At 39.8% G+C, this 72,089-nt stretch overlaps 2 protein-coding genes and 1 long non-coding RNA gene across 3 annotated transcripts in view; 1 reads left to right on the forward strand and 2 right to left on the reverse strand.

Moving 5' to 3' along the window:
* The window catches only part of LOC109189778 (putative UPF0481 protein At3g02645), a 1,820-nt gene extending 667 nt beyond the window's left edge, over nucleotides 1-1,153 (reverse strand). The window contains exon 1 of the mRNA XM_019340435.1: nucleotides 1-1,153. This exon is cut by the window's left edge and continues 667 nt beyond it. Within this exon, the coding sequence (XP_019195980.1) occupies nucleotides 1-1,075 (1,075 nt within the window). The 5' untranslated portion in view covers nucleotides 1,076-1,153.
* Nucleotides 1,154-7,433: 6,280 nt separating this feature from the next.
* Nucleotides 7,434-7,985, forward strand: LOC109193110. The gene has a single exon (XM_019343968.1). The coding sequence runs from the start codon at nucleotides 7,434-7,436 to the stop codon at nucleotides 7,983-7,985; it is 552 nt and encodes a 183-aa protein (XP_019199513.1).
* A 3,655-nt stretch (nucleotides 7,986-11,640) lies between these two features.
* On the reverse strand, nucleotides 11,641-23,232 carry LOC109189858. The gene is made up of 3 exons (XR_002055653.1): nucleotides 23,148-23,232; nucleotides 22,285-22,286; nucleotides 11,641-11,656 (listed from the first exon to the last, which is right to left on the reverse strand). It is a non-coding gene; the product is annotated as an uncharacterized LOC109189858 (long non-coding RNA).
* Nucleotides 23,233-72,089: the final 48,857 nt, after the last annotated feature.

The raw sequence follows: 72,089 nt of genomic DNA on the forward strand, positions 1-72,089 counted from the left end.
TTATCTCTTCCACTAATGGAGGTCTTTTGGAACTGTTGTCATCATCTGACTTTTTGCTTCCTTGGGTGGCCGGAGACAGGCGGCGTTTCAAGCTTTTAACTCCGGGGAGAGCACCAATAACGTCCCATGGTAAATTCACAATTACCCTAAAAACACGTACCGGTGCACTCTTAACCTTGGAAAGAATTTTCCAAATTTCTTGAACAAACCTCTTGAGATTGGTGGAGCCGCCGAGGGATTTAGCTTCTTCGCCGTCGTCTCCATAAACAATATTTCCACTGCTTTGCTCTTCTGAATCTTGTGCTTCTTGGCATGGCGCGTCCATATTCGGGACCATTGCTTTGTACAGAAAGTCAAGCAAATGCGCACAGCCGTCAAGTGGGACTTTGGCCATCTCTTCTTCCGACACATTCACCAACGGCGAAAGATCTTTGCACAGCCCCGACAACATGGTAAGCAACATGTCGGCGGCAGATGACGAGGATTCCCATTCCAACAGTTTCCTTAAAATAAACAATGGGATTTGATTCTCCAGCATCACAATATCCCTTAACATCACATTGTGGGCCGATTTCCTCCCAGAAACATCGACCATATGCGACATCCTGGTGGGGAGTCTGGCGAAACACTTGCCTTGTTTCACCGCGTAAACGCGGAGAAATTCGAGCAAGAAACAGGCGTCCATGACCACCATCCACGCCAAAGTATCATCGTTAATACTCAAGTACTTGTCGTATGAGGCTCTAATCCTAGGTACGCTGAGTGTCCTGAGCTCATCGACGAGGTCTTGAAATTTGCGGCCGTCGGCGAGGGTTTTGGAGAAGCGCTTGGCTGCGTCGAGCTTGTATTTCTCCATCTCGTACAGCTCCGGGCGCCAGTAGTGGTAAGGGCCGATGGCTATCTGGTGGGGGGTGTAGGAAAGCGGATCGGAGAGCAATAGGATTTTGGGGACGTTGAAAATGGTGGCCGGGGTTTCGTCGTCTTCTTCGAGTTCTTGGATGAATGATTCTTTGATTTGGATAATCCATCGAGTTTCGTCTGGATTGGAGGCCATGGATGCTGGAAAAATTGACATGTTCGCTGCACTGGCGTTCTGGGAATATCCTCGATCTGGCAATTCAAAGAAGATAATATAATATGAATGGCTGCTGCTTATCCGGTGCCAATGTTAACTTTAATAATAATATATATACCTCTTTGGTAAATAGTTAGTCTATCAGTCCATTTTGACTTATTTTACCACTATTAGTTGTTTGACAAGTGTTTAATTAATTAGTTTTTTGTAACAACTTATACTCCAAAAAGTTAAAATTCAAAAATCTGCTCAAAGTAGTTTTATCCATAAGCTTATTGATAAAGTCATTTTGTATGTAATCAGCTAACATCTAACAACTGATTTACCAAACATTTTTCTACAATCAACTAATGCTATCAACTAGTCAACTAACCAATAAGCTAACAGTCATATATCAAACACCTCCATAGTTGGACTTATAGTTATCTATTAATCTTCTTAGTTATTGGATCAATTATATCCATTACCTCTGTTAACTTTAATAATAATCTTTCTTTTATCTATTTTGTAAGACTTTTATATATGTACTTTGAAAAGTTTGGAGATTTAATACAAATTTTTAGAGAATATTTAAAAATAACAGTATTCAATTAAGAGTTTTAAAAGTTTTTAGAAGTCCATGGTATTGATTCTATTGAATTAGGATTGTTAAAGACCAAGACACTGAGTGGATGGTATTAAAAAATTATGAACTTTTACACCTCTTTTTAAGCTATATATGTCATCTAAGCTAATTTATTATCATTTACAGATTAAAATCACAAATTCAATTACTTAATAAATCATTAAATAGTGATTATTGATTTCTCTTACCACCCAAACAAAATATCGTTAAACATATAAAATGCAGTCGCCTAATCACCACTTAATTTACCAGATGGTAGCTTTTGAACAGTTCAACAGCCAAAAGTTGACCTTCCGTCCCAAGTCTATGAGGCCTTAATTGTTAATTTGTTATTCTCGCGTGGTCCTAACTAGTATTTGTCATTTGGCAAAGACATTATAGTTCTCCAATAGAAAAACGTAATAATAAATAAGGAAAACGATACTTTTAGTTAGAAGAAAAAGAAAAAGTAGAAATTAATTTATCGTTTTTTCTAATGTTATTTGTAGGTTATTATGTATGAATGATATTTACGTAGTATACTTTTAAGTAGTGGTTATGAATTTTTCTTTCACTTAACAAAAATAAAAATACAATTATATGTAGATTTCTTTAATTTGAAAAACACAATATCGAGAAAGAAAAAAATGAAGATTTGAAATAAACATATTACTATTTCAAAAAACACTGCTGAAAGTTATGAAATTTGCGAACACCTGAAAGTGATCTTAAATCAAGTCGAAAGCAAAAAGTAGTCGGAAATAGCAACAAAGATTTTTCCAGATACCAAATGTGGTCGGAACAAGGCATTCAATTTAATTTAAGATCACTTTCAGGTGGTCGGAAATTTCATAATTTCCAATTCCCAGCAGTGAAAAAAAAAAAGGTAAACAGATTAGTTTTTTTATTATTATTATTATGACAACAATGTCAATTTAATCCTTTAATTTGTTATTTTTTATTTTGTTAACTAGGTTTCATAAAAAAAAATCATATGGATTTAATTTGCAACACTTACATCACTTAACTAATAACATAGGGACTAAAGAATTAATATCTACCTATCGCACAATAGAATCGTGAGGAAGTGCTCCGCAATAGTCGCCACCTCCGATCGTGATCGGCAATCATCTTCCTCCACAGTGGCCCTCTCTCTCGTACGTGTGCTGAGAGAGTGATCTCCCTAGGCTTCTAGGGCTCTATTTATTTGTGCTTCCGATGGCGTTTATGATATTGTTATGCGCTTGGTGTTTCTTATTTCCGATTACGCATCAATCCTACCCCCGCATCATGGATACCACTCAGATCGAAAAATAGTGTGGCGAGCTATCTCTCATCGACGAAGAAACCGGAGGGCTAGAGGCACCGGAGGTGCCATCGCTTCCGGATGCAACGATCCAGCATAACTTGGTTGGACGTCTCCTCACGGATTGGCAGATCAGATTTGAACATATGCAACAGGTTTTCGCGGCTGCATGGAGACCGGTCATGGGCATGCATGCGATTGCGCTGGCGGATGATCTCTTTTTATTCCAGTTTCCACACCCGCGTGATCTCCAGAGAGTCATTGATGACGGCCCGTGGTCCTTCGAAAACAGCCTGTTGATCTGCGATCATGTACCATCGGGTTCGCGACTGGAAGACGTCAAGCTGGATGGCGTCTCGTTCTGGATTCAGATCCACGGCCTACCGGCCATGTACGCATCTCCCGAGTTCATTGCTAAGATCGGTGACTATATTGGGCCCTTCATAATGGCAGATCCGTTCAACTTCGGTGGATCCTGGAAGAGCTATTACCGTATTCGGGTGCGGTTGAATGTGGCGACGCCCCTCAAATGTCGCATGAAATTGTTTTGCAGGGACGGATCTATGCAGTGGCTGAGGTTCAAGTATGAAAGGCTGAGTACCTTTTGTTACTGCTGTGGAATTCTTGGGCACTCGGACAAATTCTGTCGCACTGTGTATGATGAAGGCATTCTACCTGAGGCCTTCCCGTTCGGGGCTTGGATGAGAGCAGGTCCGAAGCGACAGGTCAAGCCAATCGGAGCCAGATGGCTATTGACTCCTTCAACTGCGCAGGTGGGGCAGTCTGCTCTCCCTCCATCGGGGCCTTCGCCGACCGTATTGGCGGAGATGGAAGCTTTAGGTGAGATCCAGGGTGATCTCAAACGCAGAAGGGAGGATGTGGACATTATCCTTCCGGGATCAGATATAACAATGACTGAGACATAAAAAAACAATGGGATGGCGGGTCTGGAGGATCAGACTCGCCAGGACAGATGAGTTTCATCAGTTGGAACTGTCGGGGTTTGGGCGGTACCCGATCAGTTCGTGAGCTTTTGGATATGATATCCAAATACCGACCCATGTTTGTCTTCTTAATGGAGACAAAGGCGACTGGTACCAAGATTGAAGAATTGCGAGTGCAGATGGGATTTGATGGTAAAGTATGCGTCGAACGCACAGGTTATGGTGGAGGCCTGGCATTTCTCTGGCGTGAAACCAGAGGAACCGGAAAGAACGAGACGTCACATTACTTGGGATCTTTTACGTCAACTTAAAACCCGTTCATCCCTTCCTTGGGTGGTGGCGGGTGACTTCAACGACAATGCATGTTTTTCGGAGAAGAGAGGTACACATCCCCACCCGGCAGCTCTCATTGAGGGCTTCAATGATGCTTTAGGGGACTGTCAACTCACGGACCTCGGTATGACGGGAGGACGTTTTACGTGGACGAAGGGGCGGGAAACGGACGCATGGGTGGAGGAACGCCTCGACCGAGCTATGGCTTCTATCGAATGGATGGACATCCACGAGGAGACCGCTATTTATAACCATTTTGCTAGGTCCTCTGACCATTGTGCTATTGTGGTTACCTTGGACGCTAGACATGCCCGGGCGACTATGCGCTCCTTCAAGTTTGAATCAGCTTGGTTGCTGGAAGAGGGGTGTGCCAAGATTGTGACTGAAGCATGGAGACTATCCTCAGGCATGGATTTCCAGGCTCGGTTGGCGAACTGTGGTGAAAATCTAAAGTGATGGGGCGGGGAACACCACCGAAAATTTGGCTCTCGCATCCAACAGTTGCGTCGCACGCTGGACAGATTACGAGAGGATCGCACCCCCCATGCTGTGACCGAATTTATGAAAGCAGATGATGAGCTGGAGAGGACACTGCTTGCGGAGGAAGTTTTCTGGAAACAAAGATCGAAGCAGTTATGGCTCAAACACGGTGATGCCAATACGAAGTATTTTCACAAGTCCGCCACGGCACGACGCAAACGAAATTTATTGACGAGGCTTAAAGATCCGGATGACGTCTGGAGAGAGGGCGATGCAATGAATGCTGAAGTCCTGAGGTATTTTAACTCTATTTTCCACTCCAGTACATGTAGTGCGGATCTTTTTCACCGGGTTCGGGAACGGGTGACAAATGAGATGAATATGTCTCTTAAACAACCGTTTACGATCGCCGAAGTGAAAACTGCCCTTTTTGACATGGCGCCTGAAAAGGCCCCCGGCCCGGACGGCATGTCACCGGCCTTTTTTCAACATTTCTGGCCGGTAGTTGGGCATGATCTGGCCGTTTTCATAATTAAGTGTGTGGAAACGAAGAACTTCCCGGCGGGACTAAATGAGGCTAATATCGTGCTAATCCCCAAGAATTCCAATCCGACCAAAGTAGTGGACCTACGTCCGATTGCTCTATGTAACGTAGTTTACAAAGTTTTAGCCAAGATGCTGGCTAACAGGCTGAAAGGGATTTTGGAACACATTATTTCTCAATCCCAAAGTGCTTTTGTTCCAAATCGGCTTTTAATAGACAACATCTTAGTAGCCGGGGAAATTGGACATTACTTGCGGAGGAAAACGGGGGGTATAGTAGGCTGGGCTGCGCTAAAGCTTGATATGGCTAAAGCGTATGATAGGATGGAATGGTCCTTCCTGGAGGGGATGTTGAGGGCGTTAGGCTTTGAGAGGGATTGGGTGAATTTATTGATGTTCTGTGTTACTTCTGTCAATTACTCTATTCTAGTGAATGGAGTGAGTGCGGGGCAGGTGTGTCCTACACGGGGGATCAGACAAGGGGACCCATTGTCACCTTACCTTTTCATCATCTTTGCTGAGGGTCTCTCTATCCTACTGCAACAAGCAGAGGGTCGGGGGGATATACATGGGGTGAAGGTGGCTCGTGGAGCTCCGGCCATCACCCACCTGCTTTTCGCTGACGATAGTCTATTGTTTTTCAGGGCCACCCAACAGGAAGCACGACAATCAAGTCTTGCCTAGATCTCTATTGCATGGCGTCAGGGCAATTAATAAACTACGACAAATCCAATGCAATTTTTAGTTCCAATACAACTGCTCAGGTGCGGGAACGGGTCTCTATGTTGTTTGGGGTCCACGAAGCCACGGACCTAGGCCGTTATCTAGGCCTTCCTTCTGTTTTTGGGCGAAACAAGATAGCAGTTTTCAAATATATTGAGGACAATATTCGGGCACGTATTGGGGCGTGGCAACACAGATTCTTATCTCGGGCGGGGAAAGAAATCCTTTTAAAGAGTATTGCACAAGCACTCCCGATTTTCACTATGTCTGTCTACCTCCTTCCGTTACGTGTCTGTGACACGTTAGAAAAGATGTTCAATCGCTTCTGGTGGAATGGCGGAGGTAATGGAAGCCGGGGAATTCATTGGCTAAGCTGGGATAGAATGTGTAAGCCTAAATCACAAGGGGGACTGGGTTTCAAGAAACTGCACAGTTTCAATGTTGCGCTTTTAGCGAAACAAGGATGGCGTCTTTTGACTCAGCCCGAATCATTGGTGAGCAGGCTTATGAAGGCAAAGTACTACCCGCTTACGAACTTCTTGGAGGCTCAAATTGGCGGAAACCCCAGCTACCTGTGGCGTAGTATAATGGCTGGACAGGAAGTGTTACGGAAGGGCATAGCGCGGCGTATTGGCAACGGGATGGATACTAAGATCTGGGGCTGGCATTGGCTCGCAGACTCTTCTTCCAACCCCTTAATCACACCACACATTGACGAGTTAAGAGAAGCAACGGTTCACGACCTTCTCGATGAACACGGTCGATGGGACGAAGCGTTGATCCGTGATATATTTCAAGAGGAAGATATTCCCAAAATTATGGCAACCCTGGCAAACATCCTCTTCACTGACAGCTGGCGTTGGATTGGCGACATCAGAGGTTGTTATACCGTTCAACACGGCTACAGGCTGCTGACGAGTATGATTGCCAACGATACTTTGGCCAGCGATTTTCGCTCATGGAAGGCGCTGCGGGCACTACCAGTTCTGCCTAAGGTGAAGAACTTTCTATGGAGATGTGTCCGTGATGTGCTGCCGGTACGAGACGATGAGATCAACAAAAACTGCATTGACTGAACAGTAGCAAAGATAATACAATAATAGAGTAATCTACGTTAACTAACCCTATACAATAGGCGAGCCATAAGACTCTAACTTATTGACTTATTCAGATAGTACAGGGAAATATAACATTAATAATATGGATCGGAGGAGGGTGTCCTATGTGCGGTCATATAACGGAGACGATGTGTCACCTGTTTTGTGAGTGTGTTTTTGCGAAAGGTATATGGGAACAAGATGACGTGCTGTGTGGACGTGACCTGTTGGAATTCATAGACCAAACTGTAAGCAGCCCAACGAGAGATGCTGCAGCAAAGATGGCAGCGATGTTTTGGGTTATTTGGCAAGCTCGGAATGACGTAGTATGGAACGACAAAGCCCCAAATTAAACATTGTGCTGACACGGAAGCATGCTACAGATCTTCGGACTACTTGGCATACGGTCTACTCTATCCGCGGTCTGCTGATGCCAAACTCATTAATGCCGACACAATGGGTTCCGCCCCCGGAGAACAAGCTCAAATGTAATGTGGATGCGGCCTTATTTGTGGATGGTGCGGGCTTTGCTGCCGTGATTCGTGACCACAATGGCTCCTTTGTTGCGGCTAAGAAAGGTCGCCTGGGTAGCGAACGGGACCCGTACGTGGCGGAGGCACTTGCGGTTTCGGCAACATTGACTTGGCTCAAGGAACAAAATTTTAATAACATTTTGCTTGAGTCTGATTGTTTAAATTTATGCAATGCTTTCATTTCTGGTAGTGTAGACTTTTCTTATGTTGGTTTGATTGTTAAGCAATGTCAGTCGATTGCTAAGGACATTGAGAGTATTTCTGTTTCCCATGTCAAGAGATCAGCGAATTGTGTAGCCCATGAGTTAGCTCGGGCGACCGGTTCTATGTCTGGCTCGGAGGTGTGATTTATCAACCCGCCCGATTGTATTTCCACTTTGTTGAGTTGTTAATGAAAGTTACCTTCTTTGTTTCAAAAAAGAATTAATATCTAAAACGATCTATCAACTATATTATAATATATCTTCAACTTGATTATCGAGTCTTAATGAATATGGTAATAAACCACAAATGTTTTGACGTATCCCTCAAGTCTGGAAGTATTATTCCATTCAACTCACATTTACATATTTTATAGGAGTCAATTCAATTTTTGGTCCTAGATTTATAGGCGACAATCCACTTTAAGTTTTTTTTTTAATTTTTTTAATTAGAATATTTATTTTTGGTCCTAATATTATTGTGGCATGACTAATTTTTGTCCTTTATCAACAAAACAGTTTAAATATCGTTAAATACAATGACATTTCGATGTTCAATTATGAATTTTTTCATAAAAATAAACATAAAAAATATAGCGGTTCAACCTACTTTGTATAAAAAAGATTGAAATGTCTTTGTATTTAACGGCATTTCAACGGTTTTTTGAAAGAAAACTAAAAATAGTCATGTCACAATAATACTAGGACTAAATGAGGATGTTCTAATAAAAAAAGGACTAAAAGTGGACTATCACCTATAAATATAGGACAAAAAATGGAATTAACTCTTTTATTTATTAGTAACAATTTGTGGTTGTCTTTTCTAATAGCACTAATATTTTTACCCTGCGTTGCACGAAATGGATTTGTTATAATATTTTAAGAATATTTAGATCGATATATAATTATATAAATTATAACAACGAATATTATATAGTTCAATTGATGAAATGGATTGGATCGATTATGTTTTCTGATGTTATCCTTTCTTGAATTCGAGCAAATAATTGCCCAATTAACTTTTTTTATTATATATTTATTTAATAAAATTAAAGATGAAATTATAAACAATTCTAATATTTGAAAGTATACGTTTATTTGATTATAAAATTAGGGCAAAAGCAGCAGTCAATAAATTGAATAATATATGACTCGTTTGTCTACAATTATCTTGTTAGGAACATATGTATTAGGATTTTGATGATACCAATGTAACTTAGATCGTAAACCCCTAACTTTTTATCATTTCTTTTGATACCTTCGTCTTAGACGAAAGGTGCCATAACTCACCATGTAATTCGTGTTAAGATAGTCAAACACACGAAACTGAGTTATGATCTTCTAGTTAGGTCTACGTGAACGAAAGAAGATCGATGGATTGAAGCAAAAGCTACATCAGCAAGAAAATCCACCTCTCGGATCTTCAACAAATGGAGAGATGCTCCTTTACAGGACGAAAGCAAACTTTCGTGAAAAGACGTTAAGTCCATAATCAGACTGCCAAGACAAACCATCATCTCATAATTCAAGGAGAATGTTGTTTTTGTCTCAGCTGATGAATCATCCTAGGAACAAGATATCCTAAGGACAAGGAGCACACAAATCAAGGTGCATTAAATGCCATTGTACCTCTTTTCAGAAGCTAGAAGACAAAACTTGTTGAAGTTCTTGCCTCCAACAACTACAAGGTACAACCGCATTTAATGGAGCATTAAATGCGCCAAGCTCCCCGAATATTAACCATTGGTCCATAGGTTTGAAATACCATCTCCCTCCAACGGATGGATATTTCTTCTCCTATAAATACCCATCTTCTCCATTGTAGAAGTTGCTGGTTTTTATATCAACTGATTATACATATTCAAAAGCTCCTTATACAAGTTCACTTTCTCAAGCTTTTGAAAACCAGTGTGTCAAGGTTTGAAGTTTACAAGAAGAATTATCAGAGTTCACTTTCACAACCTTGAAGAAGTCTTGCATCTTATATACGTTGATCATCCATCATTCAACCAGTCAGCCAAGACTTCAACCTGTTGGAGAAACACGCAAATCTTTTCTAACAACCCTCAACTCTGAAGAAGACGTTGATAGAGGCGGAGTAAACTCTAGGAGTTGAAAAACCTTCAAGTAGCTGTCCGGCTTAGTGATCAAGGAAGCTAGCTTGGTGTAGTTTGTACTAGGAGTGATAGTGCAAACCTTTCACAAGTTGTGGAAGAAGAGTGGAGTAGGCACAGTTGGCCGAACCACTATAAAAATCTCTCGACTCTCTCTCTTTACTTATTTTGTTCTTTACTTTCGTGCATCGCATATCATTTCCTCTCAAAACCGAAAGTTTTCTAAAGTAACAAACAGTGCAAATCAATATAAAAATAGGTTAACGAATCCGCTGCGTAATAACCTCAAAAGGAGTTATTTCGGTAAAAATCGAGTTGAGTCTATTCACCCCCGGCCCTCTAGACTCTCCTTTCGACCGTACCAGGACCAACAAGTGGTATCAGAGCAGTTACCTTGATCGGTAAATGCTTTGCCTTTACTGCGTGGTAGATTCCTTCTTAAAATTCTCTGAAATTTCATCTTTTCGTCTTTGCACTATTTTTACAAAGAGAAAATGTAAAAAGATCATTCTAACTGATCTAGGCTTCTTGCCTTCAATTTGTCTAAATTTGATGACTGGAAAGTGAGAATGCAGGCACATCTTTCGGCTATCCACGACAAAATGTGGGACGTGATAACCACATGACCTATCATTGTTATGATGGTGAACACTCAAGCTGTTGCACAAGGAGTAGATGCAGAACCCATGATACCTAAGCCGAAATCTCAGCTCAACTCAGATGAGAAAACTCGAGCAAATTTGGACAACGTGGCACATGATATTCTCTACAAATCTCTGGATGACTCCTTATTCCCGAGAGTACGGAAGTGCAAAACTACTATGGAAATCTGGAACGTTCTCATGAATCTGGGAGAAGGAGATGAGCTGGAGAAAGACAATAAACTCACCGTGGCCATGAAGAAATTTGAAGACTTCAAAATAATGCCCAACGAAGCTATCACTGACATGGAGCTCAGATTCACAAAGCTTATGGGTGATCTCTCGGACCTTGGAAAGGAGCTGACCGAAAAAGAAAAAAACTTAAAGATTCTTCGAGGACTCCCAAAATCTTGGGATATGAAGGTTACAGCCATGAGAGATCATAGAGATATTAAAACTACAAGCACCAATAAGATCTTCAGTGATCTTAAGGCATATGAATTCGAGCATGAGCCAAAAGAATCAGAGGAGCTCAAAACAAGGAACATAGCACTAGTGGCCAACCAACAAGCATCAACGTCTAACAGGTCAAACTCTAACTCTTGTGATTTCTTATCTGACGAACAGTATGCTTTGTTTGTGAGGAAAATGAAAAGTTTTATGAGAAAGAACAACTTCCAAGACTTCTAACGTTCATCAAACCGAAGACCACTAGTACAAAATTGAACATAGAAGATTGACCATAGGCCACCATTATTAAAAGAATGGTTGCCTAATCTTAGTCCAAAAATTCGCGGTGGCAATTTTGTAAATAAGTGATCAATAATGCGCCACCATTATTAGCTGCAATGGTTGTCCATTGCATTTTTTTATGCATTATAAAAAAAATTAAAAATATTACTTTATAATAGACAACCATTTCTAAAAGAAATGGTTGCCTTAAAAAACAAATTGCTTTATATTAGCCAACCATTTTTAAGAGAAATGGTTGCTTAATTTTAACCCAGATCTAATAATCTCCCAAGACGACGCTTCACTGCTTCAGCTTCTTCAGATCTGTCATCTGCTTCAGCTTCACGTACGTCGAACACCCGCACCGTCGTTCACACCGCCGTTCACACCACCGACGTCGCACACCGGCCACCACCGTCGCACACCACCACCGTAGACGTCGCGACACACAGTACACCACCGTCGCACAACACCCACCACCGCTACGCCGATGCCACAGCACCCTCCACAACAAAATGGAGTGACCGAAAGAAGAAACAGAACCCTAAAAGAAGCAGCATGTACTATGATCGAACACTCTGGTCTGCCTAAACGATTTTGGGCTGAAGCCATAACAACAGCATGCTACACGCAGAATCGATCATTGATCAACAAAACTCACAACCTGACTCCATACGAGCTATGGAAAGGTAAGAAACCTATTATCAGTTATTTTCACATTTTTGGTTGCAGGTGTTTTATTCACAACAATGGAAAAAATCGTCTAAGAGCCTTTGACGAAAGAGCCGATGAAGCATTATTTATGGGTTATTCCTCAGTAAGATGAAAAGATCCCAGTTGAGACTAAAACTTCCAATACACCAAGTTCAAGCTCTCAAGAAAATATAACAAATGAAGAAGAAGATTCAGACCTTGAAGATCATCTTCCATCCTACACGAGATATCAATCAAAATCAAGAGAACCCGAAACCAGAGTTCAAACTGATGTAGGCACACAAAGCATAGTTCCTGATGTTCAAACTGCCTCCGAACCAATGATATACATGATCTACCTTACATTCCCGAAATGGATGCTCAAAATCAACAAACATCCTTTGTACCTGATTTGAGATGGCTAAGAGATCATCCACCCGATTAAGTTATTGGAAATGTTCAAGAAGGAGTAAGAACTCGAGCTTCTATACACGAAAACATGATGGCTTGCTTTCTGTCGCAAATGGAACCAAAATCTATTAAAGAAGCTTTAAATGATCCAGATTGGGTCACAGCTATGCAAGAAGAACTTCATCAATTTGAACGAACTAATGTCTGGGAACTTGTTACTAGACCTACCCATCAAAACGTCATTGGAAACAAGTGGGTGTTTAGAAATAAAATGAGTGAAGATGGCCTAATTGTTAGGAACAAAGCTCGACTTGTTGCTAAAGGCTACTGCCAAGAAGAAGGCATTGATTTTGATGAAACATTCGCTCCCGTTGCTAGACTTGAAGCAATAAGAATGTTCTTAGCTTATGCAGCTTACAAAGACTTCAAAGTTTACCAAATGGACGTAAAAAGTGCGTTCCTAAATGGTATTTTAGAAGAAGAAGTCTATGTAGAACAACCACCTGTTTTCGCCATAGATTGTGAGCATGAAAAAGTATACCATCTCAAGAAAGCTCTATATGGACTCAAACAAGCTCCACGAGCATTGTATGACACTCTATCATACTTTCTTATAAATTGTGGATTCACGAAAGGAGCTGTGGACAAAACACTCTTTCGAATCAAAAATGATGATCATGTGTTACTTGTACAAATCTATGTTGACGATATCATTTTCGGATGCACGAATCCTGATCTATGTGAAAAATTCTCAAATCTCATGCAAGAGAAATTTGAAATGAGCATGATGGGAGAATTAAATTACTTCCTCGGATTACAAGTTAAACAATGTCCAGATGGGATATTCATCAATCAAGCTAAATATACAAAAGACTTGATCCGAAAGTTTAGAATTGATGGAAAATCATCGGTCAAAATCCCTATGAGCACATCGCTAAGAATGGAAATTGACAACGAAGGGAAGGATGTGGATCAAAAGAATTTTTGTGGAATTATTGGATCCCTTCTCTACCGAACAGCAAGCAGACCTGACATTTCGTTTGCTGTTGGGGTATGTACAAGGTTTCAGTCAAAACCGAAAGAAAGTCATTTGAGCGCTACCAAAAAGATTCTAAGATACCTTAAAGGAACTCAAAGTGTAGGACTTTGGTACCCGAAAGGAGATTTTTTTTTATCTTGTTGGATACTCAGATGCTGATTTTGCTGGTTGCAGGATTGATCGAAAAAACACCTCGGGAACCTGCCAGTTCCTAGGGGGAAGACTTGTATCATGGTTTAGCAAGAAACAAAATTCTATCGCAACTAGCACAGCTGAAGCCGAATACATTACGGCTGGCTGCTATTGTGCTCAAATTTTATGGATGACACACCAATTGAGAGATTATGGTGTAATAGCACGAGAAGTGTGCATCAAATGTGAAAATACAAGTGCTATAGCCATTACACAAAATCCTGTTCTACACTCTCGAACAAAACACATCGACATCAAGTATCACTTTATTCGTGATCACGTTGAAAGAAAGTGTAACACCCCGAAATTTTGAAACTTTTAAAACTTATATAATAAAGGTAATTCCTCATTAAATCCCAAAATCAAGCATAAGAGTATGGGATGCTATGCCACACCTGAGCTAGAGAACTCAGGTGCACATGCTAACTAACTAAAATCCTCAAATAACGTCAATACATAATCATGGCACGCAGGCCGAAAGGGAACTAGCTACTCTACGCCTCGGATCTCTAGCGCGTTCTGGGATATACTCATCTGTGCCTGAAAGCCAAATATATCTGTTCAGCGAGAGATGCTGGTAACCCACTCCAACGCGTTGAAATACAATATAGATAGATATACGAAAATCATTTTGAAGCAGGAAGATATATACTTAAGAGACACTAGTTTTAAAACCGGGAATAGACTCAGCAAGTAGGGACAAGCACATCAAACAATGATAAACAGTTAAGTAGAGATAGCATTATAAGGAATACGCATCTAAGGTCACAAAACACTTTTTGATTCAAACACATCATCATTCAATCATCATTCATATCACATAATCGTTGATGGCGCCACGGGACCAATCGCATGCCCCGAACATGAGGGTTAATGCTTATAGCATTAACACGGCCACGCAGCACCCTACCTCAGTACCGTGGTATGAGGGGAGTTGATCGCAACCAACCCTTTGAGAACCGCTGACGAACTCAACGTCGGACCACGATCTGACACACCGCTGACGAGCACAGTCGGTGGACCGCGATCCCCTTTACAAGGGGGAACTTATGACCCTACACACCGTTAATGCGTACAGTCGGTGGACCGTAGCAGATCAAGCCCGACACACCGCTGAGCTAGACTCAGTCGGTGGGCGAAGATCCTCGGAGGCTACGGCCCTACACACCGCTGTCCCATCACTCGGTGGATCGCAGCCAACCGTAGCCCTACACCGCCTGATTACTCAGGTCGGTGGACTACAGCCTTCCTCAGCTTATTGGCCCTACACACCGCCTGGCGCGTCCAGGTCGGTGGGTCATAGCACCTAGGCCCATGTGGACCGCAGCCCAAGAAGTGAATCAATTCGGCCTTTAGCCAAATTCTGAGCCTTAGCTCAGGAACAATCCATTTGGCTTTCAGCCACTTCCGAACCTTTAGTGCGGGAACAATCCATTCAGCCTTCAGCCGACTTCCGTACCTCAATCCGGGAATCACCCAATTGGTCTGTAACCAAAATGGGGGATCATGCAACACATAACACATAGGAGCACGTAATAGCATATTGGGAGGGGAAAGACATATAAATAAATTTACGTGTGGTCATTCACATACTAAGAATAGTCCTAAGAGTTCATACAACTTCCACCTAGGTCAACGGGTTACCAATTCCACTAGCATGCAATTCCTAAGACTCATTTAACCTACGAATGGTACCCGAAATGTCAAACTAGAGTCAAGCATGACAAACGGGGTCCGTTGGGACACCATGGGGGAGCGGGGAACATCAAACGGGGAAGCCAAAGACCCGGGGTGGGGTACGGACCAGCAGGTAGCCGGCAGGTGGGGGTCACCCGCCAGCTGCCCGTCGGAGGGCACTGTTCTGGGCAGCGGGTTGCCGGCGGGCAGGCGGCTGCCCGGTGGCTGCCCGCTGCCGGGCGGTGTCCTTCGGGCAGTGGGTAGGTGGCGGGTTCCCCTACCCCCACCTACCCCCCACTGACTCTTTTCTCATATATTCGTCCCGGGAACCTTTGTGGAACCCGAAACCATGCTTAGACACTTTTAAACGCGAATAACGACACCACGTAAGCAATTAACAGATTAAAAGCAAGAATCACGTAGGACTTATCCTATTACGACTTCTAAATATAAACAACACCCGAACATGTGAATTCCCACCCAAATATATATCAAGAACATCCCAACACAAAATTCCCAATCCAATCTAGGACTCTAATCCCACCCAAATCATCAAGATTATATTTTATCTTTAACATCCAGGAATATCAAGATTCGTCAAGAATTGTCACATCAATATCAAGAACTTCTTCTCAATATCAAGATCATCAAGATTATCAAGAATGCACATAAATCATCTTATCAATCATCAAGAACATATCAGAATTAACATAGAAGAATTTATCAAGACACAAGAATATAGAGGGAGGCCAAAGAAGGAGATTATAGCGAAGAATATAGGTTTTGTTGAGACATGGGTTACCTCTTAGCTTTAATTAATTTCCTTGGCTATGAAGGGTCTTTCTTTAAGATTCCTTCTTTCTTGATTTCTCCTAAGGGAATTCTTGGAACTTCTTGTGTGGTGAGAGATTATTGTGGTGTAAGATCTAGGTGCCTCCTATGTCCCTATTTATAAATTTAAGAGTCCTAATTAGGGTCTAAGTGGTATGGGTTTGCTAATTCTATTTCCTATAGGACTAGGGGATTGGTTTTAGGGATAAGGGCCCATGGACCATGGTGGACCCCTCTTTAGCTAATTAATGGATTTTAATTCCCTTTTTAGGGTGGGTGATAATTTAATTAATTTTAATTTAGGGGCCGTAACACGGGGTGTTACAGGAAGGACATCTCTCTTGAATATGTCAATACAGATGACCAACTAGCAAATATTCTCACTAAACCACTCTGTGAGAATAGGTCACTTCGACACAAAATTGGAATGATTGAAATGACATAACTAGCTTGCGTGTCAAGAAGTTCTTTCTCAAAAGATTCCTGGAAAGATTCCAAAAGGGAAAAGCAAATCTTGGGAAAGTAAAAAGAAACTTGTTGGATAATTTTGCACGCAAGATGATATCTTTTCGTGCTATAAAAAGACAATCCCTGCGTATCAAAGAACTCACGCTAATCCTTTATCCAAGTGTACTCTTCTTTGGAATTTATTGTTTGCAGCTATGAGCACAGGAAAAGGAAAAGAAAAGATGGACAAAGATTATGAGAAGTGTGATGCTATAAGTCCAAAGACAACCAACACGAAGGGTATCAAAACCTCAAAAAATTACTTCGATGGGACAGAAACTTTCTTCGATCCTCTTGAAATTGAAGAAAACAAGAATGCCTTGGACAGAATTCTAGCAAATTCACAACACTTGAAGAATATCCTCCAGGAAACAGCATGCGTGTTCCATTGGACGTCTCATCAGACTCATACCTCACACACTATGATGGATTCATCACATATGAACCTGAAGAAGAACCTCCAAAGGCTGATCCTAAAGAGGAACTTCCTCTTATTGTCAGAAAGGGATTCTTATCTGAAAAAACTTGGAATGATCCACACCTGGACAAAGATCTTCGCACCTTCTTCAGAACATATGACTGCAAATCCGAACTTGTCGGATATCCAGAGGAAGACTCTTTTGACGAAACAGAATCCTCTGTTGGCTCATCTCGTCCTGACCCTTCAGCACCAAAGAAGAAAACCAGAAAGGATAAGGGGGAACCCAGTAAGGCGAGGAAAGGAAAAGAGAAGAAGTAGGGTCTTCTCAAAATGTTTTAAGATGTAACGCTTTATTCTTTGCCTTGGAATAAAATGTGGTGTATTATGTTCTAATCTTATGCTCACAGAGAGATAAATCTTTATTTGATTTATTTTATCTTGTTTGAGAACCGAAATATAACTGATGCACAGACCTTTATGAAATCCTGTAACTGTTACATGATCTCCGTGGTCATCATTGAATTACGTGTTATCAGTCAAAGCCGAAATAAATGGTTCGCTGACAAACGTAATGGCATTGAATGGTCATTCAATGCCCATTAAATTCATTGAGGAACATCATTCTCTTTCAGCTATAAAAGGACATGAGTTGTGAACACAAAATTCACTCATTTCTCATTCTTCTTCTCAATACCATCACAAGAGAAACAAATTGCTCATGGCATCCAGCAGGCTAGTAACATGCTTGCAAACTCAAAAGCAGAAAGAATCTGACCGTAATATAAGAGAAGAACAAGGGGACTTTTATCCTGGAAATAGCGTACACGCTCCCCTAGATCTTTCATCAGATGACGAACATCTTGATAATGATGATGAATCTCTCACCTCTGACCATGAAGAGAACCCCATTGCTGATCTCCACGAAGCTCCACCACCGATTGAAGGAGGACGAAACTTTCCCTCCGCTAAAGACTGGAAGAACCCTCTGGCTGACCGTGACTATCTCATGTACCTAAGCACTCATGCTAGTGAATCTGACACTAGCAGTGAAGCAAGGACAACACCTACTCCTTCTGGGTCGAAGACAACCAAGACTGCCAAATGGTTTCGACAGGAGTTAGGCAAAATTATGTCAATGAGAAGTGTGGAGAGCATCAACGTGAAGGGAAAAGCGAAGAAATAAATTTCTTTCGTTTGATAATTTCTTATGTACTCAAATTCTATATCTCTCTCTGATCATCATCAATAAACTTCCTTTTGTTGCATGTTGCCGAAACTTTATTTGTTTCATATTTTCACTAACATGAACTGATATCAAACGAAATGACAATAAAAGAGAAGTAAATCTTTATTTGATTCACTTTATCTTTTGAGAATGCTCTGTCACATCTATATCATTTTTTCAGGAATCTCTTTCCGAAACCTTGGAACTCATGAATATCTTTTTAGAAAATGATTCCTCCTCATGTTTAGTCTTTCACATATGGAATATGTGTCATACCTCGATATGGACGGCCATTCTTGCCTATAAATAGACAAACCTTGTAATGGTATGACCATCCCATCTTTTGAAAATGGATAAGGGAAAGAAAAAGATTTCTTCCTCAGTAGCCTTGCCGAAGAAAGACAAGAAGGAAATCCAAGAAATGTTCAAATTACTCAGTCTCTCTTACGAGCACGGAGACAACTCCCCTGGTTCAGCTGCCAAGAAGCTTCCCTCAACTATCCTCCAAAACAACCATCCTCCAATTGGTCCATCTCCTCTTACGCTGCATGCTTTCAAGGATGATCCGAATTATGCCATATGGGAGGACTTCTGTGACAAGAAGACTCGTGAGACTGAAGAGGAACAGCTCAAAAAGAAGTTGAAAAGAACTTAAGGATGAAGGTGTTCTATGTAATGAAGTAGGACGAGAGATGATTGTAATATTACCTATGTTCGTCTTTGTAATAAATCATCTCCATATTTCGTGTGTTCTCTCTCCTATCAAGCGAATCTTTCAAAACGAAACTTTCTCACCCAAAACTTTCACTCGTTGATATCAACAAGAGAATCTTTATTTGATTCTCGTATACGATCACTCTTCTCTTAGAAGAATAAATATGCTGACGGTTATTTAGAAATGAAGGGTTTCATCCGCAACTGTTCAATGAAGTTGGTTGAAGAGATCGTGTAGCCTAAAACTCCGGCCCACTACCCCAGGATCCCATGTTAGTCGATGCGACAGGCATTTAATTCGGGTGTATGCACTCAAGTGCTTTTCTCTCTCATCTTTAATTGGGAATGATCAAAATTGATCTTATACTAGCCTTATCAGAACCCCTTACCATATCAGATTACCTTATTGGTAGAAGTGGAAGCGTCTTTTTCATTCAAATTCAAATACAAATCTGGTTTACCCGGATGAACAACTTGACCCGTGAGACGACCCATTGAAAAACCTCCCCCTTTTAACCTAAACCACCATCCTCACTTCACTTTTTCCCTCCGTCTTCCAAAACTTCTCTAAAACACTCTCAACCTAAAACCCTTCCTTTGATCATCAAACTTCCCTTCCAAGCCCAAAAAAACCCAAACCTCCATATCAGAAGCCATGGCAAAGAAATCCAAAGCAACAGCGTCTGATGCAGAACAAGAAACGCCGGCAACAATGGTGATACCTAGTTTTCCAACCTCCGAGATCAAATTCATAGAGTCAATAGCTCCCTTCATCATAGGCGGATGCATGTGGGATGCTCATGGTTTCCTTGAGTATGTCCTCGAAAAAACCTTTGGAGAGAAAGTCATTAATCTTTTGAAGGACAGTGGGTTGTACAGCTTTGTAACCCACCTCTATACATTCTGGTTTCTGGTGGACGTCGCTCAGTTCGATCTGAATGTTACAGTGTCCGCCGATGGCTCAGAAATCTCATCAGAAGTCAATCGCACTGCCGTATCGCTAACCGCTGAAGATGTGAAGAAAGCATTCAACTTCCCGGATCGTGATGAGACGTACCATTCGGACTTTTTCGGTTACTACTACGAACAGAATGCATTCTACGAACGCATCAAGAATAAACAAGGACCAACCGAGATTACTTGGCCCTTGAAGAAGAAATGGCTTCGACTTGACTAAGAATTCACCGTTGACATCTTCAACAAAATCGTAGAGCACAAGACTTCGGGGACAGATGATGTCACGAAAGATAAGTTGAAAATGCTACACGCCTTCCTTGGCGATTACAAAATGGACTGGTCGAAAGTTGTATTTAATCAACTTTGACACATCATCACTTTTGGACAATCATCACCTGGAGACATTTCAAAGAAAATTGGATTTGGCTTTCTCGTAAGCCATCTTCTCGCCACAAAGAAAGTTCCTCTTCGTGCGGGTGTTCTCCATGGCCCGAAGGTATGCCACATGAAATCCAATCCTTCGGGATATGACAAGCAGAAGGCACTGGAGTTAGGACTACCATTGGACTCGGTAAAGTCCAAACGTAAGTCCAAAAAGGCCAAAGAATCTGATGATGATCAGCCCAAGCCCAAGAGACGAAAGAAGGAAAAGGTCTCTCCCACATCAGCAACGAAAGATCAATCTAAAGCTCAGCCTGTTCCCGAAACAACATACCTGAAATCCTTGGCTGATACCAAGAAAGATGACATCGAAAAAACACCGTCGATCTCGAACCCTACAACAGAGCCTGTTGTTATTGAAGACTCCTTAGAAGAAGAAGTTGCTACTCAACCAAGCCCTATACAAGCATCAAAAGGTCACTTTTGACCTACAATTGCCCAAGCAAATGAGATCATGGCGAGATTAGTTGCTCCTCCTCCATCCAGCCTGTCTGAAAAGTTGAAAAAGAAATCTGCATCTTCTCAGGGGGAAGAAAGTTTAAAGAAAAATGACACATCTCGGAAAGCATCGAAGAAGCGGAAGTCCAGATCTGCACGAATAGAAAGCTCAAAGCAGAATACCTTACCACAGGAACCCGTCTTAGCAGAGCAACTCAACCCGAGTTTGACACAAGAACCTGCTGAGATGGAGAAGGATATCTGTGATCTTCCAAATCCCTCTGATCACTTAAATCTCCCACAAGAACCTGGCTTGCCAGAAGAGACGAGAGGAGTGATCAATGATCCAAATGTTCTGTCAACACCCGTCACCGAAACATCCCTCCCACAAGAACCTACCCATGCAGAGCAGATAATGCCTATTATGACACAAGAACCTGCTACGGTAGAAGAGGACGAAAGTTTTCCACAACCTTCGAATCACTTAAGTCTCCCACAAGAACCTAGTTTTCCAGCCGAGACAAAAGAAGTGATTCTGGAGCCTGAAACCAATCCGAAAGAAGTGGTGCCTGAACCCGAAGCTGCTCCAATTTTAGATCTCGCACAAGAATCTGCTTTACCAGCAGAAACGATAACAGTGTCTGCAGTACCAGAAGTTGATCCAAACCCTCCCCCATCACGAGATCAAGTGCTTCGACTCTCAATTGAAACTAACTACCAGAGAGTCATGCAATGGCAAAAGTGGCGAACCTCACCTCTGCAAGTATTTCTCGAAACCTTCGATGAAATGAAAGATGAAGAAGACTTTGCTCTCGAGTGGCTCGGCACACGAAAATTCTATTCATACAAGGTGACCAACCGAACGTTAGGAAAAGAAAAGGCTCCCATTTGCATTGAACTGAAGTAACCACCTCTTGATCCCGTCTTTGAAGAAGAAATGAAGGAATTCTGACTTGCCCTTCTACTATCCAAGGTCAAAACTGAGTTGGAGAGAACTCATCAAAACGATCCCGCTTGCAATGTCAGCGGATCAAAGGACAAGGATGGTAAAGAAATTGAGGACATTGGTGAAGTCAAGGAAGTCGATGCAGAAGACGAAAGGATAAGTGAAGGAGAAAATAGCAATAAGAATGGATATGATGAACATGAATCTCCAAATGATGAAAACAACGATGAAGATGATGAGAATAATGACAAGGGAAATGATGATGATGAAGATGATGAGAATGATGATGAAGACGATGATGAGAAAAAGGTCGACGATCACTATGATGAACATGATAATGATGACTCGGGTGATGATGATGACGATGATAACAACTCGGACTATGATAGTGAATCTCCTGTCATAGGCAACTCCGAACTCATACCTGACAGATCCCCCACACCGAATCCATCTCCACCCAAGGACACTCCTCCTCGTGATCCTTCATCTGTGCCTCACTACTACAGAAATCATCTTTAACGTCTCCAATACAATGTCGGTTTTTTAATAAATCGACGTTAAATATTTAAAATAATTAAAAAAAGACATTCAACGTCGATTTCTTCAGACAACCGACGTCTTATCTCTTAAAAATAAATAAAATAAGAAATTACAAAAGATACAACGTCGGGTAGACCTATAACTGACGTCGTACCTTATTAATTTTTTTTTAAAAAAAAGAAGAAATAAATATACTATACGACGTCGGCTAGAAGGTAGCCGACGTCGTATAGTTTACGATTTTTTTTTTAATTTTTATATTGAAGATACAACGTAGGTTATTTATAATAACCGACGTTGTATCCTTTATTTAAAAAAAAAAATATTAACTATACGACGTTGGTCAATATTTAACCGAGGTCGTATTGTTATTTCAGCCCTAATAGTTCATCCGCCGCCTGCTACTTCATTCAAACAACACACATCTTCTCCGTCTGCTACTTCATTCAAACAACACACATCTTCTTCTTCCATCCGCTCGCCACATCGTCGGCTCCACCGTTTCCATCTTCTAGTCGCCACGGCCGTCGCCCCCTCCCCTTCGTCGTCGCCTCGCCTCACCACAATAGCGTCGCCGGTCTTTCCTTGCCTCGCCGGACGTCCCTTGCCCCGCCGGACGTCGCCTTGCCCCGCCGGACGTCGCTTGCCCCGCCGGACGTCGCTTGCCTTGCCGAACGTCGCGTTGGAGGAGGTATGAATGAATATAAGTAGACTTGAATGCTGGATCTCGTTGCCTGTTTATATTTATCTATACTAAATAAATTAATCTGTTATATACTCCGTATTAAACAGTGGGCGAAGCTTACATAACATTGGACATGGTCTTAATCCCTACGAGCAAGCAATCTCCATTATTGGGAAAACTTTGGTTGCCTTTAACCTCATCTCGATCGGGTTGTATGTATTTGTAGGCATAGATGGACAGTTTGTAGGCGTAGATGGACAGGATGGTATGAAGCTCATCTGTGGGATAATAGTTGCAGGAAGGAAGGGCAATCACTAAAGGGTCGTCAAGGTTTAATTTCCACTTTTTCTAAGTTTTAATTATTATAATAATTATTATTATTGTTATTATTGTTGTTGTTGATGATTCCTAACCATTTTTCTTTTATTGGTATTGACTTGGTTAGATCTGATAATCACTAATAGTGTATCTGGGGGAGTTTTTCCTTCTAAGTTCTACATTCTCTCCATATTTTAAAAAATAAAGTATATTTATTCATAATCATAATCTTTTTATTATTAGGGTTAATATTTGTTTGTTTTTTAATAATATGATCGAATATAGGTGGATACAACTATACAAGGAGGATAAAGCAGCTAGGGTTTATGATCTTGCTGCATTAAAATACTGGGGAACTTCTACAACTATTAATTTCCCAGTAAACATTTGTTCTTTCATTGCATGGGTAGTATTAATTTGGACCGTTTAATTTAATTTTTGGGGGAAAAAAAGAGGAAGAAAATTTAATGTTGTTGGGTATTTCTTGAATGCAGATTAGTAACTATGAGAAAGAAGTGGAGGAGATGAAACACATGACTAGACAAGAATTTGTAGCTGCAATCAGAAGGTAATTAAGTTGATTTTATTATTAATTATGGATTAATTTAATTTAATTAATAAAAAATAATTACTAGAGAATGAATGGATATTACGAATTCTTTATATGTGAACACATGGTATAAAACAAGAATGTGGTTATTATGTTATGAAATTCATGTTGAAAATTATTTTCAACAACCACTTCAAGGGAATGAACAATGCAAGTAATTTAATAAAATATCTTTCTCTTTCAAATTTTTTAAAATAGTAGTTTATTTATTATGTAATTTTTTCCCCAATTTTGTAGCATTTAGAGAGACAAGGATGTTTGCCCTACAGTCATTGATGAAGTTAGAGATGTATGGTGTAAGTATTTTATTGATGAATGGCTTAAAGCAATCCTTGAAGTTTAGTTGATGTTGGTAATTTAAGTTTGAAATTATTATTATCAATATTATCAATTGAAGAATTACCATAAATTTAACTTGTTTAGTTGATGGTATGAGTTGCTTTTGAATTAATTGTACGATTTATTAGTTTTGATTAATTGTGAGATTTTGAATATCAAATTGCTGGACAAGTTAAGAAAATTGTTGTGATTTGTAAAAGCTGTACAAGTTTAATTGCGTGGAAAATCGTTAAAAAATAAAATAAAATAATAAACGACGTCGGTTATTTATAAATAATCGACGTCGTTTATCTTTTTTTATTTTTAAAGTTAACATAAGACGTCGGTTTTTTCATAAAAACCGACGTCTTATGTGAATTTATTTTTGTTTTTTTAAATATACGACGTCGGTTTTATTAAAAAACCAACGTCGTTTCTTAATTAAAAATAATTTTAAAAACTTTACGACGTCGGTTATTTCTTAATAACCGACGTCGTATGTTAATATTAAAAATTTAAAAATTATACGACGTCGGTTTTTTGACCGACGTCGTATCTCATTATTTACGACGTCTGCTGCCTAGACGTCGGTCGAAAATCGACGTTAAATGGGGTAAAAAAACCGACGTTAAAGCCCTTTTTTTGTAATAGTGCCTCCACCAACACACAGTGAAACTGTTGCAAATCCTGCAAGTGATGACAAAATGGAAGCATCACCTCGCGATGATAAACTGGAAGCTCACCTCAAAGACAGCCGTTCGTTTTTGAACACAGAAGTGCACTTCGAAAACCTATGCGTCTTTATCCTGAACAAGGGCCCGATATTGAGTATCTTGATCCCGAACACATCATGCATCAGATGCTGAACACACTCCATCAAGCCGAACTCATACATCAACAATACTTATTTCATCGAGAGAAAGACAGCCGAACCTTAGAAGACTTGTCCATTAAGATGGACCAAATGATGAAAGCCATGTCTCAGCAGCAACCAAGCTCTTCTACTGTCGATCCGCAAGAAAAGATAACAAAGGAGCTCCATCGTCAAAGTCATCTTCTTGACAAAATTGCAAAAGAGCAGCTGTAACACCCCGTGTTACGGCCTCTAAACCAAACTAATTATTTAATTACTTACCCTTAAAAGGGGATTAAATTCCGTTAACTAATTAAGAAGGGTCCACCATAAGCCATGGACCCTTACCCCTAAAACCAAACCCTTAGTCCTATAAGGAATAGAATTAGTGAATCCATATCATTCAGACCCTAATTAGGACTCTTAGATATATATAAGGACATAGGAGGCACCTAGAACTCACACCACAATAGCTCTCACCACACAAGAATTCCCAAGAATTCCCATAGGAGAAATCAAGAAGAGGAGATCTTAGAGAAAGACCCTTTATAGACAAGGATTCTAATTAAGGCTAAGAGGTAACCCATGTCTCAACAAAACCTATTTTCCTTGCTATAATCTTCTTCTTTGCCTCCTTATTCTATGCTTGTGTCTTGATAAATCTTTTATGATGATTACGATATGATCTTAATGTTGATGAGATGATCTTATGTGTTGATCTTGATAATCTTGATGATTATAAGAGGATCTTGATAATTATGTGTTATTCTTGATAAATCTTGATGTTCTTAAATTTAGAGATAAGGTATGATTTTGTGATTTAAATATGATTAAAGCCCTAGGTTGAATCGTGAATTTCGTATTGTGATATTCTTGGTATATTTGGGTGGGAATTCGCATGTTCGGGTATTGACTATGTTTAGAAGTCATGTTAGGATATGTTCAATGTGATTCTTGATTTTGATCCGTTATTTGACTACGTGGTGTTGTCGTTTGCGTTTAAAATTGTCTAAACCTGGTTTCGAGTTTCACAAAATATCCCGGGACCCAAGTATTGAAAAAGAGCCAGTGGGGGTAGGGGAACCCGCCACCTACCCGCTGCCCCTATTGGGCGTCGCCGGCAGCGGGCAGGTGACTTCCCGCCGGGCACCCGCTGCCCAGCGTCTCGCCGCCGACGGGTGGTCCTCCACCCGTCGGCCACCCGCTGGTTTCTCCCAATGTGGGAAGGTGGTTTCCCAGTTTGATGTTTCCCCAACCCTCGTGGTGTCCCAACGGACTCCGTTTATCGTGCCTGAGTCTAGTTTGATGTTTCGGGTACCGTTCGTATGATAAAAGAGTCATGCGTATTGCATGCTAGTTGAATTGGTATCCCGTTGGCCTAGGTGAAAGATGTATGAACCCCTTAGAACTATTCTTAGTATGTGGATGACCACGCATAGGTTTCATTATACGTTTTCTCCCCTTTCCCAATGTGTTAATGTGGCTTGCTTGTGCTTGCTATGTGTTATGTGTGCATGATACCCCAATTTGGTTGCAATCAAATTGGCAATACGGGCAGTTGGATGGGTTGAGAACCATACCAACTGTTAACCAGGCCGGTTGCAATCGGTCAGGTATATAAATATTATATAGGGCTGTGGTCCACCGTTTGGTTGCGATCAAACGTTTTACTTGAGCTGCGGTTCATAATCTGGTTGCGATTAGAAATACACTTTTGGGCTGCGGTCCACTGTTTGGTTGCGATCAAACATTATGATGAGCTGCGGTTCATCGGTCGGTTGCGATCGACCCCTTCGTGTTGCTAAACGAGGCAGGGTGCTGCGGGGCCGTGTTAGCGCTATATGCACTAACCCTCATGTATGGGCGTGCGATTGGTCCTGTGGCACCACCAAAGTGTGCTTATGTGTTGAGATAATGATTGAATGATGATATGAACGATGTGAAATAATCTTGTGACCTTAGAATATATGCTAGTATCTCTATATGCATGATTATAACTGTTGAATGTGCTTGTCCGTACTTGTTGAGTCTATTCTCGGTTTTAAAGCTAGAGTCTCCTAAGTATATATCTTCCGCCTTCAAAATGATTTTCCTATATATATATATATATATATATATATATATATATATATATATATATATATATATATATATATATATATATATATATATATATATATATATATATATATATATATATATATATTGTATTTTAACGCATTGGAGTGGGTACCAGCATTATTCGCTGAACAGATATATTTGGCTTTCAGGAACAGATGAGTAGCTCCGGAGCGCGCTAGAGGACCAAGGCTTAGATAGTTAGTTTTTCTTTCGGCATGTGTGCCATGATGATGTATTGACATTGCTTTTAGGATATTTAGTTAGTATAGTCTGTGCATCTGAGTTCCCCAAAATCTTATGTTTAGTAATGCTATATTTCGGTATCAATAATAGTATTACCTTTATTATATAAGTTTTAAATGTTTCAAAAAAATCTGGGGTGTTAAAGTTGGTATCAGAGCCTAAGTTTGACCCTAGGATAAGACTCTTAAGACAAGACTTTAGGTCATTAAGCTTGAACTCTAGGTATTTAGTAACATAGGACTCAGGAATCATAGGACACGTGGTGAGGTTGTGAGCCTACCTATCATTATATAACTTCCCCCTCACTCTATTCTACATTTAATTTAAAGAACTCTCCCCTACGCTTATTGCATCAAGGTAAGGGTGCAACACACTAACTCCTCATTACAATAAACTTTGGCCCCGTAGACCATCAGCATGGCACCAAAGAGAAGATAATCAAGGACCCTCGAACCCACCACTCACGATCCTCTGGCTCAAACTCTACAGCAACTGACTCAGGTCGTCCAGACACAGAGCGACGTAGCTCTCCGTAACAACAACCGACCACCACCACCACCACCACCAAATGGGAACTCGGATATCACTCGACAAATCTCGAATCATCGGCCACCCATCTTCTCTGGGAAAGAGGACCCCGCAATCCTCGAAGAATGGATTCGAACCTTCGAAAAAATCCTTGGGTTAGTGAAATGCCCAGAAGAGCGCCGCGTAGAAATAGCCTCATTCTACTTCGGACACGAGGCCGACCTTTGGTGGATCCACGAGGGGCCCACTTACAGACAAGAACCAGGATTCAACTGGGAAAGCCTAAAGACATGACTACGAGAACGATTCTACCCTGCACACGTAAGAGCAGCCATGTATGAAGAATTCCTCCACATGAAACAAGGGATGGCCACCGTCATGGAATACCACAAACGGTTCCTCGAACTGGCCCGTTTCGCACCCGAATTCGTCCCTACATAGACGGCCAAGATAGAAAACTTTGTGTCGGGCCTCAACTTCGAAGCCCAAAAAAGCCCTAATCGTGAGCGGACCCCGAACCCTCAATGAAGCTTACTCCAGTGCCGCCAACCTCTATCGAATCCAACTATTGCAACGTGGAGTCTAGGAACAGATTCATAAAAGGAACACGGGAGGTGGGGCACCACCCGTGAAAAGAACGAGAAACGACACTAACTCAAGGCCAAGAAACCCGACTAGCCAAGGCCGCCCATGAGAAACAACGAAACTAATGCGAGACCCTTCCTTTGCCGGAGGTGCAACAAGGACCATAGAGGCAAGGACTGCATGGGAAACCCCTGGCGATGCTTCAACTGCGGAGGAGAAGGACACAAGTCCTTCCAATGCACTCGACCCCCGAACTCGCGCCCTACAGTCATGGGCCAACACGGGGGCGCGAACAATCAAGGGAATTACAATACCTCCGGAAAAGTATTCGTCATGAGCCGCACTCAGGCCGATCTTGAAGACGAGGGCAACTTCGACGAAGAAAATGTGGCCCCAGGAGACGAGGACCCCGCAAATCAATCGGAAGGGAACTAGGGAAAGAATTCTGCTTAGGGTGATCAGTAAAACCCCCTGTAAACCACCCTCGTAGTAAAAACACTTGTTTAGTTTAGACGAAGTCAAATAAATTAGCATAAAAAGAAGGACTAAACATCCCCCAAGAACCCATGAGTCACCAAAATCAACACCCAATGAAGACAAAAGTTCAACAAGGGAAACCGATCAAACCCCTTGCCCCTTTGGGTCAAAAGAAGGATGTGAAAAGATCAAAAGGATGCGCAACAAAGAAGACTAATGCTACCAATGGGGATTGAACCCTAGACCTCCCACTTATAAAACCAAGTTCCTAACTACTAAGCTATGAGTGTTTCTTAAAACCTCAAGGGAACACACCCTTTTTAAACCATTTCAAATCCTTAAAACCCATAAAACCCCCAAATCAAAAACCCTTCTTCTTCGTCCAAACACACATTTTCTCTCTCTCTCTCTCTCCTCCCCTCCAACAAAAGCGCCGTCACCACCCTCATCTCCGCAACCGGCCGCCGCACCATCATCGACCACCCAACGCTCGCCACTCCGCGCCCCGCCAACAGGCTACCACCACGACCGGCCGACGACCCCATTCGCACGCCGCCGTTGCAGCCCCGGTAGCCACCCGTCACTCGCCCACTGCCGCGCGACACCTGAACGCCACCCGGCTCTCTCCCGCTGTCCACGCGACCTTCTGCTTCGCCCCAAACCAGCCGCGCCCTTGCCATCCAAAAATCGAGCCACATCGCCGCATCATCGCCGGAAATCCCCGTCGGAACATCGCCAGAACTTCGCCGGAGCTTCATCGGAAGTTCGCCGTAGCCTCGCCAGAAAAACATTACCGGGAAAAACACCACCTTGAGGAATCTTGCAATGCCGAAGAAGCCCGTTGGTATCCGACCCCCGAAGTGGAACAACGCCGACTACACGGTGATCGGAGGTAAAGCCCTCGAACCCGACCAATTCTCTCCGGAATTGGTTGACATGCTTAATTTCCAAGTGCTTTTGGATATCTATCTCACAATCAAAGGAGATACGTACCCCAAGTTGGTGAAAGAATTCTATCGCCACTTGGTAGCCGTCAAACGGGGTGACAAGTTGGAAATCACCGCCAAAGTCCGAGGCAAAGAGATAGTACTCTCTAAAGGCCGCTTGGCCAAACTCCTATGACTGACTCCCACGGGTGTGTCAGACTATGACTGGAAGGGATGGATCGATACCCAATACACGGGGTATAAGGATTACCTCGGGTGCCTACTAGGAAAGGAAGAAGGCTTCACCCCGGCCACCCGGCCAAACAGGAAATGGCTAACCGCTGAACAGAAATTGCTAGTCATGATTGTAACTGACAGCTTGTTACCCACAAACAACAAGAGCAAGGACGTGGGGAGCCTAGAGTGCACCTTTGCCTATTTTATTAGAAACAAAGTCCAGTTTAACCTACCCGCCCTTATGCTAAAACACATGGAGTTTTGCAAGTTTAGCAACCGGCTTAGTCTACCCTACGGGATGATCCTAAGTTGGATCATGGAAAAGAAAGGAGTGGACCTAAGCCACACGGAAATCAAACCCGTAAGCGGGATGATTTTCAATGCCCAAAACCTCCGCCGCAACGACATCTACCATATCGGAGGGGGTCAATACATCACCCTCGAGGAGGTTTGTCTAAAGTTCACGGAAGAACGACGAGAGTTGGTTGATCAGTTGGAAATCTCCAACAAGAAATTAAACTAAAATGGGTCATGCAAGAATGTGGGGAACAAGAAGAACAAGAGGAACAGGAGGAAGATAGCGAGCCTAACTCACATGCACCCGCACCAAGGAAAGAGAATTCGGAAGGCCAAAATGAAGGATCCGTCAATGAGCGCATCCTCGCGCAACTCACCCGACAAAACCAAATCATGGATGAAGGGTTCTCATCCCTAATCCATGCAACGCACGCATTAGATCGGAGAGTGGCGGCAATCGAGGCCATGTTGGGCACACGCGGGGCATCTAGCTCAGGTGCAGGAAACCAAGGTAGACCCAAACTTTCCCAAACACCACCTCACCAAAGCTACACTCTACCCCAGCAAAAACGACACGTGGAGCCACATTTCCTAACCCGGAGGCCAAAATACGTGACGTCCAGGGGTGAAAGAATGGATCCACACACCGGCTTCGGGGACGAAGCCTCTTGTAAGGGGGGGGGGGGGGGAGAGTGTAACACCCCGTGTTACGGCCTCTAAACCAAACTAATTATTTAATTACTTACCCTTAAAAGCTGTAACACCCCCTAATTTCCATGCTAAATTAAGCCTTAGACATGCAGATAAGTAGTCATAACATCATACACTACGGAAGATTAAACAGGGAATATGAATAGGAAATAAAGGGTGCTATGCCACGCCCACTCAAAGGTGAACGCACAGGCGAAACATCTGCATAAATCCACAATCTAAAATTCATTCAGAGACAGGAGTACTAATGTCTTACATTGTCACACATGCCACAACGTTCTCAAAACAAAGGGATCTAAGCTAACAGGTTCTAGACCGCGCTCTCGTCTACTCATCACCTGAAAGAAACACATAAAATAAGGGACGACGCCCGGTCAGCGAATGATGCTGGTAACCCACCAATACAAGTGAAATATCATATGTAGATAGATTATATGTATACAAAATCATTTGCTAAACGGGATATAGTATATATCAATTTCAAAAGCCAAGATAGAGACCAACACAAGACTCTATGCACTCACAATAGATAAGGGAACACATCCCAATACGACAAGAAGCAATAACAACTCACACGAACGGCTCAAGGTATAATCTACCATCACACAGTAGATTAACACCCGACATGCATAACACAAGAGAATAAGGACACAACCATCGGCAACACATGCATTTGTGACATCACACGTCACAAGTAGAGAAATACACAACAACGGCTACACAAGCCTTCGTGACATCACCCATCACGAATTGATATGCCTCCCTTATGCCCGGTTCCAACCTTATGGATACCCCCAACCTTATGTTTAGTTCTAACCATTACCTCCAGGACCCCTGTACTTCTGAGTCCAACCTTTTCCCTCTTGGGACCGTTGTCCCCCACCAACAACCACCAACAAGACCATCGATTCATAGTACACAAGGTACCGATCACACACACGGAAACACATGCCACCCAAGAAATACGTGAACCATTAACTCAGGTCACAAACTCCATAATCGCGTCATGGCCACCACAAGGACCACTGCCGTACCTTGGTGACTAATGTCCCATACCATTAATCGTGCAATCCAGGTACAGCCACACACACCACACCACAACAGGAATCAATCAACGAATCACAACGAAGATATGAAACCATACTCAATCAACGAAAGGATCACAATCCGACTCCAACGATGATTAACACAAGTCATCATCCACAATAGGAAAGGACAAACAACACACACGCTAGCATTTAAACACCGAACTAGCATGCTTATCAAATGGGTAAACCAAACGTAGTTTCGAAGAACACACAAGACTCATCACGGTTCAACGAATCACAATGTTGAACACTTAGCACGATTCAAGACACCAAAACCTACATGGAATCCTACCATATAGTTCTAGACATAAGAAACATCAAGAAGACACTCAAATAGTTCTACAAAAGAACATCGGGAAGTCAAAAGACCAAATACCGAGTCAAAAGAATCACGGGGAACAAATCCCCCAACATCCACATAATCGTTCCCCGCGGGTGGACCCACAGGTAGACCCCCACCTGTGGTTCCGCCTGCGGGTACCACACCCACCGGCCATGTACCCCGCGGGTGGGGTGGCGGGTGGAGCTCTGCCCGCCGTTCCGCCCGCGGGTACACTCCTGTACCACAATAATGCCTTCGGGGATTTTCAACTCCAAGCTCAAATTCAAGTCCAAAACATGCCAAATCTCACCAAATACAACAAAATGACTTGAATCAAAGGAATAGCCAAGCAATGGCATACATGAACCTTAATAACAAGCTCTAGATATGCATTTTCACAAGACAATGCATCAACACTCACATTTCATAGCAAAATCACATGTAGAATCCAAGAAATCATCATATAGGTAAGCAAAATAGATTTTGTAGAGCATGGGTTACCTCTTGAAGACATATCCGTCACTTACAACACTCCACAAGGTTCCCTTTCCACACCCACTTCAAGAACACACCAAAACAACATAAAGATGTCACCTTTATAAAAAGATACCTTAGAAAACACTAAAAACACAAGAGGAGCTTAGATCTTACCCTCCTAGATGCTCAAAAGTATGAAAGGTAGAATCTTGAAGGCAAACTTGAAAGATATTGGTAGCCCTAGGTGTGGCTTGGAGAGAAAGCTAACTAGCTTTTAGAGAGAAGAGAGAGAGAGAGCTTATGATTTTTTCTCTTGGAGAGTGTTTGAAGAAATGAAATGTGTCTTCCTAGGTTAGCTTGAAAGTCTATTGCCAAGGAAATGTCTTATTTACCCTTACTAAGATGAAATGTGTAAGGGAACAAGGGAGCAACTCACAAAGCTTTAGGTATAACTTTTGACTTTGGTTGACTAGTCAATTACTAGTCCCCGACTATTGAATTTTCAGGAATTTAAGGAATTAAATTAGCAATTGGATTAGGATTAATTACTTAATTAATCCCTTAATTAAATTTGGATTACGAGGTGTCACAAAAGGGGATTAAATTTCGTTAATTAATTAAGAAGGGTCCACCATAAGCCATGGACCCTTACCCCTAAAACCAAACCCTTAGTCCTATAAGGAATAGAATTAGTGAATCCATATCATTCAGACCCTAATTAGGACTCTTAGATATATATAAGGACATAGGAGGCACCTAGAACTCACACCACAATAGCTCTCACCACACAAGAATTCCCAAGAATTCCCATAGGAGAAATCAAGAAGAGGAGATCTTAGAGAAAAACCCTTTATAGCAAAGGATTCTAATTAAGGCTAAGAGGTAACCCATGTCTCAACAAAACCTATTTTCCTTGCAATAATCTTCTTCTTTGGGTCCTTATTCTATGCTTGTGTCTTGATAAATCTTTTATGATGATGACGATATGATCTTGATGTTGATGAGATGATCTTATGTGTTGATCTTGATAATCTTGATGATTATAAAAGGATCTTGATAATTGTGTGTTATTCTTGATAAATCTTGATGTTCTTGATTTTAGAGATAAGGTATGATTTTGTGATTTAAATATGATTAGAGCCCTAGGTTGAATCGTGAATTTCGTATTGTGATATTCTTGGTATATTTGGGTAGGAATTCGCAGGTCCGGGTATTGATTATGTTTAGAAGTCATGTTAGGATATGTTCAATGTGATTCTTGGATTTGATCCGTTATTTGACTACGTGGTGTCGTCGTTTGCGTTTAAAAGTGTCTAAACCTGGTTTCGGGTTTCACAAAAGATCCCGGGACCCAAGTATTGAAAAAGAGTCAGTGGGGGTTAGGGTAACCCGCCACCTACCCACTGCCCCTATTGGGCGTCGCCGGCAGCGGGCAGCTGGCGGGAAGGCTGTAACACCCCGAAATTTTGAAACTTTTTAAAGCTTATATAATAAAGGCGAATTCTCATTATATCCCAAAATTAACATAAGAGCACGGGGTGCTATGCCACACCTGAGCTGGAAAGCTCAGATGCACAGGCTAAACTAACTAAACAACCTCAAAGCAAAGTCAGTACATAATCAGGGCACGCAGGCCGAAAGGGAAACTAACTAGTCTACGCTCCGGATCTCTAGCGCGCTCCGGTGTCTACTCATCTGTGCCTGAAAGCCAAATATATCTGTTCAGCGAATGATGCTGGTAACCCACTCCAACGCGTTGAAATACAATATAGGTAGATATATATAGATATACGAAAATCATTTTGAAGCAGGAAGAGATATACTTAGGGAACTCTAGCTTTAAAATCAGGGATAGACTCAACAAATAGGGGTAAGCACATTGAATCAAGATAAACAGTTATATAAAGACAACATCATAAAGAACATGTATCTAAGGTCACAGTTTACTTTCAAGACATCCACATCATCATTCAATCATCATTTATTCGTCATTCAAGTCATCATTCAAATCATCATTCAAATCACATAAGCACACTTTGGTGGCACCACGGGACCAGTCACATGCCCCGAACATGCGGGTTAGTGCGTATAGCGCTAACATGGCCCCGCAGCACCCTACCTCATACCGCAGCATGAGGTGGGTTGATCGTAACCAACCGTACAGATCGCCAATAGCTTGACGGCGGATCACAACGCTACACACCGCTGACGCGCTCAGTCGGTGGATTGTGATCCTCTTACGGGGACTACGACCCTACACACCGCTGATGAGCACAGTCGGTGGATCGTAGTGAATCAAGCCCTACACACCGCTGAGAACCTTAGTCGGTGGGCGAAAGCCCTACACACCGCTGAGGATCTTAGTCGGTGGGCGATGATCCTCGGAGACTACGACCCTACACACTGCTGGCCCTCAGTCGGTGGGTCGCAGCAGACCATAGCCCTACACACCGCCAATCACTCGGTCGGTAGGCTATGGCCTTCCTCAGGCTGGTGGCCTTACACACCGCTGGCGCATCCAGTCGGTGGACCATCCGCACACGTGGCCCATGGGCTGTAGCCCAAGAAGTGAATCACTGACCGCAGTCAGGAGAAAGAACCGCAGCTCATGTACAACCAAACAGTGGACCGCAGCCCTATATAATATTTATATACCTGACCAATCGCAATCGGCCTGGTTAACTGTTGGGATGGTTCTCAACACATCCAACTGCCCGTATAGCCAATTTGATCGCAACCAAATTGGGGAATCATGCATCACATAACACATAATAGCACGTAATAGCACATTGGGAAGGGGGAGACACATAAATAAGCTTACGTGTGATCATTCACATACTAAGAATAGTCCTAAGGGGTTCATACGACTTCCACCTAAGCTAACGGGTTACCGACTCAACTAGCATGCAATTCCTAGAATCTTTTATCCTACAAACGGTACCCGAAACATCAAACTAGATTCAAGCACGACAAACGGGGTCCGTTGGGACACCACGGAGAATGGGGGACATCAAACGGGGAAGCTGAATACCCGGGGTGGGTGACAAACCAGCGGGTAGCCGGTGGGTGGAGGGTCACCCGCTGGAGATCATCGTCCTGGCAACGGGTTGCCGGCGGGTGAACGCCTGCCCGGCGGCTGCCCGCTGCCTGGCGGTGATTTTCGGCAGCAGGTAGGTGGCGGGTACCCCTACCCCCCATTGACTCTTTTATCAAATACTCGTCACGGGATCCTTCGTGGAATCCGAAACCATGCTTAAACACTTTTAAACGCAATTAACAACACCACATAGGCAATTAATGGATCAAAAGCATGAATCATATTGAATACATCCTATCACGACTTCTAGACACGAACAACACCCAAACATGCAAATTCCCACCCAAATATAAATCAAGAACATCACAATACCAATTCCCAATCCATCCTAGGGCTCTAATCTCACCCAAATCATCAAAACCATATTTTATTTTCATTACCAAGAACCATCAAGACTTATCAAGAATCATCACATAGATATCAAGAACCTCTTTTTAACATCAAGATCATCAAGATCCCTCATAAAATCATCACATCAATCAATCAAGATTATATCACAATATCATAAAGAAATTCATCAAGACACAAGTATATAGAGGGAGCCAAAGAAGGAGATTATAGCAAGGAAAATAGGTTTTGTTGAGACATGGGTTACGTCTTAGCCTTAATTAAATTCCTTGGCTATGAAGGATCTTTTCCTTTAAGATTTCTTCTTTCTTGATTTCTCCTATGGGAATTCTTGGGAATTATTGTATGGTGAAAGTTATTGTGGTGTGAGTTCTAGGTGCCTCCTATGTCCCTATTTATGTATCTAAGAGTCCTACATAGGATCTAAATGGTATGGATTTAGCTAATTCTATTTTCTATAGGACTAAGGGTTGGCTTTAGGGATAAGGGTCCATGGGCTTATGGTGGACCCTTCCTAATTAATTAATGAAATTTAATTCTTTCTTTTGGGTAAATGTTTAAATAATTAATTGGTTTAGGGGCCGTAACATGGGGTGTTACACTCTCCCCCCCCCCCCCCCCTTAACGGGAAGCTTCGTCCCCGAAGCTTTGGTCCTTGCTGAGTGACCTCTTCCCTTATTCTATGCTTTCGCTTTGGTTACCTTGTGTGAAGAGTTCGGGGTAGCGTTCCTTCATTGTGTCTTTGGGTTCCCATGTTGCCTCTTCGGTCCTGTGGTTTGTCCAGAGGATTTTTATCATTTCTATGGTTCGCTGGTGGGTGGTTCTTGTCTTGGTGTCCAGGATCCTTACGGGTTTCTCTTCGTAAGTTAGTGCGTCGTCAAGGTCCACGGCCTCGGGTTGTAGCACGTGGCTTGGATCGTGTATATATTTCTTCAGTTGGGATATGTGGAATATGTTGTGTACCCGCTCCAGTTCAATGGGTAGGGCGAGGCGGTAGGCCAGGTTCCCGACTCTTTCTATGATTTCATAGGGGCCGATAAACCAGGGACTGAGTTTCCCCTTTCTTCCGAACCTCATCACCCCTCGTGTGGGCGAGATTCTTAGCCAGACTTTTTATCCGGAGGTGAACTCGGCTTGCTTTCTTCCCAGGTAGGCGTAGAATTTTTTGCGGTCCTGGGCGGCCTTCATTCTTTCTTGTGTGTGTTTGACTTTAGTTGTGGTGTCTTGCAAGTATTGGGGTCCTAGCGCTACTGGGCCGACCATGTCTTCCCAACATAAGGGGGTTCTACATTTTTGACCGTACAGCGCTTCGTAGGGAGCCATGCGAATGCTTGCGTGATAGCTGTTGTTGTAAGAGAATTCGATGAGGTCTAGATGTTCTTCCCATGTCCCCTGGAAGTCTAACATGCAGGCTCTTAGCATGTCTTCGAGAGTCTGAATGATTCTCTCGGTTTGGCCATCGGTAGTGGGGTGGACAGTGCTCAGGTTTAGCTGTGTCCCCATGGCTGTTTGTAGAGACTTCCAGAATTGTGAGAGGAACCTGGGATCCCTATCGAACACAATGTTTTGGGGGATTTCGTGGTACTTCACTACTCAGTTTAGATAGGCCCTGGCTAGTTGCGTCATTGTCCATGTTTCTTTCATAGCAATGAACCATGTTGTCTTGGTTAGCCGGTCCACTATTACCCATATTTTATCCTTGCCTGTTGGTGTTGTGGGCAATCCCCCGACGAAATCCATGGATATGGAGTCCCACTTCCCCTGTGGTATCTCAAGCGGTTGTACGAGTCCTTTAGGCTTGCATCGTTCGGCTTTTACCCTTTGGCAGTTTAGACATTTGCCCACGAAGTATGCGATTTCCTTTTTCATGTTGGGCCACCAAAACATCTTTTTCACATCTTGGTATAGTTTGACGCCTCCGGGGTGCACCGAGTATGGTGCGTTGTGCCCTTCTTCCAGGATTTGTTGCTTTAGGTGGGGGCGTGTCGTGGGTACGCACCATCTCCCTTGATAGCGGAGGATGCCATCTTCACATATTTCGAATGGTCCATCCTTTCCCTGAGTTAGGTCGAGTCGAATTTTATTTAGTTCTTGGTCTTGATGCTGCCCGGCCTTGATTTCTTCGAGTAGTGTGGATATGATTCTGACATTGAATAGGTGGATCTCAGAATTTGTTTGTCCTTGCTCTACTACCTCCAAGTTTAACCTTTGGAAGTCCTTGTATAGCTCGTCTGGCAGGATCCAGGTGGTGTTGAGGGAGTGGTTAGCCTTTCGGCTTAGGGCGTCTGCCACAACGTTAGCCTTTCCTTCGTGGCACTGGATATCTAGGTCGTAATCTTTTATAAGTTCCAACCATCTTCGTTGTCGCATGTTTAGATCTTTCTGGATGAAGATGTACTTCAGGCTTTTATGATCTGTATAAATCTTGCATTGCACTCCGTATAGGTAATGTCTCCAAATTTTCAGGACGAACACGGTGGCAACTAGCTCGAGGTCGTGTGTGGGGTAATTTTCTTCGTGGGTTTTGAGTTGCCTGGATGCGTATGTTATTACTTTGCCTTTTTGCATTAATACGCAATCCCAGTCCCTTTTTGGAGGCGTCGCTGAAAACTTCGAATCCTTCCATCCCGGAGGGAAGGGCTAGGACGGGTGCTGTGGTCAGCTTTTCTTTCAATTCTTGAAAGGCTGAGGTGAAGTTGTCGTCCCAACGAAAGGGGGTTTCCTTTTTCATGAGCTTAGTGAGGGGTTGAGCTATCTTGGTAAAATCGGGAACGAACCTCCTATAATAGCCTGCTAACCCTAGGAAGCTTCTGACCTCCGAAAGTGATTTTGGTGTGGGCCATTCTTTGACGGCATGTATTTTGGTTGGGTCCACCTTGATTCCTTCTTTGGTTATCACGTGACCCAGGAAGGCCACGTTGTCCTTCCGAAATTCACATTTGGAGAATTTGGCGTATAGCTGGTGTTTCCTCAGCGTTTGCAAGGTTGTGCGGAGGTGCTTTTCATGTTCCTCCTTGTTTTCGGAGTAGACCAGGATGTTGTCGATGAACACGATGACGAAGTCATCTAGGTGGGGCCGGAATACTCGGTTCATGAGGTCCATGAATATAGCGGGTGCATTGGTGAGCCCGAAGGGCATTACTGTGAATTCGTAGTGGCCGTAGCGTGTTCAAAAGGTTGTTTTCTGAATATCTGGGTTGGCTACTTTTATCTGATGGTATCCGGATCTTAAATCAATTTTCGAGAACACCCCTGCTCCTTTAAGTTGGTCGAATAAGTCGTCGATTCGGGGAAGAGGATATTTATTCTTTATTGTAACTTGATTTAGTTCCCTGTAGTCGATGCATAGACGCATGCTCCCATCTTTCTTTTTAACGAATAGTACTCGTGCTCCCCATGGTGAGGTGCTGGGGCGGATGTATCCTTTATCTAGTAGCTCCTGAAGTTGTGTTTTCAGTTCATTCATTTCCTTTGGCACCAGCCTGTAGGGTGGCTTCGAGATCGGGGCAGCGCCTGGTATCAAGTCTATGGTGAACTCGACTTCTCTGGTTGGGGGTGCTCCGGGGATCTCGTCTGGGAAGACATCGGTGAATTCGTTTACCACTGGAATGGTTTGGGGTTCGGCTATTTTGGTGTTGAGATCTTTGACTGAGCATAGGAAGGCTTCGTGTCCTTGGGTCAGATATTTCTTCATTTTTATCATGTTCACTAATTTGATTTCCGGGTCCTTGTGGGTTCCGTGGTAGGATACCCGTTTGCCGTTTGGTCCCCGCAAGACCACTTTTTGTTCACCGCATAGGATTTGTGCTTGGAATTTCCCTAGCCAGTCCATGCCCAAGATCACTTGTACCCCATCCAGTCTGAATTGTATTAGGTTGCTAGGGAATTCTACTCCTTCGATGGTGATTATTATGTCTTTGTACATGCGGTCACATTTTATGATTTCACCGGATGCCACCTTGACTTGGAGTTGTACTCTTGTGTTGGTGTTAAGACCGAGTTGAGTGGCGAATTCGGTTTCTATAAATGAGTTGGTAGCCCCCGAGTCAAATAGTACGGTGGCGGGGGTGGCGTGTACGAGTAAGGTTCCGGAGACTATGTTGCTATCTCCGATTTTGGCTTTGCTTATGGTAAGGATCCTCCCTTGAGTGGCTGGCGTCACGGCCTTGTGGGGTGAGGTGGCCCTGGAGGTTTTTGGCTCCCGGAGGGGGCTTGTGTGGTTTCCTTCGATTTTCCTTTTGTGTCCCAGGCGTGTTTCCTGTGGTTTGCCCGGTATTTGTTGTAGTTGGAACGCCTTGGTATAAGCTTCTTCAAGAGTTCTTGGTTTTCGTATGGTTAGGGCCTTCTGGTTCTCGAGGTCGAGGCCCATTATGAATTTCTCAATTTTTAATTGTCTCTGTAGGTACCAGTTCGGGGGTAAGGCGAGCTAGCTTGAGGAACTACCGGTAGTATTCTGTGATTGGGGTTGCTCCTTGTTTTAGATGGCGAAATTCTTCGTATATGGTCGCTTTCATGTGACTAGGGTAGAATCGTTCCCGTAGTCGTGTTTTTAGGGTTTCCCAGTTGAATCCGGGGCTTTGTTCGCAACTGGGTTTCTTGTGGACCCACCAGATGTCGGCCTCGTGTCTGAAGTAGAAGGAGGTCGTTTCTACTTGGTGGCTTTCCGGGCATTCCGTTGCTCTGAATATTTTGTCAAAGGTTCCGATCCATTCTTCAAGGGTTGTGGGGTTTTCATCCCCTGAGAAGGTAGGCGGTTGGTGTTCCGAGACTTGGCAGTGGATTTCCAAGTTTCGGTTTGGTGGTGACGGTTGAAGGTCTGCATTGTTTAGTGCCTGGGCAATTTGGGCCAGACGTTGCAGATTCTGAGTCAAGAATTCCTGTGTGGGGAGTTCCGGTGCTTTTGTCTGTTTCCTTTTTGGTGCCATCCTGGGGTTCATAGGTCGATATTATTTTGCATCCTTACCTTGATGCTATGGGTGTAGGGGAAGTTTATTTAAAATATGTGTGAGTTAGGGTGAGGGAAAGTTTAAGGTCTCACAGCCTCACCGCGCGTCCTATAATCCCTAAATCCTATCTTACTGAACTCCTAGTGTTTTAAGCCTAATGTCCTAAAGTTTGATCTTAACAGCACGTTTGGTTCACGGAATGAATTTGGAGGGAATAGGAATGCTATTCCACATGGAATGGAATAGGTAAGGAATAGAATATGAATTGTATTCTGTTGTTTGGTTGGCTGAAGGAATAGACTTTAGTAACTGTATTCCAGTGTTTGGTTGGTTAAAGGAATAGAAATAGAATAGGTTTTAAAGACATAAATACCCTTATACATAATAATAATAATAATAATAATAATAATAATAATAATAATAATAATAATAATAATAATAATAATAATAAATATGATTATGATATACTGAATGTTATATATATAAATATATATATATATATATATATATATATATATATATATATTTATTTATTTATTTATTTATTTATTTATTTATTTGTATTTGTATTTATATACATGTATATGCATGTGTGTGTGTGAGAGAGAGAGAGAATAATAATAATAAGAATAATAATAATAGTAATTATTATTATTATTATTATTATTATTATTATTATTATAATACAAATACATATTTATTTTTATATTTATTTTCTCACTTATCCCACATCGGTTGAAGAAGTAAGGAATGGAGCCTTGAGGCTCCTATAAAAGGAGCCTCAAGGCTCCATAATTTCAATTGCAATGCTCATCCGCTAGGCAAGCTTGCAATGCCCATCCGCTAGGCATGCAGATGAGCAGACTACTTAATTTAGGAGCCAAGGCTCCATAATTAAAGAGTCTTATACAATTAATTTTTTTATTTACATATATATATATATATATATATATATATATATATATATATATATATTTTGATGGATAAAAATTATAATTAGTTAAATATATACATTTATATAATACACTATATTTATTAAATAAATATAAATATTATATAATGTGCAAAGGGTATTTTTGGTATTTGTGATATAAAAGCTATTCCCAAGGGCATGGGAATAGCTAATACCAAGGCCCCCCTAGGAATGGCTATTCCCCTTGCGAAGGTAATAGCTCATTCCTAAGCATGCTATTCCCATGGCAAAATGATCCAACCAAACGATGGAATAGGACTATTCTAAGGAGTGTTATTCCATTCCTGACCTATTCCATGAACCAAACATGCCATAAGAGTCTTATCCTAGGGTCAAACTTAGGCTCTGATACCAACTGTAACACCCCGAAATTTTAAAACTTTTTAAAGCTTATATAATATAGGCGAATTCTCATTAAATCCCAAAATTAACATAAGAGTACGGGGTGCTATGTCACACCTGAGCTGGAAAGCTCAGATGCACAGGCTAAACTAACTAAACAACCTCAAAGCAAAGTCAGTACATAATCAGGGCACGCAGGCCGAAAGGGAAACTAACTAGTCTACGCTCCGGATCTCTAGCGCGCTCCGGTGTCTACTCATCTGTGCCTGAAAGCCAAATATATCTGTTCAGCGAATGATGCTGGTAACCCACTCCAACGCATTGAAATAAAATATAGGTAGATATATATAGATATACGAAAATCATTTTGAAGCAGGAAGAGATATACTTAGGGAACTCTAGCTTCAAAATCAGGGATAGACTCAGCAAATAGGGGTAAGCACATTCAATCAAGAAAAACAGTTATATAAAGACAACATCATAAAGAACATGTATCTAAGGTCACAGTTTACTTTCTAGTCATCCACATCATCATTCAATCATCATTTATTCGTCATTCAAGTCGTCATTCAAGTCGTCATTCAAGTCATCATTCAAATCATCATTCAAATCACATAAACACACTTTGGTGGCACCACGGGACCAGTCACATGCCCCGAACATGCGGGTTAGTGCATATAGCGCTAACATGGCCCCGCAGCACCCTACCCCATACCGCAGCATGAGGGGGGTTGATCGCAAACAACCGTACAGACCGCCAATAGCTTGACAGCGGATCACAGCCCTACACACCGCTGACGCGCTCAGTCGGTGGACTGTGATCCTCTTACGGGGACTACGATCCTACACACCGCTGATGAGCACAGTCGGTGGATCGTAGTGAATCAAGCCTTACACACCGCTGAGAACCTTAGTCGGTGGGCGAAAGCCCTACACACCACTGAGGATCTTAGTCGGTGGGCGATGATCCTCGGAGACTACGACCCTACACACCGCTGGCCCTCAGTGGGTGGGTCGCAGCCGACCATAGCCCTACACACCGCCGATCACTCGGTCGGTGGGCTATGGCCTTCCTCAGGCTGGTGGCTCTACACACCGCTGGCGCGTCTAGTCGGTGGACCATCCGCACACGAGGCCCATGGGCTGTAGCCCAATAAGTGAATCGCTGACCGCAGCCAGGAGAATGAACCGCAGCTCATGTACAACCAAACAGTGGACCGCAGCCCTATATAATATTTATATACCTGACCGATCGCAACCGGCCTGGTTAACAGTTGGGATGGTTCTCAACCCATCCAACTGCCCGTATAGCCAATTTGATCGCCCGTAGAGCCCGTATAGCCCGCAGTTGGATGGGTTGAGAACCATACCAACTGTTTACCAGGCCGGTTGCGATCGATCAGGTATATAAATATTATATAGGGTTGCGGTCCACCGTTTGGTTGCGATCAAACATTTTACATGAGCTGCGGTTCATAATCTGGTTGCGATCAGAAATACACTTTTGGGCTGCGGTCCACTGTTTGGTTGCGATCAAACATTATGATGAGCTGCAGTTCATCGGTCGGTTGCGATCGACCCCTTCGTGTAGCGATACGAGGCAGGGTTTTGCGGGGCCGTGTTAGCGCTATATGCCCTGGCCCTCATGTATGGGTGTGCGATTGGTCCTGTGGCACCAACAAAGTGTGCTTATGTGTTGAGATAATGATTGAATGATGATATGAATGGTGTGGAATAATCTTGTTTCCTTAGAATATATGCTAGTATCTCCATATGCATGATTATAACTGTTGAATGTGCTTGTCCCTACTTGTTGTGTCTATTCTCGATTTTAAAGCTAGAGTCTCCTAAGTATATATCTTCCGCCTTCAAAATGATTTTCCTATATATATATATATATATATATATATATATATATATATATATATATATATATATATATATATATATATATATATATATATATATATATATGTATATATATTGTATTTTTACGCGTTGGAGTGGGTTACCAGCATTATTCGCTGAACAGATATATTTGGCTTTCAGGAACAGATGAGTAGCTCCGGAGCGCGCTAGAGGACCAAGGCTTAGATAGTTAGTTTTCCCTTCGGCCTGCGTGCCATGATGATTTATGGACATTGCTTTGAGGATATTTAGTTATTATAGCCTGTGCATCTGAGTTCTCCAGCTCAGATGTGGCATAACACCCCAAACTCTTATGTTTAGTAATGCTCTATTTCGGTATCAATAATAGTATTACCTTTATTATATAAGTTTTAAAAGTTTCAAAAAAATCTGGGGTGTTACAACAGCACACTCTTAAACTCTCCCAATTCGGCCTCAAGGAGAGAATTGATCTTGCGTGTACAAAGATCGACTTAGGACATGACAACATGTACCAGATGGGAGAATATCAGCTCACAATGCTCGAATATGTTAAAGATGTCTTTAATGCAATTAATAGGTTGTCTAAGTTCTCTGACTCCCCATGTGCTGATGCCAAAAAGGGGGAAAAGAAAAGAAATGATGACGATGAGGACGAAAACAGAAATAGATCACCATCTCGCCCAGGTGAATCTAGAAGAAACAGTGAAGGAAGAACCACGAGATATGAAGAAAGAAGAAGCTCACCAAGAAACAAGAGATCGTCACCTCCAGCATCTAGATCTCGACAACAACACTCTTCAAGATCCAGACAACATCCCATCAAACCTCGTCAATCCTTCGGATCCACCTCTGAGTTCTCATTTTATGGAAAAACGAATAGAGAGAAGAAGAACTTTCGCCAAAAGCTGATGCGAAAGGAAACTGTAACCATGGACGCCACAGGAAACTTCCTTACTTACCAACCGTATGAAAAAGGAAGTGGAAAACGCTTTGAAGGATGCAACATACCTGTGTGGATGAAGAAGAAAGACAACTCCTCCAGGCAAGTCTATCAAAACCAAAGAAATGATGAAATCAAGAAAGCAAATCTGGAGTTGTGGAACAAACAAGAACAGGCGAGACTTGCTAGAGAACAAGAGCTAGTTGAACGCGAAAAGATAAAAGAGAAAATAAAGGATGTAACGAAAGTGAAGAAGGATGCTGAATCAGGAGTCAAATACAATGCCGCCTTCAAAATCCACACCAAATCAGGAAAAAACTACACTGAAGGAATGCACTCGTTTGAGCTCATTGCCTGGTGGAATCTTGGCATCATTGAAGGAGAAAACATCCTTGAAGCATATAACAATTATGTGAGCTGCAACATCAAAGGAAAATATGAAGATCTCGTGAAAGAAAACCCTATCCGAAAATTCAGAGAGCATATCAACTGAGACATTGACATGGATAGGATGCTCAAGCAACAAAAGGAAAGAGATGACAGAGAACGAAAGGAGGCTCAGCAACAAAAGGCGAAACTTTTAGATATGTAAAAGTTTAACAACCATGCCTTTAACAATATTTTGTAAGTATTTTTTATCTTTATAAAAGTCATCTTTTGTTCAATTTATCGTGTTTCTATCTAAGTTACCTGTTTCATTTACTTGTATCTTTCATAATTCTTAGAAACTGAATGTAAAATCTTCTATTTGGCTGTTTTGAAATGAAAAATCCTTTATGGGATAATTATCGGCCTTATAAGCAGAGTATAGGTTTTGGCTTCATCAAAAAGGGGGAAATTGTTAGGAACATATGTATTAGGATTTTGATGATACCAATGTAACTTAGATCGTAGACCCCTAACTTTTTATCATTTCATTTGATACCTTCGTCTTAGACGAAAGGTGCCATAACTCACCATGTAATTCGTGTTAAGATAGTCAAACACACAAAACCGAGTTATAATCTTTTAGTTAGGTCTACGCGAACGAAAGAAGATCGATGGATTGAAGCAAAAGCTACATCAGCAAGAAAATCCACCTCTCGGATCTTCAACAAATGGAGAGATGCTCCTTTACAGGACGAAAGCAAACTTTTGTGAAAAGACGTTAAGTCCATAATCAGACTGCCAAGACAAACCATCATCTCATAATTCAAGGAGAATGTTGTTTTTGTCTCAGCTGATGAATCATCCTAGGAACAAGATATCCTAAGGACAAGGAGCACACAAATCAAGGTGCATTAAATGCCATTGTACCTCTTTTCAGAAGCTAGAAGACAAAACTTGTTGAAGTTCTTGCCTCCAACGACTACAAGGTACAACCGCATTTAATGGAGCATTAAATGCGCCAAGCTCCCCGGATATTAACCATTGGTCCATAGGTTTGAAATACCATCTCCCTCCAATGGATGGATATTTCTTCTCCTATAAATACCCATCTTCTCCATTGTAGAAGTTGCTGGTTTTTATATCAACTGATTATACATATTCAAAAGCTCCTTATACAAGTTCACTCTCTCAAGCTTTTGAAAACCAGTGTGTCATGGTGTGAAGTTTACAAGAAGAATTATCAGAGTTCACCTTCACAACCTTGAAGAAGTCTTGCATCTTATATACGTTGATCATCCATCATTCAACCAGTCAGCCAAGACTTCAACCTGTTGGAGAAACACGCAAATCTTTTCTACCAACCCTCAACTCTGAAGAAGACGTTGATAGAGGCGGAGTAAACTCTAGGAGTTGAAAAACCTTCAAGTAGCTGTCCGGCTTAGTGATCAAGGAAGCTAGCTTGGTGTAGTTTGTACTAGGAGTGATAGTGCAAACCTTTAACAAGTTGTGGAAGAAGAGTGGAGTAGGCACAGTTGGCCGAACCACTATAAAAATCTCTCGACTCTCTCTCTTTACTTATTTTCTTCTTTACTTTCGTGCATCGCATATCATTTCCTCTCAAAATCGAAAGTTTTCTAAAGTAACAAACAGTGCAAAGCAATATAAAAATAGTTTAACGAATAATCCGCTGCGTAATAACCTCGAAAGGAGTTATTTCGGTAAAAATCGAGTTGAGTCTATTCACCCCCCCTCTAGACTCTCCTTTCGACCCTACCGGAACCAACATATCTTTTTTTAAAAAAATGATATGTAATATGATTATGTAATTATATTATTACAAAAATAAATATAAGAAAAAAACAAGAGAGAAATAATTTAATTATAATTATTGTAAAAATAAATTCAACGATCCATGTTTAGCTTAATTACAATAATAATTATAGGTAATTATACTAATATCTATGCAATTATACTTTTATAACTTAAGTATATTCGTTTTCACTATATCACTTTTATTTTTTTAGTCATCCTCCGTATCTGAATGAATTAATTGTAATTATTATTAAAAAATATCCAATAACCTATTTTAATTGTAATTATACTAATATCTGTGCAATTAATACCTTAATTACCGTAATATATATATATATATATATATATATATATATATATATATATATATATATATATATATATATATATATGATCGCGCTCAATAGAGAACGGTGCGCCCATGAGAGAACTCAGAACGCATGACATCCGTCCACGTGTCTAGATCTAACGGATGAAAAACACTGATTTTTATAATAATAAAAAAAATTACGGTGGCATTTTCGTAAATAATTGAACATTGAAGTGCAAGTAAAATGTATTACAAGTGCAAGTAGCAGTGTAAAATGTATTACAAGTGCATGTAAAATGTATTACAAGTAATACAGGTGCAAATAAAATTTACACTGCGCATCAATACTAACCTAAGTGCTCGGATGTTAACATGGTAAATTACTTGCACTTGTAAGTGATTTTACTTGCACTTTTTACTTGCAAAGGTACACAAACTACTTGCACTTATAACACATTTACTTGCACCAAAGTTCGAGTTATTTACAAAAATGCCACCGTATCATTTTTATAAAATTACAGCTGATTCGATGATCTGGACACGTGGACAACTGTAAATGGTTCTTATTTCTCTCCAGGGCGCTTGTTCTCAGTAGAGCGTGCCCATACACGTCGAACCATTTACAGCTGTCCACGTGTCCAAATCAACGAATGAGATGTAACTTTATAAAAACGATGCGGTGTCATTTTCGTAAATAACTCAAACTTTGGTGCAAATAATTGTGTTATAAGTGCAAGTAGCTGGTGTACCTTTGCAAGTACAAAGTGCAAGTAAAAATCACTTTCAAGTGCAAGAAATTTACCTTGTTAACATTAGTACACCTAGGTGCAACTAATTATAACGTTTGGTGCAACTAGTTATAACGTTAGGTGCACTTCGTATTGATGCTCAGTGTAAATTTTCCTTGCACCTGTAATACATTTTACTTGCACTTGTAATACATTTTACATGCACTTAGGTACACTGTATGTCTGTATGATACTGCTACTTGCACTTGTAATACATTTTACTTGCACTTATAATACATTCTACTTGCACTTGTAATACATTTTACTTGCACTTATAATACATTCTACTTGCACTTCAATATTTAATTATTTACGAAAATACCACCGCGTTTTTTTTTTAAAAAAAATCAGTATTTCTCATCCGTTAGATCTGAACACATAGACAGATGTCATGCATTTTGACTTCTCTCATAGGCGCATGCGCACCATTCTCATTTGAACACGGTCATACATAAGTCAAACCAACATTAATATATAAAATATAAATATACAATAATATATATATATATATATATATATATATATATATATATATATATATAGTTTTAATAAAAGTGCCCCCAAAAATTTGGGGGCACAAAAGCTATATGCTCACTGTTGCTAGCTAGCGTAGGTAATAACAATCGTTATACCCTATATCACGGCGCACATAGCACTGTGCGCTGCGCGCCGCGCTCCTCCCAAAACGACGTCGTTTTGGGGTCATTTTGGGAGGCGCGGTAGGAAGTTGCTGGGATTATGTGTATTTGTTCACACAGTTATGTGTATTTGTTCATACAGTTATGTGTATTGGTTCATACAGTTATGTACATTTTTTATACAATAATGTACATTCTTTTTATACAATTATGTACATTCGAATCAGAAAATTTATGTGTATTATGTTAATAGTTGATGTGTATTATGTTAAAAGTTTATGTTTATTATGTATTATGTTAGATTATGTGTATTATCTTTTAAAAAGAGTATGTATATTTTGTTATATAATTATGTACGTTCATGTATACAATTATGTGTATTCTAGTATAACATTATGTACATTCTTGAACAGCGGTTTTTTTTTTTTTTTTAAAAAAAAACTACTGCCATTCACTAGGGCGGGAAATTTAAAAAAAAAAAAAATTAAAACGACGTCGTTTTGCATATGGGCGCATAGTGCAACGCGCGTCGTGATGTAGGATATAAATTGACAGGTAATAATGTAAGTATGTACATATATTTTGGGGCTCCAAAATTTGGGGGCCCTGTGCGCAAGCCCTGGCCAAACATGGCCAAGGGACGGCCCTCCATATTAATGGTAAATTATTAAATTTCAAAAACGTAGGCCGCACGTGTAAAAAGGAATCGTCCCTTGTTTGGGGATTGGTTAAACCAATCTCACCCGTGAACTCTACTTTTTATTATTATTATTATTATTATTATTATTATTATTATTATTATTATTATTATTATTATTATTTGCCTTTCATTTCTTGTCATCTTCTATCCATGCATGTTTTGTTCTACCACCAGCTCTCCATATATCATTCTTTTCCTTAACTAGTTTTCGCATCCCACCACTCTCTTACAACGTGCTATCCACTCCAACTGGCCCGCCACCATTTCCACCACCACTATCACTTTTAATTTTATCCGACCAAATTAAAAATTATAACATTTTTTTTAATCTTATTGACTCTATTACAAGTTGTATTTGTTTTATATTTTCTCTAACTAGTGCAGTTCAAAGAGTCAAACAAATAATTAATCAAACACTTATATTTGTTGTTAACCAAGTCAGACAACTAATAGTGATTAAATAAGCTAAAATTAACTGGTAAGCTAACTATGTTATCAAATATGGCCTAAATGTATAATTAAGGAGGCAAGTTTATATTTCAATCGCAACTAATTGATTGAAGTGTAAATTTCTCAAAAGTAAAATAAAAAGGAGTGTTAAATTTATAATAACTAATGTGATGTTTTAATAATCTTTTATATTAATGAGTGTCCATCTAAATATTTTGTAAATAAATATATTTCAAAGCAATTTATTTTTATTGTATTAGTTTTATTAGTTTGAGCTGGTTAGCTATGAGCAATCTAGACTGGATTACCTTCTTCTGGTCCTTTGCAGGCTAGAATTAGCAGGATTTATATTCCGTACGTGCATACCCTCACATATTAAATGCAAGTTTTCTTCGTCATTAATTTTTAATTAATATTTTAATTGTTTTCTTAAAAATTGCACCAAACACGCACAGCTAAAATGACATTATTAATTTGCTCAACTTGGCCAAGTTGCTGACTTTTAATAAAAGCTGAATCTTTGTCAGTTTGTCACCCACTAGGAACATAAGACAAATAACTTATTTGGTTTTTCCATTATATTATATTATTTATTTATTTATTTTATTTAATTACAGGAAGGTGTGATTTATTTATTTATTTTAAAAATTACTTATTTATTTATTTTGCTCTCCATATGGTGATATTGATTAGAGAACGGCCGTCCGGCTTGCGCAAGGGACTCCACAAGCAGCTCAGCTTGCCCTAAGTACTCTGCGGTGGTAGAATTGCCTTGCTGGAGCATTTGGAACTGCCCCAAAAGATTGAGGCAGCGAGCTTGACTAGATGAACCAAGGGCGGCGATTATGGAGCTCCAGACATCAGCCAAGGTGTTCCTGCCCACTGCCAGGTGAAGAACCTCATCCGCCATTGAAGAGATGAGAAGCGAGAGGGTTGCTTGATCTTGCTTCTCCCACGCCTTGGAGGCTGGATTTGGAACAACAGCGGCGGGTGCAACGGCAGAGGTGGATTTGCCGGAGTCCGGTGAGGAGATGAACGCCGGTGGACACTTGAGGCTTCCATCAACATACCCGAGCAAATCTTGGCTTCGTAGGAAGGGAATCAGCTGTGTACGCCAGAACGAGAAGTTCCTGGACTTTATTTTCATGGACACATAATGATGTGCCCCGCGAGAGGATTCTCAGAACTAAATATAAAATATAAATATATTTATTTTAATTACATCCACAATAAATAACATTTGGACAAAATATATATCCTCAAGCAATTTAAAGAAGATGCTATAATATGAATGGCTGCTTATCTGATCCCTCTATTATATGGATTGGATTTTAATAATAATGTTAAATATATAATATACTACTAGCCATGGAAAGAATAATCAAGTGGGTAAAATATAATTTTTAATTTGTAATTAATTAATTTGATTCTTATTAATGCGTACTCTTTTGATCAAATCTGTTACATAAGGGGGTGTTTGGTAAATAGTTGTTAGCTGATTGGGGTAATGTGTTTGATTGGGGTAATGTGTTTGATTGGGTTAATGTGTTCGACTAGTTGATAACATTTTCTTTGAAGAGCTTTTTGAATTTTAAGTGTTTTGCAGCAATAAGTTGTTACAAAAAGCTAATTAATAAAACACTTATATTGGTTGTTTAACTGCCAAGCACCTTGTGCTCAGATGACATGTAGTGACCTCTCCCATGTGGGAGGTCATGATATTGAGCCTAAGTGGAGGCATTGTTGATTCAAGTATGTTTGAACAAATACTACAATGTAATGGAGTCTTTAGCTAGACGTACGACTAAGGCCTTGTTTGGTAAAAAATTGGTCTTAGCTTATTTGATCACTATTAATTATTGTTTGATTTAGTTAAAATATCAATATAAGTGTTTGATTAATTAGCTTTTTGCAGCTCCAAAATGCTAAAATTCAAAAAGCTACTCCAAGCAACTTTTTCAATTAGCTTTTCAAAAAAAAAAAATTATACCAAACAACTAACAGCTAATTTACCAAACACTTTTCTACAACAGCTAACATTATCAATTAGTTATACCCTCTAATAAACACAATCAGCTAACAACTATCAGCCATCAGCCATTTACCAAACAGGACCTAATTATTTTACAAAACATGGCCAATGTTTTATTAGGTGTAAATTGTGGGTTAATTTTACCATGTAGTGGCTTTTGAATAGTCAAATAGGCAAAAGTTGACCTTCCATCCCAAGTCTCCATAATTGTTATCCTATCTTAGTCGTTGTCCAAGACATGATATGATAGTCCTCCAATAATTTAAAAAAAAAAAAAAAAAACAAAAACAAAAACAAAAACAAAAACAAAAAACAAAAAAAAAAGAGGGAAAATTGATAGTTCTAGCCTTCTAGGTAGAAGAAAAATCAAGAATATGGTCATTTCTACTTTTTTTTTCTTTTTAATTAATTTTAAAAACAAAAAATAAAGAATGGAAGATGGGAGATCAGAATTGAAGTAACTGCATAAGTTTTTCTATTATGACAATAGTGTTAATTTAATCATTTGACTTCTTATGTTAAGACCCCGTTAGAAATCATAAAATTTAAATTTATTGCATTTAATTAATAACATAGGGACTAAAGAGTTAATATATAAAATGGTATAACACTATGCCATAATTCTCAATTATTTATTGACTACCGATGAAATTATAGTAATAAATTACAATGGTAGTAAATCACAAATGTTTTGGAGTATCACTCAAGTCTAGGAGTATTATTCTGTACAACTAACATTTACATAATTTTTCAAGGTTACAATTTGTGGTTTTTTTTTTTTTTTTTTTTTTTTTTCTCTCTTTATAGCAATATACCGTTTTCTTTTGTTTGGAAATATTTTGGACTTGCATAAGTAATGAAAGCCATCTTTTCTTCCAATTTTCTTCACAAGCATAGACTATCATTCTTACGTCCAATGCTTATATATTGTACATTAGGATTCACAATGGAACCCAAATACATGTTAATTTTCAATATATTTCATGTCTAGTCATTTCACTGTACTATACGTTTATTTTGACTTGCAATCTTTTAAAAATGAGAATATATCAAAATATAATGAGCCTAGTAAAAATGAATGTATGTGTAATACACTAAAAATAAACTTGTATAAGCCTCGATCCTACAATTTTAACTCGGAATCTTGCATCCTCACTCTTATTTATTATTACTATACAAAACAAAACCTAATCCAATCCTAAATTTCCTAGTAATCAATCCCCTCTTGGAAGCTACATTTTGGAAGAAGAAATTGAGAGCAAAGGGAAACGGGAATGTGGGAAGTTAGGGAATCTCAAATGGGAGAATGAAATCTACAAATCTACAATCTACATCTACAAATCTAATAAGAGCGAATAATGTTAGGCCCTTAACTAGAATAAAAAAAAATGTGGGTACTAATTGTTTTTAAAAATGAATGGTTCATATTGTTTTGATTTTAGTATCTTTTAATGATTTTTCTTATTTAACCTCTATTATATTATTTTCTTCCCTTAAATAACCCTAAATTCAGTTAGTTTAAACTTTAGTAACGGAATATTGCGTTAACTATTTATTATTCTTAACATACTCTTAATTTATATAAGGTCTTAGGTTCAAACCTCATCCCAAGTATAGTTGGCATAATTGTTAAACATATATTATGAATATGTTAAAATGTATTAAAAATATATATAATATAAAATTTAACATAAACTTTGGTCAAATAATTAGCTCGACTAAATACATAGCATTCAAAGTTGAGCATCAAAGGTTATAAATCAGGAACTACTTTAAAATCATTTGATTTTCTTGAATTTTTTATTTAAAAAAAAAAATTTAGGTTAAGTTTTTTTTTTTTTTTTTTGTTTAATTAATCTTCTTCTGATTATTTAGAACAAAACTTAATATTTCAATTATTCTTTTGCATTATTGGAATGATTTAGGCCATTAAGGTATTACTATTTTTGTATTTTTTTTTATAATGGTACAATTGTACATTACTTTATAAATATTATACTATTATTTTTTATCAGACAAAATTGTTCTTACATCATTGTCAGACCTGCGCGGCCTAACTACAAAGTTGTTGATCATAAATACAATTACACATGGACTCTAAAACGGTAGGATCATTTTCCAAATAATTGACAATGTTAACATCCTACTAGCTCCAATTGAACAAGTTTACACATCAAAATTTTATCAATGCATGAAAACTTCTAAAGAAATTTGTAAGTTAATTTTTACTATATCATTATATTAATATCTATTGTAACCATATATTTTGAATTATTTATTATCATCCTCTATTGACAACAATTGTAGCAATTGTCATGGACAAACTCTCAAAACAATTTCTCTCAACAAGGAATGAAAATTAAAAAAAATCATTGATTTCATTATTGTTGAAGAAAAGTATGTACGACACTTTATTACTCTTATTAATTAAATAAATTAGTAGCTACAACAAAAAATAATACATATGCATTTAATTAATTTAGAATTAGATGTCTATAATGCTTTATTTAAAAAAAAAGTTTATTCATTATAAAAAAAACTTAAAAGAAATATTTTTTTTTTTTTTGAATGTTACTGGCCCTATTACATTATAGTATCTGTTCATATACTTTCTCAACCTACTGAAACACAAAGAACCAATAACGCCTCCACTGAGGCTCGAACTCGTAACCTTCCAAATGGAAGTCCAACCCGGGTACCATTAGACCACATAGTCTTAAAAGAAATATAATTTCATTAGTTATATTGTCTTTAATTTTTACAATTCAAAGATTCCTTACCTTCAAATTTATTAATTTATTATATTCACTACATTGTTCATTGTCTTCTTTTTTAAATTATCTTGTAATTAAATATCAAAATTATAATACAAAAATGTTATATATATATATATATATATATATATATATATATATATATATATATATATATATATATATATATATTTATTTATTTATTTATTTATTTATTTATTTACCAAGTATTTTATACAAATATAATAAATATTAATATTTTGTTCAATACTTTCACATGATAACCTACAACACACATCTCACAACACATGAAACATGTAGGGAAAAAACTACCACTACTAAATATCAATAGGTGTTTGTACGCTAAAGAGTTCATATTACAACTATAAAATCTCAGTCATATACACGGCAAGGCAAATCTAAAACTTCCTACACCATAATCTCATTGCATGATGATTCTCTCTCTGCTGCCAGTAACCTAATTGCACATGACACACTACCAATAAAAAAAAAAAAAAAAAAAAAAAAAAAAGAGGACATGTACTGAAGATGAAAACAATAACAATGCTACCCAAAAGAGAATTAAGAAGAATTAGAGAAATTTAAACCAAAAGTAGCATTTATTTAGACTATCGTTTTAAGACTAAGTATTTAAACTAGAGTTATTACCAAGTTGCAAACATTTATTTTAGTGACAATTATAATCAATCTCTCATATATAATCTTGCATTTATATACTTTAAATTATCGATTTAAATAAACAAATTCAACATTTATTTACCTATGCATAAACATCTCCTATATAATATTGCATTGATATACTTTCATACTTTGAAATACTTATTTAAAAATAATTATTTGACATTATCCCATTCGCGCAAAGCGCGTAAAAAAAACTATTATATTTATAAGTCGGCAAAAGAAGTGACAAACCTGACATTTTTGCATAGCTAAAAATTACAGATCAAATCTAGAACATCGAGTCATTTTAAACTGCTATAGAAAAAAATCTGAATCATTCTGCCCACTCTCGCAGTGAGAAGGATTCTCACCGAGTTAAGAGAACAGAGAACTCTGCAGCACAACTTCAACTTCCAAATTAATTTTGACCCTTCTAACTTCAAAATTAAATTTTGTAGTTTTCATAATTGTAACCCTTTTGAGGGGACTTTCCAATGCCACTAAAATCACCTTAAATGGACAACTTTCCTACATCAGGGTATAATCAAAACTCTATGCATATGTCATTTTCAGTGAGAAATACAATGTTGCACATTTTGTTTTGCTTTGGCATTGGTTTGTGTTGTGTAGTTCTCATATATACTGGAGGATGATAGGTGTTGGACGGAATCGAGCGATACAGAATGACCAAAGTGTAACAAAGTTCACGTTGTCAAATCACGTAAATCTTGTCTTTGTTATTTCCTGTCATTGCTATTGATTTTTGTTCTGATTAATCTCAACAACTTGCCTATATCATGAAGACCTCAAAGCACATCAAAACCATTCAAATCATATATAATAAGGCCATCGTTCAATTAAAATATAAAGAATTTAATCATTTAAGCTCAAAATTCATTAGGCGAAGCCAAAAATTAATAATAAACAAATATGAGCTAAAGTGTGTTTATTTTGGGTCTTATCAAAAGTGTTTGGTAAATTAGGTATTTAGTACAAGTAAAACTTAGCGGGTAACTACTTTTGTTATATTATTATTAGAATAAAGAAGTTTTCATTTCTTTCTCTACAATTTATATGCTTAAAATTTTGAAACTTTCTTTTATATATATATATATATATATATATATATATATATATATATATATATATATCTTCAATTCTGATAGACCATATGTTATGTTTTTGTCATCGGACCTTGTGAGAAATCAATTATTTTAAATACAACAATAACAATAGTCATAAGATTATAACATTTAATTACAAATTTGAATAAAAGTAAAATAAACACAAACACCACAACCCTAAACAACTATAATGCAATGCAGTTGTAATTATTTGAACACTTTGGATATAAACTAACCAAATTACCATTGTAAATGCAATATACTAACTATATTGCTTACTATTATTAAAAAGTTAATAATATTATTAAGGATTTAAGGCCCTGAAAACTATTAATAGATCAAAAAATATAATCGACTTAAATAATTATATTGTTTGTAATTCTTAATGGCCAAAATAACAATTAAATACTTAATAAATTCTTAATATCTCAAAAATAGGTCTAAGATAATAATTATAACACTTAATTGCTTAAATCAAGTTCATTAAGCTTAATGACTCAAGTGAACTACAACATGGATGGACAATCATTATTGTGTGGAGCAAGGTCCACGCAAGCTGTGTGGACCATATTTTGTATACTATAAAATAATGTACATTTCGCAGCCAGAATTGTTTCGCCCGTTGACGCCAAAAATCGTTCTGTTGTCGAAGAACTCGTAGGTACTGAGACTGAGCCTCCATGAATAGGTAAATTCCTTGATTATCTCTTCTGCTCTTCAGTCTTTCCATACGCCCTTTCCAGTAGGCAATGCGGCGATGGAAATCTCTGGTGAAGCTTTAACCCCAATCCAATATAGACTTGCCGCAGCGGCCAAGCCTATCAATTCTAGTTTCTTCCACAAATCAGTTCAACGAAGGAAGGAAGCCAACCATATCAACAAATTGAAAAGAGAGGACGACTCTTGGGCTGAAAGAGGTACTGACCTTGATAATCTTATTAGAACTTACTTTCATGATCTCTTTAGCTCTTCTTTAGGAGATATGAATTATGTTCTTGAATGCATTGATACAAAGATTTCTGCTGCTCATAATGTTATGTTAAACCGTTCAGTCACCCTACAAGAAGTAAGTTGGCTCTTTTTCATATGAAACCGGACAAATCTCCCGATCCTGATGGTCTCAATGCTGGATTCTACCAACATTTCTGGGATATCTTAAGCCGCCATGAATTGCTGAATTTCTGTTTCAAATTTTTTAAAAACTGGAAAGCTACCTGAGCACTCCAATCACACCCATATAGTTCTCATTCCTATGAAAACAAAACTAGAAAATATGGGGGATCTAAGACCTATAGCCCTTTGTAATACTCTCTATAAACTTACCTCTAAAATCCTAGCCAACCGTATCAAACCCCTCCTACCGCAAATTGTGTCCGAATCCCAATCGGCTTTTGTGCCGGGAAGGCTTATTACTGATAATGTCATGCTAGCATATGAGGTTAAAACTTTGTGGCAGGGCTCTATTGGCTTTGTAGGGGTTAAGCTGGACATGAGCAAGGCTTTTGACAAAGTTAACTGGGACTTCTTACTAGTTGTTTTCCATAAAATGAGCTTTTCTGATCACTTGACCAATCTGGTTAGGGAAATGATATCTACTGTTACCTATAACATTTTGTTGGAAGGTAAAGACACTGGGGTTGTTTTACCACAAAGAGGGCTTAGGCAGGGTGACCCTATTTCCCCTTACCTATTCATTCTGACCCTCGAAGCCTTTCATCAAATTCTATGTACCAAATAACAAGCAGGGCTACTTCATGGTATCTCTATTTCCAGAGGTGCCCCTCCAATCTCAAATCTCTTTTTTACCGATGACTGTTACATCTTCTGTAGAGCCACAACCCTTGAAACCACCACCATCAAAATTGCCATTGATAGGTTCACTAGTGCTTCAGGTCAAATTGTCAATTTCACAAAGTCCACCCTCACCTTTAGTAAAAATGTTCCTACCCCCACAAAACTCAATGTCTGTAATATTCTGGGTATGAGAGAAGGAAATCTAAATGGTAACTATCTTGGCCTCCCTTTGATTGGCAGAAACAAGAGGGAAATCTTGGGTTTTATAAAGGATAAGGTTGTGGGACGCTTTAATTCTTGGACTAATAAGTTTCTCTCAAGAGCCGGTAAAGAGGTCCTCTTAAAAAATGTAATTCAAGCTATTCTCACCTTTATCATGAGTGTCTTCCTCATTCCTCTTAAAATGGGTTGGGAAATTGAAAGGATTATGAATGATTACTGGTGGGGTTGTGAAGGTGACAGGAATAGAGGAATTCATTGGAAGAATTGAGAATTCCTTAGTGTTCAAAAACCTTGGGGTGGCATGGGATTTAGAAGAATAAGGGAATTTAACATAGCTATGTTGGGTAAACAGGCATGGAGGCTCATTCAACGATCAAACTCTTTGATGTCCAGAGTTTTTAAAGCTAAATATTATCAAAGGTGTTCTTTTTTTTACGCCCAAATTGGTAGTAACCCCTCTTATATTTGGCGGAGTACGTATCCTTGAATCCCAAACAGTTCTTAAAAATGGCTATAGATAGAGAGTTGGAAATGGTAGATCCATTAGTGTGTGGAAGGACCCATGGCTGCCCAACAATTCCTCTCCTTTTATCAGTTCCCCTAGTTCTCCCCATCGCAATGACATCTTGGTAACTGACCACTTTAATCCTACTAATTCTGGTTTGGAAGACTCCAAATTGGATGAGCTATTAATATGCAATTATAAGGTTGTACATTGGATAAACTATACTCTTATATAACAGTTTGTAAACCAGATGGGAGCTAATAGAGTTGTGTATTGAATAGATGAATACAATGTACAAATTACAGGTATATATAAGAAGAAAGAGAGACTGGGATAGGGAATCATAATAAAACTCAAATACATAGAATCTTAATACTCCCCCTCAAGCATAAGGTACACTGGTGATTTGTTGCTTGTCCCAAAGAAACGAGAACCGAGGACCAGGTAGGGCCTTTGTAAAGATATCTGCCAACTGATCCTTGGTTGAAATAAAGTTAACCTGTATATTACCATGCGCAACTCTGTATCTAACAAAATGGTAGTCAATTTCTATATGCTTGGTTCTAGCATGAAAAATAGGATTTGCACACATATACGTAGCTCCAAGATTATCACACCAAAGCTTGGGATCGGGCACATTGGTTATGCCGATTTCTTGTAGGAGCGAGAGAGTCCAGATTACCTCATCACAGACATCTGCTAAAGCTTTATACTCGGCTTCAGTAGACGATCTAGCAATAGTCCGTTGCTTCTTGCATACCCACGATATAAGATTATAACCAAGAAAAACTGCATACCCACGGGTTGATTTACGATCTTTAAGACAGCCAGCCCAATCAGATTCTGAGAAAGTATGTAATTCTCTAGATACTGATCGCCGAATTCACAAACCAGAAGTGATAGTTCCCTTTACATACCTTAGAACATGCTTCAATTGCTCCCAATGCCAGACTATAAGCGCATGCATGTGCTGACAGTGCTGATTTACTGCAAAGGACATGTCTGGGCGGGTAACTGTAAGATATTGTAAAGCACCAGCCAGACTTCTATAGTGTGTGGCATCGTCATATAAATCAGCATTGGAGATAGTGGATTTAGAAGCAGATATAGGAGTGGCTAGAGGTTTACAATCTATCATGCCAGCACGTTTTAAGATATATGTCATGTATCTTTGTTGAGAGAGAAAAATTCCATCCTTACACTTGATTATTTCAATCCCTAGGAAGAAACCAGGTTCACCAAGATCCCTAATCTTGAATGCAGATGATAGAGCAGTTAGAAAGGAGTTGATAAGACCTTGATCATTGCCCATTACAAGAATGTCATAAACATAAATAAGAACATAAATGAAACCTGAACCCTGTGAGTAGTAAAACAAAGATACATTTGTTTTTTAAGCTTTAAAACCTACTGTCATCAAGAAGGTATGTAAGCGATTAAACCAAGCTCTAGGGGCTTGTTTTAATTCATATAGGGAACGTTTCAACAGACAAACATGATTGGGAAATTGTTTATCAATGTACCCCGATGGTTGCTTCATATAGACAGTCTCAAATAAAGACCCATTCAAGAAAGCATTATGCACATCAAGCTGTTTGATAACCCAACCAGACGATATAACCAAAGATAGAAGTAACCTGATAGTAGTTGGTTTGACCACTGGGCTGAAGGTGTCAAAAAAATCCTGACCAGGTACCTGATTGAATCCTTTTGCTACCAACCTTGCTTTGTAGCATTCTATTGTTCCATCAGCTTTCCTTTTAGTGTGAGAAAACCCATTTACACCCAATAATATTAATATTAGATTGAGATGGGACAAGATACCAGGTTTCATTATGAAGGAGCGAATTAAATTCATCATCCATAGCCTTGCGCCATTCATCATGTTTAACAATCTGTGTGTAACAAGTAGGTTCAGTGGGGCAAACCTTGCTGATAGAGCCAAGAAAGGACCATCAGCGTGACTACGAGTGACCATGGAGTGAGTCTGAACCGTGGGGCGCGACGCGACCTCTCAGCCGGCCACATCGTCGCTGAGCAGAAGCAGGTTCAGTGTCCGCCGAGGGCCCATCTTGGGCTAGTTCTAGCTGGCTAGAGTCGCTGCTGGCCGAGACCGGTTCAGGCGAAGCCGGCTGAGCCGAGACGAATGATGAGCTGGAGCAAGTACAGACTCAGCCCATGGTTGAGTCGTTTGAACTGGTGGTGCCTGCAAAACTGTCTTGCCAAAAGGGAAAACATTCTCATTAAACCGAACATGCTTGCATATATATACCTTGTTAGTCTGAAGGTCCATGCACCTATACCCCCTAAATGACTCAGGATAGCCTAGGAAGACACATACCTGTAAGACATCTTATGACGATTGTAGGGACGCAAATAAGGATAGCACATGTTAGTGTTTTGAGTCTAAAGCCCCAACATGTAATTGACAAAATTATTATGGCAAATTAGATAGGTCTCTAGTTTAGTTGTCTGTCTGAGTTTGAAGACTGAAGACCTGATTGATTAGGTAAAGCGACAGAAGCGTCTCTGGAAATTCAAGCCGTTGGAGATCATTTAATGAAGGCGCGTGTGAGCTGGCAGAGGCAGTTACTTCATGAGGTGAAATTACTAGAAAGTCCTCAATCAGTTGAACACCTCAAAGGGTATGGACGTAATCTCATTGAGATGCTGTTTGAATTTCTGATTACATGTCCTACCCATCTCAACCAAAGATATATATATTAGGAGCTGATTTAAGAAAGGTGTAACAAGCGTACACAATACACTCTATAAGTCTTGAATCTCTAACAAGCTCTCCCAATGTTCTAAAAACTTTATTCTCTGGTACTGAGCTTAAACAGTGGACGTGAAGATCACTCAGTTGCGGGGACAGCGTGGGACTGCGTCATTGAAGCGGACTGCATCAGAGCTAGCTCTCCATTGAAGGGATTTCATGGACTTCTAGATGCATGGGTCTCCGTCTTCAATAATCCACTAAACCTTTGTAGATTGGGGACTGACCTGGTGTGGGGCACTTGGGTGAGATCGTTTCTCTACCTTTGTACATTGGATTCTGAGTTAGTGGATTGGATGCATCGGTGATCGTCCCCCAGACGTAGATACACATTGTATCGAACTGGGTAAACAAATCTGTGTGTTGATTTACTTTCTGATTTACTTTTTCGCACTTTATCTTTTCTATTGGTCTATCTGCTTGATTGTCTGATTAACTGTCTGAGTCAATCTGCCCACCGACTGTTTGTTAAGAAAGTAGGTCAATATTGTAGTAATCAGAATATGCAAAACCACATGTGGTTAAGAAAGTAGGTCAATATTGTAGTAATCAGAATATGCAAAACTACATGTGGTATCAGAGCTTTTAAGCCTACATAGTGACTTGATCCATACGGGAAAAGCTTTTTGTAGTATTCTTGATAATCTGTTTGCTATGTTATCTATTTTTAGTTGTATGTGTCTCTCTTTGTCTGCATATACTGGTTGGTTTTCTATGTTTGACAGGATGTATGCTAAAATGAAACCCCTGGAATTGGATAGTTCGAACTATTCATTCTGGAAAGGCCGTATGGAAATCAATCTCCAAGTACAAGGAACGAGGGTCTGGCATACGTTGATCACTGGTTGGATTCCTCCAACTATATAGAACACTGATGGATCCTCAACGATGAAACAGATGGTAGATTGGACTGAGGATGAGATGAACAAATCATATCTCAACAATAAGCCACTAAATTCCATTGTAGGATCTATGCATGAATCAGTCTTTACTCTTGTTACTAGGGTAAAGGAAGCAAAAAGGGCATGGGAGATCTTGCAAACAAGATATGAAGGTACTGACGAAGTCAAGCAGTCAAAGCTTTAGATGGTGATTTCTGAGTTCAAGGCCCTGAGGATGAATGAAGATTAGAATATCTCAAACTTTCACAACCGTGTCTAGGATCTGATGAATAGGGTGTTCGTTCTTGGTGAACCCTTCTCGGAGGACAGAGTTGTTGTAACACCCCCCCAAAAACAAGGCCCAATTGAAGCCCTAACACAAGCAGATTAACAACAAAACTAGCACAGCGGAAGATAAACGGAAACTGGATAAAAGAAATCCAAAAAGGGGTGTTATGCCACGTATACCCCACTAGGTAACGCTAAGGCAACAATCTGCAAGTGTATAATACTATCCCAATACATCAATCTAAAACAGTCTAAAAACATTGGCGCACAGGCCACAAAAACACAAAGGTGCTAAGCTACCAGGCTCTAGACATCGCTCTCGTCTAAACATCACCTGAAAGATACAAAGATAAACATTGGGACGACGCCCGGTCAGCGAATAATGCTGGTAACCCACCAATATCGTTAATTATCATAAATAGGTAGATATAAGATATAAAAACCATTTTCGAAATGGAATACATATATATAAGTCAAAAGCCAAGATCACCAGTCAACACAAGACTCATCACTCTCAAGACCACACGGGAACACATCCCAAACCACAAAGGTTAACCACACACAAGGATAAAGACTCACCCAACGGCAACGCATGCCAAAACAACGCAAGCCTCTGTGACTACACGCGTCACGAGAGAAGATCACACAACGCCGACTTTACAAGCCCTCGCAACATCACCCATCGCGAGTTGGTATGCCTTCCTTATGCCCTGTTCCAACCTTATGGCTACTCTCAACCTTGTATCTTCTTTCCAACCATTACCTCCAGGATCCCCTGTACAGCCAAGTCCAACCTTATTCCACCGGGACCGTCGTCCCCCACCTATAACCACCAACGAACCACCACCAATCACGGCAACACATGCCCGGATAACACATGTTATCCCCGAATCACGTGGACCCATCACTCAGGCCACAACTCCATATTCACGTCACGACCACTACGAGGACCGCTGCAATACCTTGGTGACTAGTGTCCCATACCACTAATCGTGCAATCCAGGTAAAGCCACACACGCCACACCTCAACAGGAATCAATCAACGGATTGCAATGAAGGTATGAAACACACTCAATCAAAGAACGGATCACAGCCCAACAACAACGATGAATAACACAAGTTATCATCAACCAAACGGAAGGTACAAACCACACACACGCTAGTATTAAGACAACAAACTAGCATGTTTAACAACGGGGAAACTCAAGATAGTTCCGAGGAACACACAAGACACCTCTTGGTCCAACGAAACACAATGTTGAACACTTAGCACGATTCAAGACACCAAAGTCCTACATGGATACCTACCATATAGTTCTAGACCTACGAAACATCAAGAAGACACTCAAATAGTTCCACAAAAGAACAACGGGAAGTCAAAAGATCAAATACCGAGACAACGAATCACGGGGAACAAATCCCGAACGAAACACCACCGTGTACCCCGCGGGTGGACCCATGGGTAGGCCCCTACTCGTGGTTCTGCCCGCGGGTACAACACCCACATTCCTATGTACCTGCGGGTGGGTGGCGGGTAGGGCTCTCCCCGCTGTTCCGCCCGCGGGTACATGCTCCTGTGTAAAACAATCCCTTCGGGGATTTTCTTCTCCAAACACAATTTCAAGTCCAAAACATGCCAAATCTCACCAAACACAACAAAATGACTTGAACCATGGAAAATGCCAAGCAATGGCACAAAGGAACCCTAAACACAAGCTCTAGATATGCAATATCACAAGATAAATGCATAAACACTCACATTTCATAGCAAAACACAAGTAAAATCCAAGAAATCACATATAGGTAAGCAAAATAGGTTTTGTAGAGCATGGGTTACCTCTTGAAGAGCAAAAGACTTCACTTTACACCACAACAAGCTCTCCACTAGGCTCACTTCTCAAACCCACTTCAAGATCAAACCAAAAGATCATAAAGATCCTACCTTTAAGAAAAAGACAACTAAGATGGAACCAAAAAGACTAGACAAGCTTAGATCTTACCCTCCTAGATGCCCAAATAGGTGAAAGATTGAATCTTGGAAGCAAAACTTGGAATCTTGACAAGGGTCTCAACTTGGCTTGGAGAATAAGCTACACTTCTATTCTAGAGAGAAGGTAGAGATATTTTTTTCTAGGAATTGTAAGGAATGAAATGAAGAAGTCTTCTAGGTTAGGATACAATACTAACTCTTGGTGAAAAGACAAGGCTACCCTTACTAACCCTTAGAAAGTGTAAGGAACAAGGGAACTCCTCTCTAAGCACAAGGTACAACACAACTTAAAGATTTACTAGTCAAATACTAGTCCTTGAGTATTAAAAATCAGGATTTTAGGAATCAATTCCTCAAAAGAATTAAAATTAATTACTCAATTAATTCATGGATTGGAGTGTGGATTTTTGGGGTGTCACATCCTCTCCCCCTTCAAAAAAGTTTCGTCCCCGAAACTTGGGTACAACGAATTAAAAGCAAATGGTAACAAGGAAACAAAATTGTGACAAGAGATTTCAAGAACAACCCTTTTGGTCAAAACTCCAAAAGTACTCACAAGGGTTCCAAAACAAAGAAGAAGACATTACGAATTCAAGGATTGGTCAAGAGTTAAAAGAACGGATAGATTGAGCATCAAGAACTCTAACCTCAACTCAACCACCAACTTCTAGACAACAACCAAGAATTCAACAACTAACTCCAAACACCAACTAACACACTAGCTAAACAACAAGGCAACAAGCAAAACAAGCAAGCACACAAAGCCCACAACAACCTAGGAAAACGAGGTACCTTCCACAAACAACTCAGGGTACCGCTCCCGCATTGATGCCTCCAGCTCCCAAGTAGCTTCCTCAACCCCATGGTGTGACCACCAAACCTTCACCATCTTAACAGATTTCCTACAAGTGTCCTGAGTCTTGAAGTCCAAAATTCTGAGCGGCCTTTCTTCGTAGAACAAATCTTCATCTAACGGTATCACTTCTGGTGGTAAAACATGAGCCGGATCGTGAACATATCTCTTGAGCTGCGACACGTGGAACACGTTATGCACTCTATCCAACTCCAAAGGCAACGCCAAACGGTAAGCCAAACTCCCAATCCTCTCCAGGATTTCATACGGGCCTATAAACCTAGGGCTCAACTTCCCTTTCTTCCCAAACCGCATTACTCCCCGGGTGGGAGATACCTTCAACCAAACCTTATCCCCAACTGAAAACTCCACCTGTCTTCTAGCCAAATCAGCATAAGACTTTTGACGATTCTGAGCCGCTTTCATCCTTTCTTGGATTTGTTTAACTTTCTCGGATGTGTCCAACAAGTATTGTGGCCCCAACACTATCGGATTAACAAGATCCTCCCAACAAAGCGGGCTGCGACACTTCTGTCCATAGAGAGCTTCATAAGGTGCCCTGCTAATACTCGAATGATAACTATTGTTGTAAGAGAACTCTATCAAATCCAGATGGTCCTCCCAAGATCCTTGAAAATCTAGCATACAAGCTCTCACCATATCTTCGATAGTCTGTATAGTCCTTTCTGTTTGTCCATCGGTGGCTGGGTGGAAAGCAGTACTGAGACTTAGCTTGGTTCCAAGGGCTGCTTGCAAACATTTCCAAAATTGAGACAAGAACCTTGAATCCCTATCGGAGACAATATCCCTCGGAACTCCATGATACTTTACCACTTGGTTGACATAAGCTTGAGCCAACTGTGTCATTGTCCAGGTCTCCTTCATTGCAATGGGGCGGGCAGTCTTGGTCAAACGATCAACTATCACCCAGATTTTGTCCTTACCCGAACGGGTCATCGGTAGTCCTCCCACGAAATCCATAGATATAGAATCCCACTTTCCTTGTGGAATTTCTAATGGTTGTACCAACCCCTTTACCTTACAACGCTCCGCTTTTATTTCTAACAGTTAAGGCATTTCCCAACAAACTCTGCAATTCCTTCTTCATATTAGGCCACCAGAAGAAGCCCTTCACGTCCTTGTATAACTTGTCTCCTCCGGGGTGAACCGAATAGGGTGTGTTATGACCCTCTTCCAAAATCTGCCGCTTCCACTGATCACATGACGCGGGTATGCATACACGACTTTTGTACCTCAACACCCCATCCGCAGATAACTCAAACGGTCCCCCTTTTCCTTTAGCTAGGTCATCCCTTACCTTGGTCAAAAACACATCCTTTTGCTGCTCTTCCTTAATTTCTCCCAGAAATGTAGGTACAATCCTTAAGTTATAGCAACAAACTTCTGCCTCCACATCTCCCTGTTCCACCACTTCCAAGCTCATCCGTTGAAGTTCCTTACAAAGCTCATCTGCCACCACCCAAATAGAGCTAGCGGTATGCTTCGATTTCCGACTTAAGGCGTCTGCCACTACATTAGCTTTCCCTTCGTGATACTGAATATCTAACTCATAGTCCTTGATGAGTTCTAACCACCTTCGTTGCCGCATATTGAGATCCTTTTGGGTGAAGATATATTTGAGACTCTTGTGATCCGTGAATATCTTGCAACGCACCCCATATAGATAATGCCTCCAAATTTTCAAAGCAAACACCACAGCGGCCAATTCCAAATCGTGGGTAAGGTAATTCTCTTCATGAACTTTAAGCTGACGTGAGGCGTAATCAATCACTCTGCCATTTTGCATCAACACACAACCTAGTCCTTTCTTGGACGCATCACTGTATACCTCAAACCCTTCCGTTCCTGATGGCAATATTAAGACTGGTGCAGACGTGAACCTCTCCTTCAAATCCCGAAATGCTGATTCACAAGCTTGATTCCAAATGAAAGGTACCTCTTTCCTTAGTAACTTGGTCAAAGGTTGAGCCACCTTAGCGAAATCTAAAACAAACCTTTGATAATAACCTGCTAAACCAAGAAAACTTCTTACTTCCGACACCGATGAAGGTGCAGTCCAATCTTTCACTGCCCGTATCTTGTCCGGATCCACAGAAATCCCTCTACTATCAATCACGTGGCCTAGAAACGTCACACTGTCTTTCCAGAATTCGCACTTAGAGAACTTGGCATACAACTGTTTCTCCCTCAAGATCTGAAGTATCGTCCGAAGATGTCCAACATGCTCTCTCTTATCTTTCGAATAGACCAAAACATCGTCGATGAACACGATCACAAAATCGTCAAGGTGGGGTTTGAACACTCTGTTCATTAGATCCATAAAAACTGCAGGGGCATTAGTCATCCCAAACGGCATAACTGTAAACTCGTAGTGACCGTACCGAGTCCAAAACGCAGTCTTAGGAATATCCTTGTCTGCTACCTTTATCTGATGGTATCCTGAGTCACCTTTATCGTGCCTAAGTCTAGTTTGATGTTTCGGGTGCCATTTGTAGGATAATGGAGTCTTATGTATTGCATGCTAGATGAATCGGTACCCCTTTGGCCTAGGTGAAAGGAGTATGAACCCCTTAGGATTATTCCAAGTATGTGGATGACCACACATAGGTTTCATTATACGTTTTCCCCCCTTCCCAATGTGCTAATGTGGGTTGTATGTGCTTGCTATGTGTTATGTGTGCATGATTCCTGATAAACATTATTTTTATCGTTATTTTAAATAATCTTTTTATAGTTATTTTGCAATAGCTAACTAATTTTATATATATTTCTATTATTATTGTTATAAATAGCTTTGTTAATATTATTTAATTTTAGAATAGTTTTTACTGAATTTGATTATTATTTGACTTCTATCTGATCAATAATTCCTTAATCCCATTTTAATAAGATTATTATTATTATTATTATTATTATTATTATTATTATTATTATTATTATTATTATTATTATTATTATTATTATTATTATTATATATCAATAAGAAAGTGATCGCAGACTCGTTCTCGGTCATGGCTATGATCCGATAGACTAGCAGAAGAATGCTCCATAGCAGCGCATAAGCGGAGAAGTGGCTTGGCCGGAACATTATAAAATGAAGCTAATGTTCATCATTCATCAATCAATTTTTGCCCCAGACCAATTCCGGAGGCAGCGGTCGTTTCTGGTGTTTGGCGATATCAGTGGAATTTTTTGAAGTAGTGATTGATTCCAGCTTCGCTTTCCGGGCGGCGATCTTGGGCTTCTACAGAGTATTTGGCGCAGTAGATTAATCTTAGCGACAAGGCAATTTGGCAGTAGCATAATCAATCCTTTCCTTGCTTTCTTTTCCTACTTTTCCATTTAATTTAATGTTCTTGAGATTTGTGCTATGCTACTAAGCAATTCCTGAATTGTCTGCAATATTTAATGTTTAGTTGGTGATATTGTTTTGTTAGAGAGTTTGTCTCTTAGTTGCATTCTAAAAGGACTGAATCATTGATGCCAAATTCTTAACTCTTTGATAAATTGTTATTTTGTCCATCAAATGATTTTACCAACTTTTGCAGTAGTTTTAGTTTCAACTTGCCAACTCATTATGTTTTATCTTACGAAATGCTATTTTTTTTTTTTTTTGAATGCTACTGGCCATATTACATTGTAGTATCTGTTCATATACTTTCTCAACCTACTGAAACACAAAGAGCCAATAACGCCTCCACTGAGGCTCAAACTCACAACCTTCCAAATGGAAGTCCAACCCGGATACCATTAGACCACATAGTCCTGGTGCTAATTATAATATTTAGTGTTTAATTATTTGCTAATCACGGTTATTGATTCATGTTCCTAGAGCTTTTCTATTTTGATTATCAATTCTAGTTCCTAGTCTTTATTCCTTCACTTATTTTTCCTGCCTTAAATTTCATTTAGTTTAATCTACTTTAATTGTCCTTTTGGTCTTTGAATTCTTTAAATTATCAAGTTTATTATTTTCTTATTATTAAATTGCACCGTATCAATTCTCTGAGGGATCGACCGTACCCTTGCTAAAAGCACGCTACAACTACAATTGACTCGTGCACTTGCGAGGACATTATATTTAAAATTGTCCAACAATTTTTGGCGCCGTTGCCGGAGAATTGTTTATTTTGCAATTTAATTTTCTGTTTTTTTTTCCTTTCGTTAATTGCTTGATTTTGTTCCCTACCCCTTCATTATTGTCCTTGTTTTCATTTTTAATCTTGCGTTTTATTTAATTCATTCGTCTATTTAAACATTGCTTTACATTTGTTTTTCTTTCCCTGTTCTTTCATTTTTAATCTTGCATGATTCATTCGTCTATTTAAACATTGCTTTACATTTGTTTTTATTTCCATGTTCCCTTTATTTATCACATTTCGTAATACTAGTTGATTTTTTTTTCCAATCTGTTTATTATTATTGTCATTTGATTTTTTTCCCTTCAATTTAATCTTACTCATTAATTTGATTCATTAGTCCATTCTACTTTCTCAAAATTCATTTTCATTCTTCATCACACAAATATTTGAAAAATTTTACATTTTCATATGTACTCTTTTTTGTCAAACCAAAATAATTCTTCTAATAATGATTTTGGACACGAAAATCCAATTAATGTTTTTAATCAAAGGCCTGTGCCCGACTCATTTTATAATTCTTATAATTCGAGTTGGGAAAATCATCTTAATATTTCTTGGGATGATAATCAAAATAATTTTCACCCTAATCATCATAATTTTTATTTTGATTATACTCAAAATGATTTTCAACCGAGTCATTCTAATTTTTATTGGGATAATAATCAAAATGACTTTCAACCAATTGACTCACCACAACCTAAAAAGCCATCTTTGGAAGATTCTCTGCAGGAGTATATACAGACTTGCAATAGGCGGCAAGAAGAACATGATCAATGGTTGCAGATACGACAAGAAGCAGATGAACAAAATGAGGCTTGCTTTAAAAGAATAGAAGCACATTTAGAGCAAATTGCTAAATTTGTGCAAGGGCACGTGCCGGGTAAGTTACCTATTCCTGAGGAAGCTATGAATGAAAACATGGTAAAAGATAATATCACTTCTAATCAAATTGAAATTGAAAAATTGAATAATGATGCAAATGATATTATTGTTGAAAAGGATGAACCTCAATTGCATAAATCTGATAACCCTTATGTGCCTCCCAATCTTTATGTGTCCCTGTCCCTGTTGATGAAAATTTCGAAAATACCGAACCTATACAAAATAAAGATTGTGAGGAAGAAGAGCCCTATGTAGCACCCGAGCCTTTTGTGTCCCCAATTTCGTTTCCAAATAGGCTCAAAAGTTGTGTGCCTGAAACAGTAGGTGCAGAGCTACAAAAAGAATTGCTCCCAATACCTATTGATGCTCAAGCAGATAAATTGACCAAA

This window comes from Ipomoea nil, unplaced genomic scaffold, assembly GCF_001879475.1.
Source record: "Ipomoea nil cultivar Tokyo-kokei standard unplaced genomic scaffold, Asagao_1.1 scaffold0114, whole genome shotgun sequence".
NCBI lineage: Eukaryota > Viridiplantae > Streptophyta > Magnoliopsida > Solanales > Convolvulaceae > Ipomoea > Ipomoea nil.

Coding starts and splice junctions, on each gene's coding strand:
- LOC109193110 (XM_019343968.1), top strand. CDS start 7,434: ATGGAACGACAAAGCCCCAAATTAAACATTGTGCTGACACGGAAGCAT.